General features: G+C 49.6%; 3 protein-coding genes across 12 annotated transcripts; all 3 read left to right on the top strand.

Moving 5' to 3' along the window:
- Nucleotides 1-14,052: 14,052 nt before the first annotated feature.
- FAM193B (family with sequence similarity 193 member B) lies at nucleotides 14,053-44,944 on the top strand. Of its 10 annotated transcripts, XM_055551424.1 has the most exons (11): nucleotides 14,951-15,541; nucleotides 20,367-20,427; nucleotides 28,332-28,574; nucleotides 29,362-29,593; nucleotides 30,688-31,075; nucleotides 33,459-33,660; nucleotides 34,575-34,814; nucleotides 40,690-41,713; nucleotides 41,864-41,939; nucleotides 42,666-42,763; nucleotides 44,558-44,944. In XM_055551424.1, exons 3-10 carry the CDS (start codon nucleotides 28,461-28,463, stop codon nucleotides 42,760-42,762), a joined length of 2,373 nt encoding a protein of 790 aa, XP_055407399.1. In that variant the 5' UTR covers nucleotides 14,951-15,541; nucleotides 20,367-20,427; nucleotides 28,332-28,460; the 3' UTR covers nucleotide 42,763; nucleotides 44,558-44,944. The 10 variants fall into 10 exon arrangements, with proteins under 10 accessions (XP_055407372.1, XP_055407362.1, XP_055407428.1 ...); XM_055551397.1 differs by lacking the exons at nucleotides 14,951-15,541; nucleotides 20,367-20,427 and adding an exon at nucleotides 14,053-14,447 and having other exon boundaries at nucleotides 33,462-33,660; XM_055551387.1 differs by lacking the exons at nucleotides 14,951-15,541; nucleotides 20,367-20,427 and adding an exon at nucleotides 14,053-14,447.
- A 3,211-nt stretch (nucleotides 44,945-48,155) lies between these two features.
- DDX41 (DEAD-box helicase 41) lies at nucleotides 48,156-53,794 on the top strand. The gene is made up of 17 exons (XM_055566697.1): nucleotides 48,156-48,288; nucleotides 48,371-48,481; nucleotides 48,756-48,915; nucleotides 48,996-49,070; nucleotides 49,199-49,259; nucleotides 49,383-49,519; nucleotides 50,253-50,325; nucleotides 50,428-50,581; nucleotides 50,664-50,800; nucleotides 51,617-51,779; nucleotides 51,923-52,054; nucleotides 52,307-52,378; nucleotides 52,485-52,581; nucleotides 52,720-52,869; nucleotides 52,954-53,025; nucleotides 53,132-53,242; nucleotides 53,418-53,794. Exons 1-17 carry the CDS (start codon nucleotides 48,247-48,249, stop codon nucleotides 53,552-53,554), a joined length of 1,884 nt encoding a protein of 627 aa, XP_055422672.1. The 5' UTR covers nucleotides 48,156-48,246; the 3' UTR covers nucleotides 53,555-53,794.
- Nucleotides 53,795-55,735: 1,941 nt separating this feature from the next.
- Nucleotides 55,736-60,944, top strand: DOK3 (docking protein 3). The gene is made up of 5 exons (XM_055566696.1): nucleotides 55,736-55,824; nucleotides 57,144-57,449; nucleotides 59,583-59,682; nucleotides 59,798-59,970; nucleotides 60,070-60,944. Exons 1-5 carry the CDS (start codon nucleotides 55,759-55,761, stop codon nucleotides 60,748-60,750), a joined length of 1,326 nt encoding a protein of 441 aa, XP_055422671.1. The 5' UTR covers nucleotides 55,736-55,758; the 3' UTR covers nucleotides 60,751-60,944.
- The last annotated feature ends 8,234 nt before the right edge of the window (nucleotides 60,945-69,178 follow it).

Here is a 69,178-nt window from a genome sequence, read left to right as displayed (position 1 = left end):
GTGAACTTCCCAGTTGGCAAGGCCCACCATGTTCTCAAAGTCCCCGGTTAGTCCCCATTCTTAATCATGAGCAGGGAGTCATAAATTGCTAGACATCTGAGAAAAATGTTGAACACACTTAAACAAGAGAAAAAAAGCAATCTGGAGGAAACACACTATACAGGGAGAATATTTTATTTATGTGTTAAAACTCTTCAGGGGACTTCCCTGGTGGTCCAGTGGTTAAGACTTTGCCTTCCAATGCAGGGGGTGCAGGTTCCATCCCCAGTCAGGGAGCTAAGATCTCACATGCCTCCCGGCCAAAACACCAAAACATAAAACAGAAGCAATATTGTAATAAATTCAATAAAGACTTAAAAAAAAAAAAAAAACCTTCAAATTACAACACCCCAAATAGTGAATACTACCGCATGTAAATTTTTAAATTAAGATTAAAAAAACTATCATTGAAATCTTTTTAAAAAATTAAATATCCTTAAAATGGTAACAATGCTATTTTTTAAAAAGAAGGATGCATCGAACCTGGACTGGCAACTCGTTTCACTTGGGGCTGGTGCACTGGGACGACCCAGAGGGATGGAATGGGGAGGGAGGAGGGAGGAGGGTTCAGGATGGGGAATACATGTATACCTGTGGCGGATTCATTTTGATATTTGGCAAAACTAATACAATTATGTAAAGTTTAAAAATAAAATAAAATTTAAAAAATAAAAAAAAAATAAAAATAAAAAGAAGGATGGAAGGAAAGGAGGGAGAGAGGGATGGAGGAAAAAAAGGAAGGAAGGAATGAAGATTCAGAAGAACACAAAAATAGGTCTTGGAAATTTAAAATCTGGCAGCATAAGTGGAAAATATGTAAAGTAAGAGTTGGAGGGTAATTTGAGAAACTCTCCCAACAAGGAGGGCAAAGAAAAGGGATGGAAAAGATGGGGAAAATAAGAGAAATTCTCCAGGAGTTCAATCATCTAAATGAGAAAATGGAAGGGGAGAAATAGTCAATGATGCCCGAAAATAATAATTTTAGAAATGTTGCCAGAACTGAAGACCTTGACTTTTAAATGTTGGAAGAACCCTTGAAAAAACCTATAGACCCACAACAAGGAAAGTTACTGTGAAATTCCAGAACATTGAGGACAAATAGAAGATTCCAAAGGCTAGAAAAGAGGAAAAAAACAAGACACACAGAAAGATCAAGAATTCCAATGGCTTTAGATTTATCAACAACCACTCTGGAGGCAAGTGGACAAGAGAGTAATCATTTCAAAATATTGAAAGAAAATTATTCACATCCTAGAATTTCATATTCAAGATAAACCAGTAACCAAGTAACTAGACTTCCCTGGTAGCTCAGATGGTAAAGAATCTGCCTGCAATGTAGGAGAACTGGGTCGAATTCTTGGATTAGGAAGATCCCCTGGAGAAGGAAATGGCAACCCACTCCAGTATTCTTGCCTGGAGAATTCCATGGACAGACCATGATGAGGTCGGAAAGAGTCAGACATGACTGAGCAACTAACATTTTCAACACTTCAGTAATCAAGTGGGAAGGTTGAACAGGAATATTTTCAGGCATGCAAATTGAAGTCTGAAAAATTGACTCCTCAGTACCTTTCCTTGAAAGGTTACCATGACATTCTCCACAAAAACAAAAGAGATAAACAAGAAAGGGGAAGAGATGGGTGAGAAGAACCAGAAGATCCAACAAGGAGAGAAGTGATGGAAATCCCCAATAGAACGTTGAAAGAGAATCCCTGGGTGCCCTCTCCCATTGCACCACCTTTATAACCGGAAGACATGCGGCCTGCTGAGCTGGTCATGAGTCTCAACTGTACTTGTTTACATAGGAAGCATTCCTGCTCTTTTCTATGCCGTGCTGCTTGCATCAGTGGAGGATGCTCAGCCCACCACATAGAAACAGTCCCTTCCTCCTATCTCACTGCTGCCAGATGTGCAGCTCCTGCAAACTCCAGAGACCTGTGGGATTTCCCAGCTGGGATTTCTCTCTCTGGGAAATTCCACCCATGATCTTGCCCACCAACTTCCCTGAGGAGGGGCCTCAGAGACTCTTAAGGAAACTGAAGCCAAGGGTATGCCTCAGAACCTCTGTTCAGTGTATCCTCTGGGGCTTCAACAAACAGTGGGTATACTGCCCTTTCCTTCCACAGATAGGTTTCAGTTCAGCTCAGTTCAGTTCAGTCGCTCAGTCGTGTCTGACTGTTTGCAATCCCATGGACTGCAGCACACCAGGCCTCCTTGTCCATCACCAACTCCCGGAGTTTACTCAAACTCATGTCCATCGAGTCGGTGATGCCATCCAATCATTTCATTATCTGTCATCCTCTTCTTCTCCCGCCTTCAATCTTTCCCAGCATCAGGGTATTTTCCAATGAGTCAGTTCTTCACATCAGGTGGTCCAAGTATTGGAGTTTCAGCTTCAGCATCAGTCCTTCCAATGAATATTCAGGATGATTTCCTTTAGGATGGACTGGTTGGATCCCCTTGCAGTCCAAGGGACTCTCAGGAGTCTTCTCCAACATCACAGTTCAAAAGCATCAATTCTTCAGCACTCAGCTTTCTTTACAGTCCAGCTCTCACATCCATTCATGACCACTGGAAAAACCATAGCCTTGACTAGACGGACCTTTGTTGGCAAAGTAATATCTCTGCTTTTTAATATTTCTATTAAAAAGCAGAGACCTAGATTGGTCATAACTTTTCTTCCAAGGAGCAAGCGTCTTTTAATTTCATGGCTGCAGTCACCATTGGCAGTGATTTTGGAGCCCCCCAAAATAAAGTCTGTCACCGTTTCCACTGTCTCCCCATCTATTTGCCATGAAGAGATGGGACCGGATGCCATGGTCTTACTTTTCTGACTGTTGAGCTTTAAGCTAACTTTTTCATTCTTCTCTTTCACTTTCAAGAGGCTCTTTAGTTCTTCTTTGCTTTCTGACATAAGGGTGGTGTTATCTGCATATCTGAGGTTATTGATATTTCTCCCAGAAATCTTGATTCCAGCTTGTGCCTCATCCAGTCCAGCATTTCTCATGCTGTACTCAGCATATAAGTTAAATAAGTAGGGTGACAATATACACCCTTGATGTACTCCTTTCCTGATTTGAAACCAGTCTGCTGTTCCATGTCCAGTCCTAACTGTTGCTTCTTGACCTGCATACAGCTTTCTCAGGAGGCAGGTCAGGTGGTCTGATAGTCCCATGTCTTTAAGAATTTTCCATAGTTTGTTGTGATCCACACAGTCAAAGCTTTGGCATAATCAATAAAGTAGTAGATGTTTTTCTGGAACTCTCTTGCTTTTTCGATGATCCAATGGATGTTGGCAGTTTGATCTCTGGTTCCTCTGGTTTTCAAGGCTGTATAATGCATTCTTTAGGAGTACATAAGTAAGGAGTTAAGCCACAAAGAAAAGCAAGGAGGACATACGTAAGTGAGGCTAGGAGGAGGTTAGGGACCTTGAGTGGTTTGTGGGGAAGGACACACGGAAAAGTAGTTATGGTTCTGGTAACAGTCTATTTCCCAACCTGAGAGTTGAGTATGTGGATATTCACTCTATTATTTCCTCTTTCAACTGAAAATATACCTTTTCTATATTCTTATCTATATATGTTGCATTTCACAATAAAGTGTTTTAATTTTTACATACATGTATACAGATATTCCTTGCATATTTTTTGCTCCAAAATTATAACTCCAAAAAAAAAAAAAAGGCACCTGGGAAAGGGTAGCTGTTTCCTTGTGAAAGTCTGCGCAAATAAGCAGAGACTGCTCTTAACTTTCAAATACAAGCGACCGTTGCAGCTCATGGGGAGTTTGGGGCTCAAAAAGAATTAGAGCCCAAGCCTCCAGATGTTGAGTTTGCACTCCCTGATGAAATGACAGCAACAAACTAGACAAGGATCAATTCCACCACAGTACCTCCCAATCCAGAGCCTCATTTCAAACCCTGTACTCTCATACTACCTGCCAGCTAGACTCACACCCTTCAGTCACTCACCATAAATAGTAGAAGAAAGCACACGCCTCTCCTGCAAGACCATTCTCATCTCCATGCTCGGACTTAATGGGGCTTCTCACTATATTATTCAAGAAACATCAAATACCCTTTCAAACTTTTTCAGTAGTAATTCCCTCTGACTGAAGAGTTATCCAGCCTCCACCCAATATGACAAAAATCCTACACACCCTTTCAAGGGTAGTGAAAGTGTTAGTTGCTCAGTCATGTCCAACTCTTTGCAACCCCATGGACTGTAGCCTGCCAAGTTCCTCTGCCCATGGAATTCTCCAGGCAAAAATACTGGAGTGGGTATCCATTTCCTTCTCCAGGGGATCTTCCCAACTCAGGGATCGAACCTGAGTCTGCTGCATGGCAGGCAGATTCTTTACCATCTGAGCCACTAAGGAAGCCCACACACCCTTGAAGGCTCACTTTGAAATTCTCTCCCTCATAAAATCTTCCCAGACCCTCTGGACTCCCACATCAACAAGTGTTCTGAATGTCAGCCCCTATCACACTGCACTCAATGGCCTTGTCTCTCTGTGCTCCCTTTTCTAAACCAAGAGCTCCTCAGCCAAGAACAGTATCTTTTTCTTCTAAATTTTCCCCCATCACCAAGTCAAGCTATGACATGGAGTGCTAACAAAGGCCTAATGAATAAACAAATTATTTTTCAATAGGACAAATTGGAAACACACAGATGCTCTCTCATCTGAGTGATCCTTTTAAATAAAAGAAAATCAAGTGGAAGTTGGAAGAATCCTCATGGGAGACCTAATATTCCCCAGTGAAGCCAGTTCTATAGATGAGCTCGGCCCAGGAAATGTCAAACACCCGTTATGTGATGGTCTAGGGCTATGGCTTCCAAAAGGGCAGTATTACATTTCCAGGAAGAATATTTTTTCCTTCAAGGAGACAGTTTTGTCATCTGCAAGAAAATTAATGCTTCCTTAGCAAGGTGAGCTTCCTTCTCAGGTAAATTACTAAGAAAGACTGTGATCCACACAGTCAAAGGCTTTGGCGTAGTCAATAAAGCAAAAGTAGATGTTTTTCTGGAACTGTCTTGCTTTTTCTATGATCCAGCAGATATTGGCAATTTGATCTCTGGTTCCTCTGCCTTTTGAGGAGATACAAAGAATGGGATCATGAAATCAGTTCCTGAAAATATCTAACTATCCAAAGACCTGTTCCACCAGTTTCCCTGGAGCACAGAGTGCCTCACTCTCCACCCTGAATTTCCTTAGGGGGTGCTGAAGGTCAACAGCTGCCGCAGCACAAGGTTCAATCTCTGCCTAGGCAGATGGCAAATGCCCTTGTTGTTCAGTCACTCAGTGTCCGACTCTTTGTGACCCAATGGACTGCAGCACACCAGGCTTCCCAGTCCTTCACCATCTCCCAGAGCTTGGTCAAACTCATGTCCATTGAGTCGGTGATGCCATCCAACCATCTCTGTCGTCCCCTTCTCTTCCTGTCTTCAATTTTCCCAGCATCAAGGTCTTTTCTAATGAGTCAGCTCTTTGCATTAGGTGGCCAAAGTATTGGAGCTTCAGCCTCAGCATCAGTCCTTCCAATGAATATTCAGGGTTGATTTCCTTTAGGATTGACTGGTTTAATCTCCTTGTAGTCCAAGGGATTCTCAAGAGTATTCTCCAATTCTACAGTTAAAAAGTATCAATTCTTCAACGTTTAGCTTTCTTTATGGTCCAACTCTCATGTCCATACATGACTACTGGAAAAACCATTGTTGCTTGTTGCTAAGTCACTTCAGTCGTGTCCAACTCTGTGCGACCCCATAGACGGCAGCCCACCAGGCTCCCCCATCCCTGGGATTCTCCAGGCAAGAACACTGGAGTGGGTTGCCATTTCCTTCTCCAATGCGTGAAAGTGAAGTCGCTCAGTCTTGTCCGACGCTTCGAGACCCCATGGACTGCAGCCCACCAGGCTCCTCCGTCCATGGGATTTTCCAGGCAAGAGTACTGGAGTGGGGTGCCATCGCCACTTTGACTATATGGACCTTTGTCAGCAAAGTGATGTGTCTGCTTTTTAATATGCTGTCTAGGTTTGTCATAGCTTTTCTTCCAAGGAGCAATTGTCTTTTAATTTCATGGCTGCAGTCATCATCTGCAGTGATTTTGGAAACCAAGAAAATAAAGCCCATCCCTGTTTCCACATTTATTTGCCATGAAGTGATGGGACCAGACACCATGATCTTAGTTTTTAGAATGTTGAGTTTTAAGCCAGCTTTTTCACTCTCCTCTTTCACTTTCATCAGGAGGCTCTTTTGTTCCTCTTCATTTTCTGCCATAAGAGTGGTATCATCTGCATATCCGAGGGTATTGATATTTCTCCCGGCAATCTTGATTGCAGTTTGTGCTTCATCCAGCCCAGCATTTCATATGATGGACTCTGCATATAAGTTAAATAAGCAGGATGACGATATGACAGCCTTGACGTACTCCTTTCCCAATTTTAAACTAGTCTGTTGTTCCATGTCCGGTTCTAACTGTTGCTTCTGGACCTGCATACAGGCTTCGCAGGAGGCAGGTAAGGTGGTCTGGTATTCCCATATCTTTAAGAATTTTCCACAGTTTGTTGGCAAGCCCCAGTTTGTAATTGGCAGGTCCTTAACAGACATGTGAGTGGGAACAAGCAGCCAATGGGGACCAATGACACCACCATGAGCACCTGTGTGAATAGATGCCCTGGAGAACTAGGTTCAACCTGCAACCATGCACGCACACACACTCTCTCTCTCACTCACAACTGAGTACTAGATAAGGCTCCAGGGCCTTAAACACAACCCCAGGGAAAGGGTAAAACCCTCAATTAGCCGAGCTTAGGTTTTGCCACTCCAGCAGAATGGGAGTTCAAAGCAGAAATTGAGTTATAGAAAACTTTAATTACATTTTTTGGGCTATGCTGGGTCTTTGTTGGCTGTGTACAGGCTTTCTCTAGTTATCACGAGTGGGGGCAACTCTCTTGTCGTGGCACGTGGGCTTCTCATTGCAGCCCACAATTCCTCTTGTTGCCCAGCACTGGCCCTAAGGCAGCACAGGCCCTTGGGTGGTGAAGGCTCAGTTGCCTCACGGCATGTTGGATCTTAGTTCCCAGACCAGGGATCAAACCCATATTCCCTGAATTGGCAGGTGGATTCTTAACCACTGGACTACCAGGGAAGTCCATAATTATATTTCTTGCACAGAAATATATGAATTTCTGCACAGAATATATGAATATATGCACAGAATTTATGAACAGAGTTTCCTCCTTGCTGCAGTAAATATTTTGGAGGCAGAATCAATAAGACTTGGAGGTCTGATGTATGATGCAGTGGTGGGGAAGAAGTCTCTGTCCCCTCTGAGATACCTGTCTCTCAAATGCCCCAGGCAAATTCAGGTCTTCAATTCTGTCTGCAGAATTCCTTCCTTTGATGTTCTTTTCTCACAGCCTGTAACATAGGTTCTACTTCTGTTGCCCAGTTATTTAATGATCAGGAGCCATTACTGGTTACTCTAATAAAGCAATGTATTTACTAGCAATTTACTATTTACTTCCTAGAAAAAGTATCTGAAAATTGCCCCATTCAGACTTCTGCACAATAGTCACTTAAGTTAGTCCATAGGGCCTGGAAGAGGTCAGGGCAAATTCTCAAATGCTCTGCCTCCATGAGGATCTCATCTGGAGCTTCCTGTTTTATTCTTTCCCTGTGCTTAAAGCTCCACTACCCTCAGAAGGTCCAGTCCTCACCCTGGTATTCGAGATTATTTCCCACTGGATCCCATCTCTCGTCCTCTCAGCCTTAAGTCCTTTTCTCTAAACCTCTCTTCCTCTCGGGCGGTGGGAAGGATTTGTCCCAGGCCTTCCTGCCCAAGAGTAAAAAGGCACTTCTCAAGTGTAGAGGGAGGAGGATTGAAGGAAAAGAAAGGAGAATTAGTTACCTCCCTCAAAAAGGGTTAATAAATTCCTTAGGTGGGCAAGGCCCAACTCCAGGACTCAAGGAGAGGAAGGCACCCTGATCTGACAAATTCCTCCCAGAATACAGCCCCAGGATGAGGTTGGCAAGCTGGATGGGGCTCAGGAACTGCACTGGGGCTGCCTGAAGCACACACCTGTGTGAGGCCCATGATGCCCAATCTCACCTGTGCAGACGGGACACTATGCTGAGATGATAATCTGGTTGGCATCACCCTTATCGTTTCCCCTTTCCTCCTCTCCACTCAAGCAGCTGGTTCTGTAACTGTTGCCTTGAAGTAGGAATAAAGTACTACTTTACTGGAAAGTGGAAAGTAGGAGAACATATAAACCATCCAGATTTTGTGTTTTGAAAGTCCAAGCTCTTACAGACTTGATGGTTGAGGTCAGTGGCCTGCAAACTTTCACTTCCCACTTGCTTCCCGCTCCCCAAAAACAGTTTTTAAAACTACACACCCTTTCACACAGGACTAGCTACATAAACTGGAGTACCTAGAACAAAATGAGAATGTGGGCCCCTTGCTCAAACGTTATTAGGAACTTCAAAGGACTTCCCTGGTGGTCTAGTGGTTACTTACAACTCTGTGCTTCCACTGCCAGAAGCCCAGGATCCACACCTGGTCAGAGAACTGAGATCCCACATGCTGTGCAATGTGGCTGGGGGTGGAAGGGGCGGGTAGGAAGCAATTCAAGAAGTGATGGCAGACTGTTAAGCCAAGCTCAGAGCCCTTCTGAATTAGAGGTCTTGAGTGACTGTGCAGGTTACACCTCTAAGAAGCTGGCTCTGCTCTCACACATTCTTAAGTTAACATGTAAATATATATATATAACTTTAAGCAGTTGCAAAAGATGTGATTTTAGTATCCTGAATACTTGCTTTAAAAATATTTTCTTCCTGGGATTTCCCTGGTGGTCCAGCGGTTAAGACTCTGTCTCTCCAATCCTGCCGACTATGCCAATTGTCTTGCTGTATCTCACTGTGTACACTGTTTGTTGAACCCATGGTAGGTAAAGCATGAGTGGGGAAGCTGGAAGAAAACTCAAGGAGACATAGGAACTGCAGACATGCTTACTCTCTCCAGATTGGCACAGCAGCCGTAGCAGCAGCAGACATGCTGTATTCTCCCTTCTCATGGTTGACCCAGTGGACACAGCCATAACACAGCCTTACCACCATAACACAGCCATAAGGTAGCTGCAAGGGCTTTTTCAGGTGGAATTTATGTATGCTTACAGAACAAAAGTATGTAGAAGGAATTTATGTATGCTTACAGAACAAAAGTACAGAGAAGGCAATGGCACCCCACTCCAGTATTCTTGCCTGGAAAATCCCATGGACGGAAGAGCCTGGTAAGCTGCAGTCCATGGGGTAGCGAAGAGTCGGAAACGACTGAGCGACTTTACTTTTACTTTTCACTTTCATGCATTGGAGAAGGAAATGGCAACCCACTCCAGTGTTCTTGCCTGGAGAATCCCAGGGACAGAGGAGCCTAGTGGGCTGCCGTCTATGGGGTTGCACAGAGTCGGATACAACTGAAGCGACTCAGCAGCAGCAGCAGCAGCACAGAACAAAAGTAGCTCGTGGCCAAGCAAGTGTGAGCCACATGCGCAGTGTTATAAGTGATCTCAGCTGTTGCATAATCATTATTTACAAAACACGGGGCAAGAGCGAGAGGGCGTGGGGTGAGAGAGCCTAACCACCAGCATCTTGGCTGATTTGCTGTTTCCCTTTAGACTCTGTGCTCCCAATGCAAAGGATGCAGGTTTGATCCCTGGCTGGGGAAGATTCCCATATGCCATATGGTGCAGTCAAAAAAAAAAAAGGAAGAAAAAATTTTTTCCTTCAGTTCTCAGAGCAGTATAATAAGTTAATTCAATGTATGAGAAAGATCTGTCATGACTATTCATCGATGTTGAATGAATAAACAAACTGCGGTACTTCCATACAATGGAATACTATTTAGTATTAAGAAGGAATGAGCTTCTTAAGTATTAAGAAGGAATGAGTATTAAGAAGGTTACATGCTACAACATGAATAATTTGCAAAATAATTATGCTGAGGGAAAGAGGTCAAACAAAACAAAGTGCATGCTATATGAAAATGCAAAACACTCAGAGAGACAGATCAGTGGTTGCCTGGAGAGAGGGAAGGAGTGGGAGGGAAAGATGACAGTTAGGTGGAACCATGTGGCTGAAATCTCCCCAACAGAATGAGTGAAAGTGATGTATAGTCATTAATGGGTATTGCTCATAAAAACAGCCCATGCAACCCTTGCTCTACCTTCTTTCCCATCCTCTCATTGAATGGAGAGACCAACAAGACAGAGAGAGTGGACCCCTGAACAACAGCCTGAAGCAAAGTCCCCTTCATCCAGCATTGGACTGTGACATCAACAAGAACTAAGCTATTACGGTACTAAACCCTTGACATGTTGGAGTCGGTTGTTACAGCAGTTAGCCAACACTGACTAATACAGAGTCTAATGTAAGCTCCCTGCCAGGAGATAGCAAGCTGGTTCCCTCAAAGTAAGGTTCTGCCTGGGGGCTCAGGCTGGTCCCCCAAGGGAGGGAGCATTTCATAATACTCTGCCAGTTTTCTCATAAACCCATCGAGCCAGTCCTGATATGGCTAGGGAAGGAGCCAAGCTGCCCACCAAGCTGCTAAGAAGTTCTTCTGTAATAAGACCCTTTGGTGACTATTCATCTGGAATACAAATAACCCTAGGCTCTGAAGCCATTCTGGGCAGTTTATCCACATTTATCTTCCTCAAAACTTCTCATCACTAAGCCTTTAGTCTGGTTCCTTTCAAGTCCCTGACCAACAGACCATACCATTAACTAATGGCCAGGAATCAGTGCATCTTCACTTTGGGGCCTCTGGGCACACTTCCCTTTTCTAGGTCCCTCAGGCCTTCTAGGAGGAAGACTAGAAGACCCTAGCAATCCACTTTCAGCAGGAGCCAACATAATGTGCAAAGCCATTTATAAACAAGGCTTTAGGTTCTTCTTCCTTAATCAACCCATCACAAACAACTCTCTTGGAGTAGAACATCAGTTGCAGAAGAGGAAACAACTTGCTCAGGCAACCTACTTGTGCCTTTAAGGCCTGTGGGATCCCAGCCATATATGTCACGTCCTCTTCATGAAGGAGTGAGGCCTGGTCATCCCTAGTTCTATATCTAGGTAGATCAGATACCACAGTAGCTCAGGTCATGGGATCACCTGCTGTGCCATGATCAGGCATCCAATTTCAGCAGACTCCTGGAGCAATGCAGATGTTTCTCAAAAGGAAAATAACTGTTGCAGGAGGTAATAACTTTGTCCCAAAATCCAATGCCCGAACATAAAAGGCCAAAGGCAGAACCATCTACCCTACAGCCTGATCCAGTAAGAAAACCATCTCTCCTTGTATGGTCCCCCTTAAAGTTGATAGTTTTCAAGTGATCCAGTAATAGGTAAAAATAATATACCTAAATTTGGTATATTTTATATTGAAGTCTTGGAGAAGGCAATGGCACCCACTCCAGTACTCTTGCCTGGAAAATCCCAGGGATGGGGGAGCCTGGTGGGCTGCCATCTTTGGGGTCACACAGAGTCGGACACGACTGAAGTGACTTAGCATATTGAAGTCTAAAGTCTAAAGAAGTCCACAAAGTAGTATACCTCTTTCTTAGTGGTCAGGAGTGTGGTGTTCAGCAACTTGTCCTTTATTTGGTGCAGAATATTACAATACACCCCAGAACCCTAGATAGTTCACTGAGTAGACAGACCCCTATGTATTTGTGGGATTTGTTATCTGCCCTCTGGCACACATTTGTGTGCTTACCAAATCATCTAGGGTATCCGCCACTTCCTGTTCTCAAGCTCCATCTGGATACTGTCATCAGTATCACAGTACATTAGCCTGATATCCCCTGGAATGGTGATCTGGTCAAAAATTCCTGTAAGCTGAGTGTATCCAGACAGTGACACACCCGTGAAGCGAGACAGTAAGGGTCTATTGCTGCTCCTGCTAGAGGAATACAAACTATTCCCGAGCTTTGGTAGAGAATAAAAAGCACTGACCTGACCTATCATTGTGGGCCAGCAACTGTGCTGGTCTGCTCCAAGAATGACCACTCTGAAAAAGTCCTTCAGTTGGGTTCCCTACCAGAATGAGTTTATCATAATGCTCGATCATTTTTTAAGACCATCTATCTTCTCTGCTGAAGTATGAATGGATAAAGAAAATGTGATATAGACAGATATCTGTATATATATAAAGGAATATATAAGTATATACTATATATGTATGAGTATATATATAAGGAATATACAAAAGTATATATACTAAATATAAAAGAATATTATTTGGCCTTAAAAAAAGAAGAGAATTCTGTCATTTGCACATGTATGAAATTTGAAAGGCATTTTAAATGAAACAAGCCAGTCACAAAAAGACAAACACTGCATGATCTCACTTACATGTGGAAAACTTTTTTTGAAAAAAAAACTAAATTCATAGGGCTTCCCTGGTGGCTCAGTGGTAAAGAATCTGCCTGCTAATGCAGGAGTCATGGGTTAAATCCCTGGTCTTCGAAGATCCCACATGCCTCAGAGCAACTAAGCCCGTGTGCCACCACGATTGAGCCTACTCTAGAGTCCAGGAGTTGCAACTACTGAAGTCTGTGTGCCGGAGAAGAGCGGTGCTCTGGAACAAGAGAAGCCACTGCAATGAGAAGCTTGCACAGCAGCAAAGACCCAGCACAGCCAAACAAATAAATAAATTTTTTTTTTAAAAAGCTAAACTCATTAAAAAGAGAGTAGAACAATGGTTACCAGAGGCTGCGGTGTAGGGAAAAGGGGAAGGTTTTTTGTGTTTTTTTTAAAGTAGAATGCTGGTTGCCAGGGGCTGTAAGGACAGGAGAATGGGACCTTATTTAATGATTTTCAGTTTAGCAAGAAAAGAGTTTTGGAGATGGATGGTGGTGATGGCTGCACAACAATTTGAGTGTATTTAATACAAATGAACTGTACACTTAGAAATGGTTAACAGGGTAAGTTTTATGTTGCACATATTTTACCACAACGAAAATAAATAAATGGGGGGAAAATGCCATCTATCTTCTGTTCTGGCCAAACTGAAGAGTTAATGTTGATATAGTGGGAATCACCCTGAATCTTTCAAATCTTTGACGGTGGTGCTAATCCCTATAACGAGATGAAGTATTATTTTTTCATTCAGTAGTTAGGGAGAGCTCCAGGGCCTTCCATTTAGCCCTTACTCCCTAAGTCGGGCCAATGTCAAAATTGTGCCCTTGATGGAGCAACAGCAACTCTACATATAACCAACCATAAGGTTTCAGGATACCACTGACCCTTGCATGAGGCAAGCTGCACTCAAAACTATTTTTTAAAAATTTGTTTTATGCGCATGTCACATATTCAAAAAAGAGTAAACATCCCATTTTAAACAATTAAATACATAATCATTACACTTTTTTAATGTTCCGTTGTGTATCACTCAGAACCCTCTCACACACACATATACTTTTTTGGAAACACTGACCTAGTATGTGCCCCAGTCATCTCATCTTTATCACACTTGTTGTAATTGTGTATTTCAGTGTCCACTCTTCCCACTAGACTGAGGAGCTGAGTCTCCCTGTCCTAAGCACCAAACGCTGGACTCCCCGTGGACCATACACTGAAAATAAGGATCTAAACAATCCCTTCGTCCCATTCAGCTCAGGCTGTCCACAAGCCCATGAGTTCTGGCTGGCTGATGCTGAGCAACCGTTTCACCTTTTGTAGCCCCCGCTTTCACCGCTGCAAAATAGGAGCTATCGCACCTGCCAGGTCGTGTAGGTACGAGAAGTCAAGTCACGGCTGTGAAAGTAGCGGAGCACTATAGAAATTACTAATATTACTAACATTCACTCATCCATTTAACAGCCAGTTTTGAAGCACCCAGGGCCGTGCAGCACGGTTACTACAGCGCACACCCGCTCCTGGCGCAGGTCTCATCCCCGGAATCCCGAAATGAGGAGGGCGTTTCCTCACCAGGTTTACTCTCCCGCAGAACTCCGGGTAGTGACCTTATGCAAAATGGCGCAGGCGGCCTCGGGGGCTAGTGCGGCGGCGCGGACTCCGCGTGCCCTCTGACCTGCTGGCAGCGGTGGAGGGGGAGCCGGGCGCCGCCATATTGGCTGTTGTCCTGTGTGGGGAGCGGCGGCGGCGGCGCGAGTGGAGCAAGGGAGCGGCGTGAGAAGCAGCATGACTCGGAGGCGGAGCAGGCCGAGCGGCGGCGCGGGCCGGCGCGAGCGGGCGCGGGCCACGGGGCCGCAGAAGCCCCAGGCGCCGGAGCCCCCACCGCCGCCGAGCCTGGAAGCGGGAGCGGGTGCAGGGCCCCCGGAGGCGCCGGCGGAGCCCTACCGCGACGACCCCAGGGAAGAGGACGAGCCCAAGCTGGCGCCCGGTCCCCAGGTAGGAGCGAGCGAGGCGAGTCTGGCTGCTCGGGTTCTTTCACCTCCCCGGAGTGGGGCTGGGACGGGCTTGGGGATGGACCATTCCCGGCTGGGACCAGAACCTTAACCCTGAGGGCCAGAGCTGAGGCTTTCTCCCCCAAGGCGGGAGTGAGCCTGGACCCTTTGGTCCAAAGCCGAGGCACGGCCCGTCCGGTTCTGAGTGAGACCAGCCTCTCTGCCCTCTCCCGCCGCCTCCGGGATACATTCTGGCCGCACACCCACTAGGACGGCTCTCTAGTTTTAAGGCCACAGCTTAGCTCTGTGCCCTTCACCTTCCCTGGGCCCACCTGCTCCCCACCCACCCACAAGCCACGTCGGGGCTCTGGGCCCTGGAAGGCTGCAGCCTGTTCCTCTCCACCCCCTCGGGAGCAGCTCCACCCCTTCCCCTCGCTGCTCCCTCAGCAGCTGTGCCCCCAGCATCTGTCTCCAGGGCGTCCCCCCCCCCCCCCACCCCGCCCCGCCTTGCCCAGCTGAGCAGTTGAAGCAGACAGCCAGGCTGCCTAGAAGACTTATTTGGTGGGGCTTCTGTGCTGAGTTGGAAACCCAGCAAAGCCTGCTCTTTCTCCCCACTATACCCCTGACCCACGAGGCAGCCCACCCAAACCCTCAGATCCCTGGGTTTGGCGAATCCTGCTGAAAGTGAGCAGTAGGAGGACTCTCCAAGGCTTCCAGCTTGCCACCTGGAAGAAGGTCACTTTCTTTTGAGCAAAGGAGATAATAGGAGGTACCCTGCCAGTGTTCACGGCGAAGCTGGGGTGGCATGAGCCACAGTTGCTCTGGGAGGGTTGTGGCACCTGGGGCTGGGTGGCTCGCCCTAAGCTTGCTCTGACAAAAGAGTTTTGAGTTGGTTTTTTGGATGAGTCTGCCGAGGAAGGCAGGCTCCTGCAGGAGTCTTGGAGGGTCGGATGCAGCGCCGGATGAGGATGAGGCGTGGCGGAAGATGCGTTTGGCTCTGCAGACACTGCATCGGGCAGCAGGGGACTCTGGGAGGCTGGTGCAGCCAGAAGGCATGGCTCTTGACAGCCTTCTAGTAGAATCTCTGGAATTGTGCATGTGAGTGGGGACGCTGTTTGGGGTACCATTCCCAGAAAGCCTTTCCTGACCTCCCCAGCTGTGTGAGGTGCCCGTCTGTCCCACAGCCCCCGTGCTCTCCTCTGGTAGTACTCCCCGTTCTACAATGACATAGTCTGTTGATGTGTCTGTTCCCCCCACTGAACTGTGAACTCCGCAGGGGCACAAATCATGCTGTCTGTCCCCAGCCCTCCACACGTAGCCCTGGGCCTTGCTGACACAGAGTAGGAATAATTAGGTGAATGACAGAGAATGAATCCGTTGAGAACCCGAAATTACTGTAACCCAGTTTTTATACTGTCTCCTTTGTGTCTCAGATCATAGTAAGATTTTTAATTAATGAAAATGTCACCACTTACTGAGTGTGAGAAGCCCCCCCTTCATCCCCATCCCCTACCCTGGGCTGAGACTGTTTCCAAAGGACTCCTCAAGTTGAGAACTCGAGTTGGACCCCACCCTTGCCTAGTTTAACTTCCCACCCTGAAGCTGTTTCCCCCTCTAGCCTTCTCTGGGCCCTTGGGAGTGCTGTTCTCCAGAAGAGGAAGGTGGGGGAAGGGAGGGTCAGGGAGCTGTTGTCTTCTCTTGTTTACCATTCAGGGTCCCCTGCCACTTAACCAGCCTGTAGTATTCATGGCCAGAAAATTTGGTTGATGGCATAACCATTTGGTTTTTATTTAGGTCGCAGTTTTAACATGATAGATTCCTACCTCCTCCACTGCTTGACCTTTCAGTTAATTCATTTATTCACACTAGGCATTTTAAATACCTTCTTGCCACCCCTGTGTTCTCCTCAGCATTTAGCGGGAATGTGATGAGTTAACCATTGATAAAATTATTAGTCTGCTTTTGCTTTGTAAACTTTTGAGAGTGTAGGAACCAAGTCAGTCACTATTGTACCACTAAGCCTGGTGATTGATAAATTCTAATGAAGATATAAATACTATTAATCCCATATTTCAGACAAAGAAACAGAGACTCAGAGAAACTAAACATTTACCCAAATAACTCCTACTATAGGTACACCTACCACCACCCCATAAAGTACCTTCTTATGTACTGTGGGGTATTTAGCAAGACTTTTTTTTTTAACTCTAGCTGAGATGGGTGAAACAAATGAACAAACTTCTGACTGAGCCCTGTTTTTGCTGGGGAAGGGGGTTCTGGGTGCCAGAAGCAGGCCTTTGTGCCTTGGTGAAAAGCTCCTGCTGAAAGAATTGGGGTCAGTGCTTGCTCTGCCCACAAGCGTACCTTTGGCGAGGACCTCTGGCTCCCACCACCACTTAGCCCCCTGTCTTAAGCACTTAGAGTGGGTGAGTAAGATGAAAGTCAGTGTCGAATGCCACACTGAAGCCAAAGCTGGAGAATGGGATCACTTTCAGTCTACACACAGGGTTTAATGCCCCAAGTCACATGTTTTGTTTCTTTTTTTGTTTTCATTTGAGCCAGTATTTTTAAAAATCAATTTCCCACAAAACTGGATTTATGCCATCTGCTGCTAAAAATCTGGTACTGCTAGGCCCACGTTTCCAGAAGTTAGTCATCTGCAGTCTCTGGGAAGTGTCTGCCCTCTTCATCATATGAAGGACACCTGATCTGTGCCAGGCCCTGGGCTAGCTGGTATACAGAAGTGAATCAACTGTGGACCCTCCTCACAAGGGGCTCATTTGGTCGAGAGAACATATATATAGTAGTCATGGTAAGGCTAGAAGAGCATTGCTTTCTCTGAGTTAAGGCTCATAGGCCTCTCTGGTTCCATCCAATCTCCTTTGCTTATTTTCGTAACTTGTATGCATTTAAATGCAAGACCTTGAACTTAATTGGAATCCCAAAAGCCCTTTCTTCTAATTGTTTAGGCCCCTAAACAACATTGATGCATTCACTAAAAACCCAAATCCTCATTTGTTTGTTTGTTTGTTTTCCCCACGAGAAGACTAAAACAGTTATAGCCTTCTTGGTGAAGGTGGGGGCGGTGGGGGACGAATTACAAAGCAGTTGAAGGAGGCAGAGAGACATAGTATTGAATCTTACAGACTTGGAGTGAGCTTCCTGCTCAGTCTCCTGGCTTTGTTACTCCAGGCATGTTTCTTCCCGTCTTTAAGGCTTACGCAGCTTCACAAGAGAATGTGGAGCAGCCCGCATAGCATCTAGTGCTCCTCATGCCAGAGCTAGAATTGGATGTGGCATGTGGCAGGAGCCATTTGGCCATCCAAAGACTGTGTGTTCTCACCTGCTGGCTCCGCTGGCTGTTAGTTCTCTTGGGCCACTCAGCTTGCAGTCCAGGTGCACACTCACTCAGTAAACCCCCAGGAGACTCGCTAGACTATAAACTGGCATTGGTGGGGGTTGAGCGCATCCTGTCCTTCCCGTCTCTCCTCTGCAGCTTCCCGTGGGACTTTGCCCAGCCTAGTTTAGAGGAACTCTAGAGACCTGGCTCCACCACTGCTCAGAGTTAAACCTACTCCCTCATGGGACAGGAGCAGATGACAGTCAGTATCTTTATTAAAATCATCTCATTATATTGAATCCACTCAGCAAGTATTAACAATCTCTGTGCCAAGGCCTTTATTCAGAGCACACAGATGAATGAGATAATCCCTGTACTGCCCACCTAGCCATTTTAAATGCAGGTAGGAGGAAATAATGCTGAGTAGAGATCCCTGTCACCTCTGGTCCTTTGTAAACCAATAGACCTTCACCATGTGGAAATGCCAAAAGACCTTTGAAGATTAAAACATACTTCCTAAAATTTTAAATTTCCTTAAAATTTCCCAGAACTATTAAGTTTAATATATGTTAGATGTACTATTAATATCCTAATACCTTCACTTACTAAGCCTAGAATTTTGTGAGCTTGGGCTATGTTTTTAATTCATTTCTGGAGCATTTATTGCACATGGTTCTTATGTGTTCAATGAGTGGCTGTTAAACTATAATAAAAAAAAGTTAGGTTTCTGGCACCTTATTCTTACTGCCTGCACTGCTAGGCCAGGCTGGCAGTCACTCATTCATTCAGGCCCATTACACACGCGCTATGCCCAGCCTTCCTCTCACCTAACCTGCTGTTCACTTATTCTACCAACACTAATAGACTCCTGGTCTGTGCTGGGTCCTGGGCTAGCTGGTAATATAGAAGTGAATCAGACATGGTCTCTCCCCACAGGGGCTCATGGTCTAAAGAACATATATGTAATAATTACAGTTAAGCTAGAGGAGCATCACTTCCTCTAAGTTGAGTCAAATTCTAGATCCTGGTACACACCTTTAGAAGTGTTTTAGCCTTTTGTTTGGTTTTCTGTGTATAAAATGACAGTGATACTGGACTCAAACTAGGGTTCAGCAGGCACTGCATGTCAAGCACTGAACACATGTAGTAGCTATGATTAGTATAGTGCTTTGTTTTGAGGATGCACAGATGTGATAGCCTAGAAAGGCTTCTTGGAGCTGAGGCTTCAAGGTCAAGTAGAAGGTCCTCCAGAGAAGGTGAGACAAAGCGTCTAGGCAAAGCAAGCAGCGTAGACAAAGACCCAGAGTCCAGAACTGCCCAACTCATGGAGAGTGGCGAGAAGTCTGACTGGAGAGTTAGTAGGTTTGGGCTTTAATCTATAGGCTATGAGGAGTCAACAAAAGATGTGGCAAAGTGAATGAGAGCGTGGGAGGAAGTAATTTTCAGTAGAAGAAGCAACTGTGATTGCTTGATTCTACCTCTCTCTCACCCCAACCTAACTAATGATCAGATCCCCTGTGCTTTGCTAGACCCTATCCCAGACCTAGAGTCTCTAGGTCTGGAGCCCAGGAACCTGTTCTTAAATTGCCTCAGATGATTTCTGATATGTGGCTGGGTCTGAGAACTGTTTAACTGAGCATGCCATGGGGATCTCTGTGGAGGCCTAGAGTATTCTTTAAAGAATGGAGCTTCCTGGAGAAAGAGAGAGCTTTTCCCTAAGCAGAAGAAAAAGCAGCCTTAGTTTTTAAAGAAAAAGCAAACTTTTTCCAGTTTGCCATTTGTCCATATTCTCCAACTGCTAATCTTTCTTTGTGTATCAAAACATGTGCTGCCATCTCTGCCTAACAATTGGGATGCAGTGACTCATGGGATACAGGCCCTGCCCTTGAAAAGCTCACAGTGCTATGGAGAAGACAGATTTTGACAGTCGAGGTACACGTGATAACCTCTGTTCAGGAGACGTAAAAAAAGTGTTAGGGCATCCCCTAACACAGAGCAAAGCACAGTTTATTTTGCCTGTAGACTTAAGGGAATGTAATACCCAAACTGAGCCTCAATAGGAAGAGGCAAAGAGGACAGTGTGAGTGAAGATACACTTGATGAATTGGGGAAAGGGAATGAATATTGTGGAAAGGAGTGGTTCTTGGTTCTTCGTGGTGGAATATGCAGAGCAGAAAAGAACTGAGGAGAAGAATGCTTGTGTCCTCGGAAGGACCCTGTGTTTGTACCTTTCAGTTCTGTGCCCATGTTCCCACCCTCATCCTTCCAAGTGCAAGATGGATGAACATGGTGCTGTCCTATAGGCCACCTCTCCTTTATTCCCTCCCCAAGACTCTTAGCTATCCAGCTCCCTTTGTGGTTTCCCCCGCCATTCTGAAGTGAATAGATATAGAGAAATTAAGGCAGAAAGAAGGGCCTAGAAATATTGAAGGTTCTTATTACAAAGTTGTAGCCAGAGAACATGGACTGGGGGGGTTAAAGAGACCTTGAAGGTCATCTGTCTAGTCTTCTGTCCTGTGCTTCAAGTAATAACTTTGGATTGGGCAAGTCTCACTTAGTAAGTTTCCCTGTCATTTCTTCCAGGACAGAAGAGGAAAGAAACTAACGGGTATTGAGCACCTACTGTGTGCCAGGCCCAGGCCAGGTACTTTACATAATTTATTTCCTTCTGTCCTCACGACTCTGTGAAGTATGGTTTTATTCTCATTTCATAAATGAGGAAATTGAGGCTCAAAGAAATTCAGTAATAATCCAAGATCATACTGAAAATGGCAAAACTTGGATTTGAACTCAACAGTCTGTCTTCAAAGGTCATTCTCTTCCATCCATGAGAACTCTGTTGCCATTACAGAGTAGTCGGTAATAAGGTTTGCCTGAGATTCCAGGTAAATAAGCAGGAGCTTAGGCCTTCCCATGACTGATTGCACCCAGGAAACAGGTTCAACAGGTGAACTAGCCTTCGCAGGTGGAGGGCCACTGGGGTCAGAGAGACTCACTGCTCTATCCTTGACTCAGCCTGTACAGCCAGAGAGAATTCTCCACAAACTGACTTTATGTTGTGAAACTACTGTCCTGTCTCCTGGAAGGACCCGAGCCAACAGCCTGAGTGGGAGTTTGGGTGAAAGCTCAGGGCATGGAGGTGTAGTTGTATTGGCTCCCTAAGAATTAACTATACCTCTGATGGCCAGCATTAGAATGGTCTGAGATTCTTAGCCCTGATGCCTTCCCATTAGTGACCTGGAGTGACGCAGCCATGCCTTTTCAGCATAGTATGTTGGGCTAGTTGGGCTGTGTTTTAGTTCCTGTCCTTTGTGTAGAGCAGCTGAGACATAAGCCAGATGGCTTAAACATCATTTATTTATTCAGTGAATGCCTGCTATGTGCCAGGTCCAAGCCAAGCCTAGTTCCTGGACTCATTTAAATGGCCAGGGTCCACTCCCTGCCCCCAAAGAGCTCCCATTCTACAGGGGTTTGGGAGTGGGCAGAGGATATGTGTCTATGGCACAATGCGATAGACGCTATACTAAAAGAATTCTACTTAGCCTGGTCCAGCAAAAGCTTCATCAACCTTTGACCAAGATCTTAGAGGAGGAGCAGGAATTTCCTGAGGAGCAAAGCTGAGGTTTGATAGGGCACGGTGTATCTGAGGAATAGTACAAATAGAACCTATGGCTCAGGGTGTTAAGCATGGAAATGGAATATGGAGAGATCAGCTGGGGCCACATTATGAATGCCATGGGCCAAAAAGTATCATAGTGAGAGTAGCAAGCTCCACCAAAAAGGAGCCTAGAGATGAAAAGAGACCAAGGTAGGAAAGAGGAGGTAAAGGAAAGAAATCTTCAATAGATAGAAGATTGAATATCCAATATCTTCAATGGATAGATATGTGAGAAGGCACAGTATAAGCTTAACCTTAAGGAGAGAATCCCAATGTCCTAATTGGTTGTTTTTAATTTATATTTATTATTTTGTTTACTGATTATAATTGTATATTATTTTAATATGTGTTCCTGCCTGATTATCCAAAATGAATATGAGGCATCCTGGGAGTTTGGGAGCATTGACAACCCTGTGCATGAACCTGCCGGTTTTACGCATGTGTTCTTAAGGCAGGAACTCTTGTTTCCTAGCACCTAGCACAATGGTTGGCACCAGGTAGAGGCTCTGAGAATGTTTGTTGAATGAGTGGATGAATGGAAGAGTGAGTGGTAATGACTGGGCTGACTAAGTTATTCTAGGCTGGGGAACTAATCACTTTCTCTGCTTTTGGAAGGGGATTTTAACTGTTGTTCTCTGCCTGCCTCGGTGGCAAGGAGGCTTTTGGAGTTGGGCCATTTCTGAATAGAATTTAGAAACTGTCACAGGGCTCCTGGGTAGATACAGCACTGTGTCTTGGGGGAATCCTCTATAAACATATACTAACTCTTGGGAATAAAAGGAACCCATGAAAGAAATGAGAGCAGGTTTGATTTTGGAAATTAGATCCAGCTTCAAGAGCAGTCCTTGATAGCCATCTGGCCTAGTGACATGTAATTCCCAAACTGTGGCCAGAAAGGCTGTGGTGCAAAATTTTCTCATGACCCCAGACAGCTCTTCAGATATACCATGAACTGCTATATGGTTGTTAATAGTCACTATTGCTTAAAGCACACCCACTGGCTGACAGGCACTGTTAGATACTTTACATCAGCTGTTCTCAAAGGGTTTGGTCTTGGGAACCTTCTATATTTCTAAAAATTTTTGAGGACACAGAAGAGCTTTTGTTGGTTAAACTATTGAAATTTACCAAATTAAGTATTAAAGTTGAGAAAGTTTAAAAATATTTGGTCACTCGTTTCAGAATAACAGTATTAGATCTATCATATTAATGTAAATAACAATTTTTAAATTAGAGATAACAATTTTCCCAAAAAGTGAGAAAAATGGTCTTGTTTTCACTTTTGCAAATTTATGTCTATCTTAATAGGAAAAGTTTAGATTCTCTTACATGCTTCTGGGGCTTCCCAGGTGGTGCCTGTGGTAAAGAATCCACTTGCTAATGCAGGAGACACAAGGGACGTGGGTTCAGTCCCTGATCAGGAAGATCCCCTGGAGAAGGAAACAGCAACCCACTCCAGTATTTCTTGCCTGGAAAATTCCATGGCTAGAAAAGCCTGGTGGGCTATAGTCCATGGGATCGCAAAGAGTCAGACATAGCTGAGTACGCGCACACACATGTGCTTCTGTATTCAGTCTGTTGGCAGTACATTATTTTGATGGAATTATGTTTTAAAAAAATTTAACTTCACACAGATACATAGTTGGAAAAGAGAAAGGTATTTTGATAGCCTTTTCAGATGATTGTTGATATTCTTCGCAATATGGAATCTGAGAACATATCAATAAAGTCTTTATACTCATTTACATTAAAATCTGTTGGTTCATCTAACACTTTGGGTGGACTTTATACCAGTGCATGACTCTGTGGTATCATGCTTTGATCGTTTGGAAAAATAGGTTCACTGAGTTATATAGATCTTGCAGATATTTTCCTGTTTCATTTTATAGTATCAAAAAATAACATTTGTTAATATCACCATCAATTTCATCATAAAGTCTTAAGTATTGGGAAGCTGTCAAGCTCATGGTTGTGGATGCAGCTTTTTCAAAATTCTAATTTTCACCTAAAACTTGAATTTTTATCATTGACCACAGAAACAGAATAGTTTTCCTTGGGGGTAATAGGCTTGTTTTGTTCATTTTCTGAGAAAATGTCTGCCAATACCCAAGTTTGAATAACCATAGTTTGTCAGTCATTCTTTGAAGTAAAAATGCTCCGTGAAAAATTGGCTTTCCCTTCCTTTGACTTTATCTCTTTTTTCCCCAGGAAAAACTAGAAAGTCCTAGCATAATGCTTCTCAGACAAAAACAGAAAAGTCTTGGGCCTGGTCAGATGAGAGCACAGGTACTAGTTTTACTGGGTGTGCATGCCAGCCCCCTGGGCTGGGAGTGGTCACAGTCTAGGGTCCTGGCTCCTTGAGAGCTCTGGGGATATGCCTATAGCACAGATACCTTGTGTGAGTAACTCCACACGTCCGGAGATTTGACATTTGCCCACAGAATGAAGCAGAATTATCTTGGAGCTTTTTTAGCAGATCCCAAATCTAGAGAACTTCTAGAACCTTTCCTTTCGCTCTTCCATCTTTTACCTAAGGCTAGACTGGAATCTGGAGAGGCTATGAATTTAACCTGAGATAAGAAGGAATAATTAGTTGTTGCCCAGGGTCTCTGGGTTGAAGAATCAGTTCCAACAGCCTTTCTGGTGAAGAAACATGGTTGGAATTTTCATTCATTCGATAAACATGTATTGATCATGTTCTTCATGTGAGATTACTGTAAAATTGTGCTAGCTGCTAAAAAGTACAGCTTGAGAGCAGCTAGTTGAAAGCCTGAATTGACTACAGGGCAATACAAGGTCACGATTTCCAAGAATTTGGAAAGTAGCAGGAGATTGCAGTCAAAGGAACTGTAAACCAAGAGTTTTTCTGCCAAAGCAAAAATTTGACAGTATTAACTGTATATAATATCTCCAGGGCTTGGGATTCTCAATACCCTCTGGCAATTAAAATAGAGATGAAAATATCAGAGAGAACAGTCCACAGGCTCCATTGGGAATTTTACCCAGAGGTAGGCACCAAGGCTTAGAGTTAAGACAACTTTGAGGGTGGCCCCCTAAAACTTCCTGGGCCTAGAAAGAAAGAATCTAATATACCAAACTCAGGACAGTAGATAAGCTAGTTTCCAGTGTAGACTTACTAAGAACAGACCAAAAAAAAAAAAAAGACCAGCCCAGGAGCCTAGATAGTAGATTGAGCATCTCCTGTATAGATCCTTTGAGCTAAGTGCTTTGCATCTCTAATGTCACTTAATCCTCTGGGCAACCTTATGCAACATAGATGGTATCATCCCTGCTTCAGTTTGTACTTAATTAGCTTCCCAGGCCTTGTGTTTCTTCCTTTAACTAGAAAGACAGCCTGCCCTGTAAATTGACTTCCTTTGATGGCTAATCTTATTTATCATGTGTACCATTTCAGCTCTAGGGAAAGACACATTATTTCCATGAATAAGCAGTCTTGTAATCCTTGAGGAATACAATCTTCCAACAATCTTCCAGTCTTCCATACTTGCGACTGGAACCATTTGGTTGGAAGTCCAGGGTGGGAAGACAGCCTTTTACTATGGGAAACAACAATTTCAAGCAGTGTCTCACCAAACTGCCTGCCAGCTGTATTGCCATGGGGGTACTTAACAAATCCGACTTAGCCACCATATGCCCAGCTGAGCCTATGCCCTGTGGTGTACCATGAGGGATCCAGACAAGAATCAGACCTGGTAGTTGCCCTCTAGGAGCACAACCTAGTAGAAGGGACAGAAGATACAGGTAAATAAGTTTAGTAGAAGGCACAAATCTTGTCACCAAGGCCCAATGTGCTGTGGGGGTATGGAAATGGGAAAGAGAGGTGAATTGTAAGAGGGAATCTCTAGGAAAGCTTGGGTGAGATTGGATCTAGGCTGGGCTTTATTTAAGCCCTGCTCATCTACCTATTGATAAATGTGGGGAGAAAGAGGGGTTTAGGCAGAGGATCCCCTTTAGCAAAGGTGTGACATAGGAGAGCACAAGGAGTATTTGGGGAACTTAAGGAATTACATAGTGGAGTGAGGACAGAGGTTAAGATGCCTGAATGTCACCTTCAGTTCATTACATATGAGAGACTCGTGCATTCTCATAAAATACAGTGACTGTACATTCTATGTTTTCAACCCTAGTCCTGATTTTAAATATTTTTTCCTATTGCTCCCATCATGTTCATAATGAGTGCCATATGTTGAGTAGCATATATGCCTGACAGTGGACTAGGTGCTTTATCACAGTGCTCACAGCCAACTCTACAAGTCAGAACTCAATCCCATTTTATAGATGGGGAGGCACAGAATAAGTAGAACTTGCCCAACATTATACAGTTGGTAAGTGGTGGAGGCCCAGGATTAATTCCAAAGCCAGTATTGTTTCTTCTACACTCCAGCACCTCCCACAAGTACTTTAGGATCAAGTACAGTCACACAGGTCACATATTTACCTTATAAGAATTGTTTCACTTTTAAAAGAAAACAGCAAATAACGCTACACATTGTCATTTACATTGTACATTTGCGTTCTTGGTTGTTCCTATAAAACCATATATACTGTACTTTACAGGCCACATTAAAAATTTCAAGAATTATTTTACTCACCCAAGATTTTCATCTTCTGTAATAACTCGAACCTAACACTTGAAAATGAAGCTCCATTGTAGTAAAATTGCACATCCTGGTGTTTGCCTAAAAAATACAGTCACTTTACTCACCTCCTCCTCCTGGAGTTATTAATACTATGGCATCTTGTAGCTATGGAAAGTTTCCTGGGTGCATGTCTCAGAAAGGCCTCCTTTACCTTAACTTCTCTATCAGCCTTCCACCCTTACCATGAGATACTCACCACAAATGGGTTCTAGAATGCAATTTTCTTTTGTAGCTGCCACTAAGCAGCTGACTTGCTCACTGGACTGTCCGCTTGGCACAGACTTTAGGCAGCATCTCACACGAGTTCCATATGTAAGATTTCTTTTTCTCTCTCCCTGATATTTGTTCCCAAGGTCCTTGTAATTCCCCACATGTTTCAGTGTGCTACTGGTGGCGCTAGTGGTAAAGAATCTCCTGCCAGTGCAGGAGATGCAGGAGACCCAAGAGACGTGGTTCAGTCCCTGGGTCAGGAAGATCTCCTAGAGGAGGAAATGGCAACCCACTCCAGTATTCTTGCCTGGAAAATTCCATGGACAGAGGAGCCTGGTGGGCCTCAGTCCACAGGGTCACAAAGAGTCGGACACGACTGAGCGACTGAGCACACACGCACAGGCTCAAACACACATGCTTCTGGTACTACTGTTTCCTTTCTTTTTCTAGAAACCAGGGACCCAGGTCAGTGTAACTGTAACATTACAAATTTAAGGATACCCTGATGCCAACTTATTGTGAGAAGGTGATTTTATTTGAAAAAGATGATGCCATTTATTTTATTGGTAGGATGAAAGTGATACTTGTATTATTCCTTTGCTTAGGCCTCTGCAAACATGTTTTGCCTAGTGGTGGGTAAGTTTGGAAGGTATATCAGTTAACTATTATGTGCAACAAACCACCCCAAAACTTAGTGGCTTAAGACAATACCATTTATTATTTGTCATGAGTCTCTCGGTTGACTGGGTGTTTCTGCTGATTGGGGCCTACTTGGCTGATCTCAGCTATACTCATGTATCTGATCTACCGGCCAGTCAGCTGGGAAGACTCAGTTTTCCCCACAGGTCTCTCACATTCCTCCAGCAGCTAGCCTGGTCATGCTTATGTGGCATGGCAGAGGTGCAGGAGCGAGCAAGTCCAGCCATGCAAGGGAGCAAGTAGAAATGCATACACACTTTTCAAGCTCATGCTGGCAGCATGTTTGCTGACATTCGTTGGCCAAAGAAAGTGACATGACTGTCAGAGTGAGAAGGGACTACAATGCAAAGTTGCAGGATATAGGAAAGCCATTAATGGGGTCATTAGACACAATCAGTCTCTCAAGCCACTATCCCTCAGTGTGACAGAAAACCTATAGACTTATATTTCTAGGTCAGCTTTGTCCTAGAAGGAAAGAGGAAAAATAATAATGATGATGACTGTATACTGGGACTGTACTATGGGCATGCACAGGGCTAGGCACTTTCCTTGTTTATGCACCCCCCTCATAACAGCTCTGCGCAGTAGGTAGGAAATCAGAAGTTAAATAACTTGCTCAAGGTCACCCAGCTCATTTGTGGTCAGGGAGGGATTAGAATTCATGTCAGTCTGACACCTAAAGCCCAGGGGCTTTTCACCACACCTCCCTGCTTCTCAGAAGCCCCTGGGTCTGCCTTACCCTCCAGCTCGGTTTTCAGCTGAGTTGATACTCTTTGGCTCCTCCAGAATGCTCCTGTGATCCTAATGGAATTGTGCAGCTCTTTGGGAATCCCACATGGTCTCCCAAACTGCGTTAACTGAAAGCATTTTTTTTCCTTTCAGGTGAGGATTGGTCTGTAGACTTCATAGACAGCCCAAGAATTGTGACCTCTCCCAGACATGCCACAGCAGGAAGGGCCGACTCATTAACCTTCAGGATCTGGAGACGTTGGGGCACTAGGGCATTTGAGCATGAGCTTTGGAGTCAGCCTCACTGGGGTTCAAATTCTATAGGGTTCAACCACTCACTCACTCTATAACCTTGGGCAACTTATTTGACTTCTTCTTGAAATGTTTCTTCTTTTCAAAAAAAAAAAAAAAAAAAAAAAGATGAGAATAATAACACAGTTTGCAGAGCTGTTTACCAGAACTAAAATTGGGTAAATAAAGTGCCTAACCCAGTGCCTGGCACATAATAAGTGATGTCATCAGTTTTGTTAATATTGTTTCTAAGCAGAGCCTTTCCCCTTCTGGGAAACCCTGTTTCTGTCTGTTGGACAGGTTCCCCCTACCACCAGCCAGTCTGTGCAGACTTGCTGCCTGCTGTGTCACCGGGAACGCAAAGGCTGGGAAGAAGGCCCTTCCCAGAACGGACTGGTGTTGCAGGGTGAGAAGCTGCCCCCTGACTTCATGCCAAAGCTCGTCAAGAATCTCCTAGGCGAGATGCCTCTGTGGGTCTGCCAGAGTTGCCGAAAGAGCATGGAGGAAGATGAAAGGCAGACAGGTCGAGAACATGCAGTGGCGGTAGGTAACCGCTGAGAAGGGGTCCCTGAATGCAGGAGTGCTGCCTGCCCAGAGAAGTTAGGCTGTTGAGCTGTGGCTGCCTTGTGCTCAGGTGGCTGTCCTCAGGCAGCACCTTCGCCCAGGTGCCAAAGAGGCTGCACCCATACAGCATTAGCAGCTTGTGGCCCACATTTGGGGGAAGAAAAGAGAGGTTTCAGGCAGCCCACCAGCCCCCAAGGACAGTGCACCGTGTGATGGCCGGCGTGGAGGCACTGGTAGATCGAGATCCTGACCCTCCCTGTGACTGTGCTGCCTTCAGCTCTGTGGCAGCTCAAAAACCAACCAGTAGGACATGGAAGGCAAAGGTCAGTTTGAGGGTCTGCCATGCCTCTGTTAGAAGGCTTCCAAGATACCCCATCTAACTGCCATCTCCTGAACCACAGAGGTCAGACTCCGCATTTTTCATTCCCCTCAGTCCCTCTCTCTAACCCAGAATCAGTTCAGCTTCAGGACTCCTGACTTAAAAACCTTTTTCCTCTCCTTGGCAGCTCTCAGGACTCCCCAAAGGCCACAGCTGACAGGCAGTCTCTGCCACCACCAGAATCTCTCATCACATCCACATACTTCACTTCACAGGGAGCACCGCAGCCCCTCCTGGCAAAGGCCTGGCCCATGTTTGCCCTTGCACCTGGAGTTGTGGGAACTGGGCCATTCCCACAGTTGGTGGGAGGTGCCCCTGGGGAAGCCAAGGCAGCAGAGGGCCAGCCCTGATGTTTACTGTTTTACCATGAGCCTTTTTCTTCCCCAGATCTCCTTGTCACACACATCCTGCAAATCACAGTCTTGTGGGGGTGATTCTCATTCCTCTTCGTCCTCCTCTTCATCGTCCTCTTCCTCGTCCTCCTCCTGCCATGGGAACTCAGGGGACTGGGATCCTAGTTCGTTCCTGTCAGCACATAAGCTCTCGGGCCTCTGGAACTCCCCGCACTCCAGTGGGGCCATGCCAGGTGGCTCACTCGGGAGCCCTCCTACAATCCCTGGTGAGTCTCCAAGCTCAGAAGAGAGCTCTCTCCATAAATGGAGAGAGTTGTGTTTTCCTAACCATTTTGTTCAAACAAATCAGATAGGTTATTAAAATAAATAAAAGTGGAGCTGTTCCGGTGGAAGCCAAGTAGGGAATCTAGCCCTTGACTATCTTGGTAGGAATCCTTTCCCCAAGATTCTGAACTTGAAAAATACGGCTGGCATTGGCTCTGATAACTGTTCCCATTGGATCCAAGAGGGGACCTGGTAAGCATTGGCTGAAGAGAAAGTGAAGTCGGCAAGGGCCTTGAAGGAATTAGAACTCAGGTCACCTGACTGCTGCAGCCGCACAGAGGGCCTGAGTGTCTCCTCTCCTCCATGCAGGGGATGGGTGCTTTTATAAAAGCACTGCACTTCCATCCACATGAGGTTGGCAGTGTGAGCTGCATTGATTATTAGCCAGTTATGCAGCTGTGTAAGCCTTTTTTAGACCCTGGGATAATGCTTAGCAACCCAAAGAAAAAATCTTGAGTTATTGCTGTACTTTCTAAATATGAATTACTGTCTACTTTTAAATGGAGGACTTGAGTTCTTCAAAGGGGTGCTACCCCCAGAATTGTGAGTGGAGCGATACATAATTCCAGTTATTTTGGTGCATGAGCCAGAGAGAGTCATCAAAGTGCTTTCCCACTTGTCCGCTGAAATTTGGGGCCACCCGAAAGTCTGGCATATCCTGGCTGCCTTGATGCACGTGGCCCAGAAGCAGAGCCTTGTCAGACAGGTCCTAGAGGAGCACTCAGAGATAGAACATACAACCCCTGTTTATGCCCAGCAAAGGTTTTATGACCTTGCATGGGACTGGCCTTCCTGGTGCCTTCTCCCTCAGGCCTGGCCATCTTCAGCCTGTCCATTTGCTGCCTGCAGAGAAATCTCTCCAACCTAAGGTACCGCTAGGCTTTTCCAAAAGCTCATGGGTCTGCCATGCTGAGAGACTGCCCAGGCATGTTGCCTCTGGTTACAGTAAGCAGGCTGCTGCAGCAGCGAGCCCTTGGGCCTCCTTCCCAGGATCTGGGCTCCCACTCTGACACCTCTCTCCCCCATCCGCCCACAGGTGAGGTTTTCCCCATCTCGGAGCACCACCGGCACTCAGACCTCACTGCTCCACCTAACAGCCCCACCGGCCACCACCCCCAGCCAGCGCCGCTGATCCCATCTCACCCCGGATCCTTTGGCTCACCACCCCACCCGCACCTGCTGCCCACCACCCCAGCAGTGCATTTCCCTGCCCAGGTTTCAGAATGCCCTGTTGCCGTGGCTGCTGCCCCCCACACCCCAGGGCCATGTCAGAGCCCCCACCTTCCCTCCACCAGCATGCCGCTCCTGAAGATGCCTCCTCCATTCTCGGGTTGCAGCCACCCCTGTAGTGGTCACTGCAGCGGGCACTGCAGCGGGCCCCTCCTCCCACCACCCAGCTCTCAGCAGCTCCCTAGCACTCACAGGTGAGTGGCACAAAGAGCAAACTCCCTGACGACTTGAACTTAAGAGTTTGGGGAAAACTTTGGGGTGGAAATTAAAGGGTATACTCTGTTTATGTTTTTTCTATAGTCTTTCCAGATATGAAAGAAATATGTTCATTTTTTTTTTTAACTTGGGAAAATTTGTAAATGTATGAAAATTTTAAATACATGAAAGAAGAAAAAAATTCCTGGCAACCTAAAGATAAACTTTAACGCCACAATATGTTTTCTTTTTTTGACGTTTCTATATATCCATAACAAAATGAGGTCCACATTCTGTATTATTTTTGTGTGGTTACTTTTTAACATTATACCATCATCATTTCCCTCGTTAAAATTCTTCAAAAACTTTTTCAGTGGGCACGTGTTTTATTGTACAGCTGTGGCATAATTTATTTTATCATTACCCTATTCCTGGATATTCAGGCATTTGTAGATTTTTTTGTAGACTGTAATAAGCATCCTTGCACCCAAATGTCAGGAGTTCTGTCCTTAAAGTAGATTCCTAGAATTAACTCTTAAGTACTGAGAAAGTTTGTTTTAATATATATTTGAAAGATACAATTCTTTGGAGAAGATCTGTCTTTTTATAAATCAGATGTGTGTTGATGATGTATTTCTATTTGCCCACTCTAAAATCCCACCACCCTGATACAGCACTCCTAGCAGTTTTCTCTTGAATAGCTTTCCTGTGTGGTAGTGGTGGTGTCTGTCTGGTTTTTCGTTGTCCAGTTTCACTTAGTGCTGTTAGGTTCCCACATGGCTTCTGAACCTCAGCTTTAAAGGCTGGGAAATTCTTTGCTGTTCTCCAGTTGCTGAACATTTAGGTCATCCCAGCATGGCACATAGCATTTTAACATAAATAACATAAATAACGTCTTTGCCTAAAGCTTTTCACTCTTTTGGATTTTTCTCCTTGGAATAGATCTCTCAGTGAAAAAAGTTCTCAGTTTAAAGGATATAAGGAATTTTTTGCTTTTATTTTATTGAGAAAGGCTCTTAATACATATTGAAAAATTGCTTTCCAAAGGGGTCTCCAAATTGATGTAACCATCAGTATTAAAGCACTAGGAATTTTTAACTGTGCTAATATAGTAGATGAATAATGGTCAGTTGGGGTTAAGCTTCTCTAAGCACCTTTTTATTTTGCACCACCCAATATGCAGGATCTTAGTTCCCAACCTGGGATTGAATCCATGCCCCCTGTAGTGGAAGTGGGAAGTCTTAACCACTGGGCCACCAGGAAAGTCCTCTAAGCACTGTGATAATGATTCCTGCCCCAGGGAACCTCCTTGGCTGCTCTTGTCCCACCCTTCCTCCTGGCACCCTTTGGCTTCAGCCCTGGAGCACTCCCACTGCTGATGGCCAACCCAGGACTCTGACTCTTCTAGCGCGAATTCTGGGACCTTTCAGACCTTTCCATACCCTGGGAAATTAGTCCATATTACAAGATGCTTCCTGAAATCCAGAGGCAGAGCAGAGCAGTGCAGTGGGAGGGTGAGTCCTAGCTGCTCCTTGGGCAAAACGGTGAAGCACCCTGAGCCTTGGTCTCTTCTTTTACAGCGTGGGGATGGCAAAACCTGTTTTGCAGGATTTGCAGATTGTTAGAAATGATTTGCTGTGTACAATACCTGGCACAAACAGTAGCTCAAAATATGGCCCACAAGGCACATTTGCTTTCCTAACCTCAAGACATGGCTAAGGCAGCTCTGTGCAGTGGTGCGATCTCAATCAGAAGGACCTTTGAGCACGGTCCACTGTCACTTCCACTGTCAGGGGCCCGGATTCAATCCCTGGTCAGGAAACTAACATCCCAGAAGCCACATGGTATGACCAAAAACAAAACCACAATGTCAGGGTGGGGGAACCGTAGAGAAGGAAAGGACGTTGGCTTCCTTTGGGTGTTCCAAGGAACCATCAGCCCACTAATCTGTTCAGACACCTACTTCCTGAGCACTTACTGTGGATAGGCTTGTGTACACACTGGGGCCCAAAAATAGAAGTGGCATAGTCCATATCTTCAGGGAATGCACACTCTGGTCTGGAAGACAGATGGGTAAACAGACCGTCACTATAGTGTGTGATAGAGGTATACTTGGCACCCTCAGAGTCCAGAAGGCTCATGTGGTAGACTCGGGGAGGGGAAGCACGGGGAACCTTTCCAGAACAGTGCCATTGAGGGGGGCCCTGAGGAACAGCGGGGGTGTTTGCCTTGTTCTTAAAAGGGGCTCATTCTGTTTGCCTGCCTTGGTCTTTGTGGGATGAGGCAGATGAAGGTGATGCTGGGGCTGCTCCCCAGGCTCCTCACAGCGTGCTCCTGCCCTGCCTTTCCTCACCTTTGGGCCTGTCTTTTCTCCCAATTCAGCAGGGACCCTGGGTGCAAGGGGCACAAGTTTACCCACAGTGGCCTGACGTGCCAGCTTCCCCAGCCGTGTGAGGCAGACGAGGGGCTGGGCGAGGAAGAGGACAGCAGCTCAGAGCGTAGCTCCTGCACCTCATCCTCCACCCACCAGCGAGATGGGAAGTTCTGTGACTGCTGCTACTGTGAGTTCTTCGGGCACAATGCGGTGAGTGAGCCTTCCCAGGCCAGAGCAGGCTGGGGGCCAGCCGAGGGGAGCCAGGGGAGTCCCTTGCTCTTCCCAGGGCCCCACTTGCTCTTGGAGCTAATAATTGTGCTTGGACCCTGTGAGTCCTCACCAGCGCCTGCTTGCTAGATCCTCATGGCATATGGATGAGGTAGAGATTTTTCAAGTTTGCTACCTTTGCTCTTCTCATGGTTTCTCTTAAGATTGACATTTTTTCCTTAGGCAAAAAGAAAGGAAGTGGCAGAGGAAAGCTATGATTCTGATGAGTATGTATACATAATGTGCGTAATCACAGAGAAGTGAAGGCTTGTGCGTGATGAAGGCAGAGTGGAAGCCAAGGCTCTCAGTCCCCAGTGTGGGAGCCAGCCAGGGGACAGGCCGTGAGCACAGATGGCGCCAGGAAGGAGGCTCATAGCAGAGTACAGGCTTTCTCTGGACAGGGGGAGAAAGCAGTTCAGAAGTCTCATAAGGTGAAGAGGAAAGGGCTTCTGGCTAGGGAAGAGCAGTTGAGGACAGAAGAAATTCAAGCAGTTATGTTGCTGGTCACTTTTGAGCTAGAAGTTGTTATCCTCATTTTAGAGATGACAAAATTGAGGCTCACAAAGACTCAGTGAACCTGCCCAAGGTCATACAGCTTCCGAGTGACGAAGCCTGGGCTCAAACCTGCTTTCCTGGCTCCCAAGTCAGTGTGCTCGCAACACTGCTGCATACCTCCCACTCCTCCGCCCACCGCTGCCTTGGCTCCGAGCCTGGCTCAGGGCGAAGCCATTTGGCCTCTGTGGCTGTGGTAGAAAGAACAGTTGTCTTACTTCTCACCACATGCTTGGTGCCCGCGGGTGGGAGTGCTCCGGGCTTCCCAGGCCCAGGGTGTAACGTCAGCACCTCCCCTCCCCCAGCCACCCGCTGCCCCGACGAGTCGGAATTATACCGAGATCCGAGAGAAGCTTCGCTCAAGGCTGACCAGGCGCAAAGAGGAGCTGCCCATGAAGGGGGGCGCACTGGGCGGGATCCCTGGGGAGCCCGCCGTGGATCATCGAGATGTGGATGAGCTGCTGGAATTCATCAACAGCACGGAGCCCAAAGTCCCCAACAGCGCCAGGGCTGCCAAGCGGGCCCGGCACAAGCTGAAAAAGAAGGTGGGTGTGGGGGGAGCCCAGCTCTACCACCTCTTTTCCCCCGAGGACTCCCTCGCCCCCAACCCCCAGGACTTCTCGGGCATGAATAGTGCTGGCTGCCAAAGGCCTTGGCAGGGCTTTTTTCTCTGAGAAGGTCTGAATGAGTTTGGGAGGCATCGGGGTAAGGGAGCCAGGGGTCCAGTGATTGGAGGAAAAACAAATCCTGGCGTCAGAAGCCGCTTGCTGGCTTCCTCAAAGCTTAGGACTTGCTTCAGTCAGTCAGTCATATGTTCATTCAGCAAACACTTCTGCAAATGCTTGGAGCCAAATACGATGCAGTTAGCTTCTTACCCTGGAAAAGCTCAGTCCAGTGGAGAAACAACACTGGACAAGCATATTACTGTGCAACAAGTGCTGGGATGAGGGAAGCCCCCATCCTGCCTGAGGCACTGGAAATGGCTGGACCACCAGGCTGCCTGGGGAGCTGAGTTGTAGAGAGTGAGTACAGATTAATCAGGAGGACCCTCCTGGCAGCGGGCATAGCACATCCACAGCAGTTTTTAAAGCCAGAGCTCACACCCAGGAGAAGGCAGGCAGATAGCAGAAGTGAGGAATGGTATTGCTCAAGAGCTCTGACTTGATCCTACAGCTGAGGGGGGTTCACCCAAGGGCTTTAATCACACAATGCACTCACCAGATGGGCTTCCCAAGGTGACCATGTAGCAATATGGAAGGCAGCCTGAAGGAGTGATCCTCCAGGCCAGAGAACCAAGAGCCAGGGGAGAGGTGATCAATAGTGGGCCTAGAGCAGGAGAGCTGGAGTTTTCAGAGGAGGCAGGCAATCTCTTGATTTCAGGTCAAGGAGATGATAGAGTCAGGGTGTCTCCTAGGTGTTTGCCAGGGTGGCTGGCAGGATGGCATGCTTTACTGAGCACAGGTGGAATTGGCAGAAGACGGAATTCAGTTGGGGCACAGTGACTCAGAGATTCTCAGAGGTCCGAGTGGAGATGGCGATGTGGGGCTGGGAGTTGCTGGCATGGAGATGTAATTGAAGCCATGGGAATGACCCGTCCTAAGGACTGAGTGAACTCCTCCCAGAAGGCCGAGGACAGGGGAGCTGTTCCTGGGCAGCCCTGCCGCCAGGCGAGCAGCAGAGCTTGATGACTCGTCCCCTGCCACCTCATTACCTCTTAGCCTGCCTGCCCCCGGCTGTGTCTGCACAGTACCACACTCAGGAGCTCAGCAGCTGAAGAGAATGGGTTTGACAGCCAGCTAGCTCCAGGTCCTGGGTGGTCAAACAGCCCTGGTGCTCTGGAAAACAGCAGTGCTTCTCCATCTTTTTCCAGCCCAAAGGACAAAGCAGGATCCCTTCCCTGCACCTTGAAGTAGTAAACCAAAGGGTCATTCCACTGCCTTCAGAAAGGGGTCGGCATTTGCTGTCTCCTTGCCAGCACTGCCTGGCCAGAAGTGTGCGGTTGGCAGAAGTGGTCTCTCTGGCCTTTCCTGGCCTCCCAAGGCTGTGGGTTCCCGGTTAGGTCCCAGGGAACACACTTCACAGTTCCCAGGCCTGGTATGTTTTTCATAAATTTCTGCCTGGATATCCTTTCTCCTTCACCTCTGCCCCCTCCTTTCCCCTCTAAAAACCTCCTCCCAAGCCCAGTTCAGATGTTTCCTCCTTCGCAGTCTTCCTCAGGTAACATCCACTATGCTGTGGCTGCATCTCGCACATCTCTCTAGTCTGCCATTTATCATTCTCTATTCACAGTTCAGAAACTGCCTGCACAGCTCCCATCTGCCCCACCCAGTCTAGAGTCCAGGATACAACACAGAGTAGGCAGTTCTGATGTCCTGTAACTAGTGATCATGGTCATTATCTGTTTATACATCAGCCTCCTCCACAGTACCCCTCCGTCACCTCCCAGACTTAGCTACAATCCACCAAAAACACAGCTTCCACTATGAAAGGCATCCACCCACTACCCACCTGGGGAGACAGACGAAGCTGGGTATTTTTCTGTTCCCTCGTACCATTTCCAGCCATGACTCTTCAGTATCCTAATCCTTGCTCCTTTGAAACCGACCCTGGGTCTGTCATCTGTAACCTCTCACCACTACTCCTCTTCATCCACTGAAGACTGTCACCTGGCTTCCTTTCTCAGGCCAGTTCAGATCCCTTGAGTATCATTCATTCACTCTCCTACCAGTCCTCTCAGCTCCTCATTGTCCTTCCATTGTGCCCACTTAGAAAAACCACAGTCCTGGGTTCAGCCCCAGCCTGCCTCTCTCCTACACCTTGAGGTGCTAGATTGAATCTGTCTTTGGCACCCTGGCCAAGTAGTCTCCCACCTGCCTGAGCCCCCACTTTGCTGTTCTCTAGTCTTCTGAATCATCACTTCCACTCACCCCAGCCTCTCTGTTAGACCTCCATTCTGCTCCAGCTGCCAGCCTCTCCCCACCCCTACCTTACTTTTTGGCAGATAACTCACTTCCTGTTTCAACAAGGATTCAAAGCCAGTGGAGAGGCACTGTCCTGCAGAGTTCTTCCTGCATGAAGGAAGAGTTAGCCCTTTTCCTACGTAAAGCCTGTGCTGTCCTTCTTGCCTCCTCAGCCTAATACCACTTCCTGCTGTGTGGCTTCAGCCTCTCACTGTGCCCAGTACTCTGTTTTTTGAAAGCAAACTGTCCTTTGAGCGTACAGCCTCTCTTAACCACCCCGGTCTCTTTCCTCATCACACAAAAACGTCATCTGCATTTACTCCTGTCAGCTCACTGCAAATTGTCTTCTACCTCCACTCCTCCATAGAGCCACTAGTGACTTCTTTGTTGCCAAATCATTTTCTCCTGTTCCATCTTCTTTTCCTCTAGGCAGATCTCACCTTTATTCTCTTTTTCAAACTCTGTTTTCTTTGGCCCCTCCAACCTCATTCAAGTGGGGGCAGGGAAAGGGAAAGGGGAGGCCACGTTTTCTACATCTCACTTCCTCTCTGCCCTCTGTCCTGTGTCCTTTGTGAGCACGTCTTCCTCTGCCTGGCCCTCCTCCTTAAAGACAGCTCCCTGGGAGAGAGCCGTCTGGATAGTGTTTCCTCCCAGGTCATTATGTCTCCGTGTTTCCCCCTGCACTTCACAGTAGCATACCCTACCCTGGTGGGTACCTCCTCACGGACATTCTACAGGTACCCAAACTCAGCGCATCCCAAACTGAGCTTGTCACCTTTCTCCAAAAGAGCCCACTTTGCCTTCTCCGTTGTCTGTCTAGTTAATAGCACCACCATCCACCTAGTTGCCTCAACCAGAACCCCAGATGCCATCTGGGGAGGACCACATCATGGTGATGGAGAGCAGCAGGCCTTGCAATTGGACCAGTTTGAAACCCGGCTCTGCCGTACTTGCTGTATGACCTTGGGCAAATCATTTAACCTCTAAGCCTCAGTTTCTTCCTCCATAAAATGAGAATAATGGTAGTACCTAAAATTCAAGGCTTTTGTGAGAATGAAATGGAGTGATGCACAGAAAGGTTGGGCAGAGGGAACAGAGTAGTTGCTGCAGAAACAGTAGTGATGGTTGATGATGTTTTCATGACTCAGCTCGTTCTCTCCCCGACCCGTCACCGAACAGTCCTGGCCATGTGACCCCCTCCAGTAGCTCACACCATCCACTTCTTTCTACCCTACTGGCACTGTTTAAAAAGCCTTCAGTGACTGAACGTTGCCCATAGGCTCAAATCTAGGATCAAATATGGCCTGCGGGGCTCTTGAGGATCTAGCCCCTGCTTAGCTTGCCAGCTTCATCTCTCAGTCTGCCCCTGTGGCCTTCCAGCCCACTCTACTCCACCCAAAAGAAATCTGTGCTCCAGCTGCCTTCTAGTATTTGCATTCCCTAAATATTCTGTGTGTTCCCATTTCCCAGCCTTTCTTCTACTTTTTATCTAGAATATGTTTGTCTCACACGTCCCAGGATAATCCCACTTACCCTTCAGTGCTCAGTGAGATATTGCCTCCTCTGGGAAGCACCTCCTGATGGCCCAGTCTGGGTCCCAAGAGCACCCTGTGCTTTTTCCCCCTGTTACTTTTCACACTGTCTCTCAGAATTAAACAGTCTGTTCGCACGTCCATCTCCCCCAGCAGACTCAAGTCAGTGAACAGAGAGTGCCCAGAGTCCAGCCCAGTGCCTCATATAAGGTCACAGGTCAAGAAATGATTGTCAAATGATACTGAAAAACGTGAGAACTTCTGAAGATCACCCCTGGGTATGCTTTCCTGACTCACCACTTAACTAGCATGTAATCTTGGATCAGTTCCTTAACTCTTTCCAAAGTCGAGTTTCCTCATCTATAAACTGAGGATAATGACACAGCAAGGGCAGTTGTGGGGATTAAATGAGGCAACATGGGAAGGTACCAGGCTTTTGGTGCATAGCAAAAATGTGTGGTTCCATGCTTTTTCCTTCTCTCATTACAAAATTATACATGATTCCACATCATTCCCTCTACACTAGTCGTTTCACACTTGTATAGCAGCAAAAGTCCTTTCTGCAGTTGAAATTGTCCTCAGGCCCTCAATTCCTAACAAATGAAAGCAGAGCTGTTCTGGCACAGAAGAAGAGCAAAGTGAAGGGCCTTCCAGTTCTTTGTCCATCGCCATGACCTCAGAGCTCTGCCTGTAGCCTTGAACTCCACGGCTTACAGCCTGATTATTGCCCAGAGAAGGGGACACACCCTCACTGAGGTGTCCTGATGGTGACCCTGTGACATAAATAGGTTGGTGGTGGTTCTCCCAAATTTATAAATGGAGATCGTAAGGTTCAGGGAGAATAAGTGATTTGTCCAACGTTCCACAGTTGTGGTCCTAGTCAGCTATAGAACCAGCCTGTTAAAAAGATGAGAGGATAAATGTATGCCCCCTGGGGCAGAGGGTCACCCTCCTTAAGTTGACATGTGGTGGCAAGCCCTCTTCTCACACAACTTATCCTGTTCCTCCCCCTCCATTCCCAAATGAAGTCATCTGGCCCCTAGCACATCACTACCACCTCATTCCCGTTGGCTTTTGAAAACTGTCTCCTGTCTCCCTCTAAAGGCCCCCTCAGCCTGCTGGTGCCTTGAGGTTGGGCAGAGCTGGTGCCAGAGGTTAGGGGTGGGGTGACTCAGAGCCCACAGACTTGCTTTCACTCTCCGATCTGACTGTCTATGCTGAGTGGCAGAGTCCAGCCTCCCTCAGCCTCCTGGTCCTCACCTGGGCAAAGGGGCTGCTTTTACCTCTTGCTGTGGGGCCCCTTGTCTGCCACTGGGCATGCTTTAGGTGTGCCCTTGATTCCTTGAGGCCAACTAAGCAGTGAGTAGCCTTCCTATGGGAATTTGGCCCTCTCCAGTAGTACCCATAGGCAGCCTCAGGGGGGCACACACATTTCCCAGCCACCCAGAACAGTGTGATCTACCATGGTATCTCACAGCCCCACATCTATCTTCTTGAAAGACCTACATGTTGTCATGGCTTTTTTTCTCCTGCCACTTGCAGAATTGGAGAGAATGCCTCCATAGTAGCAATCTTCCTTACACGTATCCCCACTTTGGACTTCACTCCAGAATTACCGTCCCCATTTTGCAGATGAGTCCACTGAGACTCAGCAAGTGAGTGAATTCTCAGCAAGGACTGATTCTAGGGCCCTGGATGAACAAGCTGTAAAAACCCTACCCTCTGTTGGTGTAATTGCCTCCATCCCCACGACATGCACCTGTCAGATTGCATTTCATCCTTGTTACTGTAGGGTGAGCAGGCCAGGATTGCCAGGCCCTGCTTCTAGCCAGTTAGTGGGAAAGCTGGGCTGAAGGCAGACGTGTCAGGTGTCACACTGTGCCTGGCAGCTGCCAAGCCTCTGCTGAAACTGCCTCTTGTCTTGGCAGGAAAAAGAGAAGGCCCAGTTGGCAGCAGAAGCTCTGAAGCAAGCAAATCGTAGTGTTTCTGGAAGCCGGGAGCTGAGGCCTGCCAGGGAGAGTCTTTTGGGGTGGCCCGATCGGGAGCTGGATCGGGTCAACAGCTTTCTGAACAGCCGTCTACAGGAGATCAAGAACACTGTCAAGGACTCCATCTGTGCCAGCTTCAGTATGTGTGAGCTCAGCGTGGACAGCAATGGCTTCTCTAAGGAAGGGGCCACTGAGCCAAAACCTCAGAGTCTAGCCCCCTCAAACCCCAGTGGCTCCTCAGAGCAAAGGCCTGACATTAACCTTGACCTGTCCCCTTTGACTTTGGGCTCCTCTCAGAACCATATGTTGCAAGCTCCAGGAGAGCCAGCCCCACCATGGGCAGAAATGAGAAGTCCCCACCCACCATGGACAGAGGTGAAGGGCCCCCCTCCTGGTATCATCCCTGAGAATGGGCTAGTGAGGAGACTCAACACCGTGCCCAACCTTTCCCGGATGATCTGGGTCAAGACACCCAAGCCAGGTAACCCTAGCTCTGAGGAGCCAAGCATAAAGGGGGCCCCTGGTTGCAAGCAGGAGCTGCCTGAGCCTGTGGCCTCAGGTGGGAAGCCACGGAAGGGCAAGAGACAGGGTAATCAGGCCAAGAAGAGTGAGGTGAGCCCAGCTTCCCAGTCCCCAGCCTGCCTTGAGACTCCCAGTGCCAAGGGCCAGACCCCTAGCCCCAAGCAGCCAAGCAAGGCCCCAGAGCCTCCCAGAGTGGACAGCTGTGCTGAAGCTGGAGAAGGGAGCCAGGGGACCCGACCAGGACCAGGCTGGGCTGACAGCCCCAAAGCTGACAAGGAGAAGGGCAACTCCTGGCGAAACTGGCCAGGTGAAGCCAAGGCACGGCCTCTGGAGCAGGAGTCTGTACAGCCCCCAGGCCCAGCAAGGCCGCAGAGCTTGCAACAGGGCAAGGGCCGCAGCCGCCGGAGCCGCAACAAGCAGGAGAAGTCAGCCTCCTCCTTGGGTGAGTGCACCAGGAACTGACTGACTGATCGACCCCCACCCAGCCAGGCCATGGGGTGGAGGGCAGTCCTTACATGTGAGCAGCATTGCCCCAGGAGCATGACCCAGAGGCTGCTGTGAGCACTGAGCCCTCCTGGCTATGTCTTCCTAGACGATGTGTTCCTGCCCAAGGACATGGATGAGGTGGAGATGGATGAGACTGACCGGGAGGTGGAGTACTTCAAGAGGTAGGTGTGAGGCTGCCTGCTCTCCCACTCATGGTGGACTCCTGCCCCAGGTAGGGACACAGGTAGCCAGGATGGATCATCTGAGAAGGTGCAAGGGACTGGGAGCAGGAGGGATGTCAGTTCCCAAGAACGAGGGCTTTCTCCAGTTTTATTCACGTGCATTTCTCTGTTCTTGCCTGGATTGAGTTTTGGGGTCAGAGTCTTCTCTAGGTTGGGGGAGAGAGCCATATACATACAATCCAGTGATAAGAGTTATTAGAGGAGTTAAAGGCATGGGGCTAGGGCCTAGGAGTGGCCAAGCTGAAGGATGGGGTGGCCAGGGCAGCCCTCCCCAAAGAGGCGGTAACCAGACTGAAACCTGAGGAATAGGAATGAGTGGACCAGATAAAATGAAAAGGGTTTGAGGGCAGGAGAAATACATCATCCTGGGAGGAACAGAAGGCATCCCAGTTTAGCTAGAGTAAAATCCAGGGTGAGGAGGCCGGCTGTATGCTAAGGCAGGTCACTCTTCACACACTGCCCCTTAGGCATGTGGGCACCTCATCGGGCAGCCCCATACTGTTAGACCCAGACACCTGGGAGTCCGAGGGGTTGTACAGAGCTGACCTGGTTTCCTTAGTGGCCAGGGCTCGCAGGTCTGGAAGCAGGTCCAGTGGGGAGAAGAGAGAACCTCTTGATTGTGCCCCCCACCCCACCCCCTGCCTGGGCATCTCCCAAACCCAACAGGTTCTGTCTGGATTCTGCAAAGCAGACGCGTCAGAAAGTTGCTGTGAATTGGACCAACTTCAGCCTCAAGAAAACCACTCCCAGCACAGCTCAGTGAGGTATCAAGACCCCTCGAGTGTTTTCGTGCACCCCTTCTTCCCATGCTCTGCCACGTTTTGTGCCACTGTCAGGCCATTTCACACCCTGGGGCACAGGGAGTTGGACTAGGTGCTTTGCCAGCCGCATCTCCTTTCCTGAGAGCCCTCCTGTCCCTGTTCCTGAAGGGCCTTTCCAGCACTGCCATCCCCTGGGGTGTCCCTGCCAGGCCTCTAAACTTCCCTCACTAGCCACCTCCCAAAGTGCCCAGGGGGCCATGGGCCTTAGAGGGTTGCCCCCACCCTTGACATTATCGGCCTCAGGATTGAATCTCATTGGCCTGGTCTGGCTCCTCTATGCAGGCTACCATGGTGCTTCCCAGCTGAAGCCATGCAAAACGGACCCAGCCCCAAGAGAATAGTGAGAGGGCAGTCCCGCTAGACCAAGGCCTTGGAGGTCATTTAGGCGTAGAGGCTAGGTGGGCCCTCTTCCTCAAACAGGATGGGTTCCATGAGGAAACTGGTACTGAAGCTCCCTCCTGGAAGAAGAGCCTGGCCCCCAGCTGGGCTCTGGCCTCCCCTCCCAGCCACCTGCACAGGTCTTTTTATCTGAAATATTGACATATCAGATGTTGTTCTAGGCTAAAAACAGAAAACTGAGAAGGCAGTGGGGCTGGGAACCCCCAGGGCAGAAGAGAAGACTGGCTGGCTGGCAGGCCTTGGGACTTAATGGCTGTACGGAGCCATAGTTCACCCTAAGATGCGTGCCCAGCGCTGGGCCTCTCAGGCTGGCGAGCATACAGCTGCCTTTGAGGCAGTAGGGAGCTGGGGCAGGTGGGCTGAGCTCACCCCTCAGGAGGACGTCCTCTCTTGTCCCTTTCCCCTTTCCCCAGTGCCAGGGCAGCAGACTTCTTGGACCCTTGACTGAGTCCCTGAGTCCCCTTTTGAGTCAGGATCCCCCCCACCCTTGACACTAGCCTCTGCTTCCCAGGCAGCCCAGGGCTGGGCTCCCTGTAGGCTGGTCACGTTTGTACTAACCCAGAGTCAGGATAGTCCTCAGACTCACCTCAGCTCCTCTGCTCTGTGGGCCTGGGCTCCCTGATCCTTTGTCATAGTATGTCCACGCCCCCCAGGAGCTTCTGCCAGGGTCAGGGTGCCATCCTGCCTTTCTTCACCACCTCCACAGGAGCCAGGAGCTACCAGAACCCCAGGCACCTTCATCTGTTGCCCCTTTTGAGAGAAAACAAGTCACACTGCTTTTCCCAGCCCAGTGCCCCTGTCATGTAGGAAGCCTCATCCAGCCATCTTCTCTCACTCCCTCCTGACTGATCTCTTTCTCAAGACGGGGGTGCTCCCCAATAAATGCCCTCCTTTGACCTTCTCCACCCTTCTCATAGCCTTGACTGTGAGCCCTGAGTGTGTGAGAGCACTGCCAGTGCAGGCTGGAGACCCAGCCTGGGCCAGGCACCTGGAGCCGGAGGTGGGAGTCTGAGAGCATAGGTGACCTCTCCACGGTCAATGGGAGAGGCTGGGCTCTTCCTCCACCCTGGCCTACAGCTGGGGGTCTGGGTTCCTCAAGTGTTGTCCTCATTCCTTGAGATTCAGGATGATGTTCAGTGGGGCAGGGGTTCTGTCTTAACCTTCGTCCTCTGCTGGAGGTGATGGGGAAAGTCTGTTCAGTGTTTTCAGCCCAGTGGACAGAAATAGCAGGCAACTGTTCCTGCCTCCATGGGGACCTGTGGAGACTTCGGAACCAGCACAGGGAGGCTGCTTTGAGGCCGTTTCTCACCATGTGGCCATACTCTTCTGTTTTTTCAGCCCCTGCCAGAACCAGCTTAAGGGTGTCCTGAGATCCCAACTGCCAGCCGAAGGTCTACAGTTTTCTCCGTCACATCCCCACCTACCTGCCCAAGACCCCACTCCCCGCTCCACCATCCTGGACCAACCAAAAGCTGAATAGATGCTGTTCATGCTGGGGCCCCTCAGGACCTCCGCAGAGCCGCTTCCTGGTGCTACGCAGCCTCCACACTCAGAGCCCGGAGGCTGGGCTGGCCTGTGGGCTTGGGGGCTGATGGTACTGCTGGCCCAACACTGCTCTTTTTGTGTTTGGTTTTTTGTTTTTGTTTTACTTGTTTTTCAATTCTTTACTTTTGATACTGTGAAAAATCTTTCCTGCCGAAAGATAAAGCAACATTTGGACACAGAGTCAGTGTGTTGATTGAAGGTTTACTCATCCGGGTGGGGCGTGAGGGTGAAGGATGTACTCAGAGACATTGTAGTCTGCCTTAGTCATTAACTTTCCTGAGCGCGTGCTACAAGAGGTTGGCATCAATTCCACTTAATTCTGTCAGCAGTGCTAAGTAGAACTATTAGCCCATTTTACGGATGAGGAATTAAAGCCAAGACAGCAAAGAGACTACTGAGCTCAGTTTGGCCAACTAGGATCCCAGGTGGTGCAGTGGTAAAGACTCGGCCTGCTGATGCAGGAGATGCAAGAGACTCAGGTTCGATCGCTTGGTCGAAGGAAAATTGCTTTACAGACTTTTGTTGTTTTCTGTCAAACATCAACATGATCCAGTATTCTAAAACTGGAAAATTCCATGGATAGAGGAGCCTGGTGGGCTATAGTTCATTGGGTCTCAAAGAATCAGACATGACAGCGTGCGCGCGTGTGCACACACACACACGATTAAAGCATAGGTCTGTATGACGGTAGCATCTGTGCCCCTTCCTCCTGTTAATAAGTATGGAAACCCTTAGCAACCCCTTCCCCACACTATGGCTCAGTTTCCTTCCCTCCAAGATGGGCAAGTTGGAGGGGTGGGACTTGGTCTCTGCGCAGCTAATGTGAGAAACCATCAGGAAGTCTTGAGGCCTTGTGGATTGTGTGTATACCTATAGCCTGGATGATTGAAGCTGTCAGGGAAAGGTGGGGTAAAAGTAAAGGTGGAGTTTTATAAGTTAGATCTGAGTTTACAATGGGCATGGATGTGTAGCCAAAGTGCTTGGGTGTTAAGAATGAACTCTTGTGTAAAGCAAACTACCTCATCCCCTGCTCCCCACCATGGGTCTTATCTTGTTTGTGAATTCAGATTTTAATATAATAGTTTTGCCAGAAATGCCTCACACACACTTTTGTCCCAAATCCTCACCTCCAATGTCATTTTCTCTACTAGAACAGCTCTTAGCTTGTGCTCATGTGGGGAGTGACAATGGCAGCAGCTACACCTTCACCAACAGGTCTTCGTGGAGTGTTGGGACCAGGATCCAAAGCCACTCCCTCCTTCCCCACCAGGTTGAACCCTTCCCTACCCTGCAACACACACACACACTGAGCTAGCAGTGCCACTTCTTCCAAAGAGGGGAAACAGCACTGACCGCAGGCCCACAGTTCTTGGTCCCTTGGCCAGTCCTCAAGGAAGTGCGGCCACTTTTCTGTGAAGCCTTTCTTTGTATATTTATTACCTGTGCTTCTCGCCTTCAACTTTTACACTGGGATCCTGCTCTGCAACTGAATTGTCACAACTATGAAAAATTCTGCTTCATCTGCAGAGTTGCAGATCTGATCAAGCAGCCACTTTACCCACAGAAAGTGAAAGTCACTCAGCCATGTCTGACTCTGCAACCCCATGGACTGTACACCAGAGTGGGTTGCCATGCCCTCCTCCAGGGGATTGAACCCACCCAGGGATTGAACCCAGGTCTCCCACATTGCAGGCAGATTCTTTACCAGCTAAGCCACAAGGAAACCCAAGGATACTGGAGTGGGTAGCCTAGCCTCCAGCAGATCTTCCCAACTCAGGAATTGAACCGGGGTCTCCTGCATTGCAGGTAGATTCTTTACCAACGGAGCTATCAGAGAAGCCCTTTCTCACAGAAAAAGAGCTCTATGAATGGTGTTCAGGGTTGTTCAAGTCTGGCTCCTGCCTCTGGCACACTCCAGCCACACCTGATGACCTCAGTCTCCGAACAGAACAATGCTCTCCGAACAGAACACAGACCAGCTAGGTCTGGCACCCTCGGGGCTCCTGACTTTTACTCACTTGTTTCCCTCTTCAAAATAACACTTTCTTACGAATACCACCTAATCCTTCACATTCCAGCTGAGAAGCCCCTTTTTTACAGTTTGCCCTGTGTGTGTGTAAGTTGCTCAGTGGTGTCCAACTCTGCGACTCCATAGACAGGTTCCTCTGTCCATGAAATTCTCCAGGCAAGAATACTGGAGTGTGTTGCCATTTCCCTGCCTTTATGCTACTTCCAAAAGTGGTACTTTGTGTGTCTTAGGAGAGTTCTTAAACTCAAGACCAGTTGTCTATCTCCACCTAATCTCTTTGGGCTTCCCTGGTGGCTTATATGGTAAAGAATCTGCCTGTAATACAGGAGACCTGGGTTCAATCCCTAGGTCGGGAAGTTCCCCAGAGAAAATGGCAACCCACTCCAGTATTCACACCTGGAGAATTACACGGACAGCGAAGCGTGGAGGGCTACAGCCAGCAATACTGCAAATGAGGTGGATATGACTGAACGGCTAACACTTTCACACTGCACAATGTCCAGTCCACACTCTTAACATACAAAGAAAGAAAAGAACAGCACTAACCTATCCTCTGTAAAAGTTGAAATTATCCTGACAGTCAGCCCTGCACACTCTGGGTCTGCCTTAACTCTTGACTACCCTACCCTACACAGGCCACATCTCTGTTCACTGAGAAACTTAGGCATGGCCAGAACTTGACTCCTGCTAGACCCTCTGTCAGGAAGCCTCTCCCTCTCCTGCCCTCCCAGCAGCTCTGAGATTCCTCACTTCCCTATAACTTCAGATCCAGGTCTCCTCGAAGTCTTCTTTGGTTCCCCAGTTCCTCTCTCAGCTCTATTATGGCATTTACAATAATAATCATTTGCGTACATATTACAGGCCCTCTGTTTAAAACCACAGTCATCATTTTGTTTATCTCGCCACTCTGAACATAGGTGTTTCACACAGATAACACCAGCAGTATTCTCACCAGTCAGCTTACTCTTGCAAGCCCCATCCTGCCCTGCCTGCCTTGGCCGGTGCGGGTTAATAGGGGCTGGATAGAGTCCGGGCCGGGATCCCAGCTAGCCTGGTCTCTGAGCTCCCCGGCCACGAGAGGGCGCAGTGTCCACTAGCGGGGGCGTGCCGAGTGACGTCACTCCTTGGGCGAGGCTGGGCAGCCGGCAGCCCGCCCTCTTCTGGAACGGCGGTTTCCACGCTTCTACCCGGCTCGGTTTGAGCTTTTAGCGCGTGCTCGAAATCCTGCAGAGTCACACAATGCTTTGCCTGACGCTTTCGCCCTCAGCCCCGGCAACAGTTGCGTAGCCACCTACAGTGGGCGGAGACACCGTACCGCAAGACAGACGCTCAGGAGAAAATTTGTCCTTCTGCGCGATCCGGCCCTCAGAGGTCGTTGCTAGGTGCCGACGTCCGCTTCCTTACATCTGATTGGGTCTCATCATAGGTGGGGCGGGGTTTTACTGTGGTGCGCATGCGTGCAGCAAGGATGGCGGAATCGGAACCTGAGCGGAAGGTGGGAGAGAGGTTGGGGTCCGCGCGGGTGGAGAGCGAAGGTAAAGGCCGGGGGTCCGGGTCTGACTCGTGTGTGTCTGCAGCGGGCTCGCACCGACGAGGCGACTGCCACAGGAAGCCGCTCTGAGGCAGAGGATGAGGACGACGAGGACTACGTGCCTTACGTGCCGTTGCGACAGCGCCGGCAACTGCTGGTGAGGGCCGTGGGTCGCGAGAAGAATGAGGGCAGGAGATGGGGGTTTAGCGATGCGATGGGGGTGGCCCCGGGTCCGCGGAGTGAGGTGTCAGTACGCGGGAGCGTGGTCCCCAGGCAGACGAGGAACTGGCAATCTCATCTGAGGAGGGGGGCAGCTCTGCGCCTCCGAGCACAGGACCCTCTCCCAAAAGCCAGGATCCTGACGCAGGCCTCCGGGCCCGATGCCCCACTTGCGTTGGGCTTGGCTCTGAGGGGCACTGGTGGAACCTCAGCTCCAGAAGCTGCTGCAGCGAAGACGCAAGGGAGCTGCGGAAGAGGAGCAGCAGGACAGCGGCAGCGAGCCCCGAGGAGATGAGGACGACATCCCATTGGGTCCTCAGTCCAACGTCAGCCTCTTGGATCAGCACCAGCATCTCAAAGAGAAGGCTGAAGGTGGGCTGGGCAGCAGGCCGGAGGCTCAGTGTGGCGCACTGCTTTGGTGTCTCTCTGACACCTTCTGCTTCTTTTGTCAGCCCGCAAGGAGTCTGCCAAAGAGAAGCAGCTGAAGGAAGAGGAGAAGATCCTGGAGAGTGTGGCCGAAGGTCGAGGTATGGCTGTAGCCAGGGCAGAGAAGAGGTGAACTGAGCCTCCTCCCTCAACCCTAGGCATGTTCCATTTCAAGGGACCTGGCCTCCGGGAAGCAGGAGCCAGCCTTGAGCCGTATCTGTTTTCTCAGCTTTGATGTCAGTGAAGGAGATGGCTAAGGGAATCACATACGATGATCCAATCAAAACCAGGTACGTCTTTCCTGTCTGCAGTTGGTTCCTCTTACTTGGGATGGTAGGTGGCTGAGACTGGAAGGGACACCCCAAAGCCAGGTGTGCCCAGGTGCTGTCTTGACCCTTGTCACCCACCCACAGTTGGACACCACCCCGTTACGTCCTGAGTATGTCTGAAGAGCGGCATGAACGTGTCCGGAAGAAGTACCACATCTTGGTGGAAGGCGATGGCATCCCACCACCCATTAAGAGCTTCAAAGAAATGAAATTTCCTGCAGGTACCTGGGAGCTGGAAGCACCAGCACATTATATGCGTACAGGCTGTGCTGGGTCTTTTGTTCCTGCACACGGGCTTTCTCTAGTTGGAGCTAGCAGGGGCTACGTTTTGTTGCGGTGCACAGGCTTCTGTTGTGGAGCATAGGCTCTAGGCACTCAGGCTTCAGTAGTTGCAGCACACAGGCTCAGAAGTTGCAGCGTGCGGGCTTCATTGGTTGTGGCACACAGGTTTAGTTGTTCCACAGCATGTGGAATCTTCCCACACCAGGGGTTGAACCCGCGTCCGCTGCATCGGCAGGCAGGTTTTTATCCACTGTGCCCCCAGGGAAGTCTGCAGTACCACACTGTGATCATGAAACATTTTATAGTGAAACGTTTGTGAGGTTGCATCCTAGGCCCCCACCGAAATCCAGAAGCTTCTGCATCAGGTCTAGTCAGTGGAGAAGGAGGAATTCGTCTTTATGCTTCTTTTTCAGTCCCTGAGCTGTTCATATTTTGTAACCTCTGCCATTAGCGAGCTTTGGAGGGCAAGTGATGATGGCTTTAAACAGAACTGGGTGTGAATCCTGCCTCCACTTAGCCTAGAAGCCTTGGACAAGTTTGTGTGTCTGTCTTTTTGTCTGTCTGAGTTTGTCGTTTGTAACGTGAGGGGCATAGTGCCAGTTTTACAGGCGTTAGGGGCCTGTGTCTCGTATCCTGTGAAACACAAAAATGAAGCCAGGCTGTTTTCTGTAGCCATCCTGAGAGGCCTGAAGAAGAAGGGCATCCACCACCCAACACCCATTCAGATCCAGGGAATCCCCACCATGTGAGTGTGAAGCTGACAGTCCTGGGGAGGAGCAGCCACTGGATGAGAAGCAGTCTTTGTTTTTCACCGAGCCTGACCCTCCAGCCTCTCTTCTCTCACCAGTCTCTCTGGCCGCGACATGATAGGCATAGCCTTTACCGGCTCAGGCAAGACACTGGTGTTCACTTTGCCCGTCATCATGTTCTGCCTCGAACAAGAGAAAAGGTTACCTTTCTCTAAGCGTGAAGGGCCCTATGGACTCATTATCTGCCCTTCGGTAAGAGAGGCTGGCCTGAAGGGCAGGGTACGCGAGGGAGGGAGCCACTTTCTGGTGCCAGCCACTGCCCCTGTACCTGCAGCGGGAGCTGGCCCGACAGACCCATGGCATCCTGGAGTACTACTGCCGCCTGCTGCAGGAAGACAGCTCACCACTCCTGCGCTGCGCCCTCTGCATTGGGGGCATGTCTGTCAAAGAGCAGATGGAGACCATCCGACAGTGAGTCCAAGTGACCCTGCCCCACGGGCTTCCTCAGAACCCCTTGACAAGCCAAGAGACCCTTTGCTTTAGCTACTCAGCAGAGCCTTGCAGAGGCCGCTCATGGGCTCAGCCCTCAAGGAGCCCCCAGTCTAATGGGGAGGTGGGTTGGGACAGAGGAAGGTGCTAAAGTACTCTGGGACCACAGCAGATGGAACAAGGGCATCTGGGAGGTCACAGAGTCAGGGCATTCCAGGCAGAAGGCAGAGAGGTGGAGGGCCTGGGGTGTCCGGGACAATCAGGGTTGTCCAGTGTGATCTATCAAGGAGGCTGAGGTGTGGCTGGGCCTGTGCCCTTTCCACACAGTGCAGTTCCTGACAGACATCACATCACTACATGTCCAGGGTTACAGACAGGCCAAACCCAGTTCCTGTTTCATAGGCATTGCTAGTTAGGGAAGATGCAAACATGGAAAAGATGGGTTCAGTGTACCAGGAAGCTGATCCCATTGAGGCCCACAAAGGGACCTGTGGACGCACAAGCTGAAACTATCTGAAGATTCAGGTCAGCCCTCCTAGGGGCAGAGGAGCGATCAGGGGGACAGGTGTGTGAGGCAGAGGTGACCACATGGTTGGGGTCTAGCAAAGAAGGCTGTAGTGCTCTCCAGGAAAGCATTGTTCTGTTCGGACAGAACAGAAGCAAGGTGGTGGCAGTGACAAGGAGGGACAGGCGAGGAGAAACAGGAAGGAGACTGAAAGGCAGAACAGGGCGGGCTGCCGGCCCCTGGGTAAGGTCGAGCAGGTGGCTCAGCCCTCAGTGTCTGCCCTTGGTCCCCAGTGGCGTGCATATGATGGTGGCCACCCCTGGGCGCCTCATGGATCTGCTGCAGAAGAAGATGGTCAGCCTGGACATCTGTCGTTACCTGGCCCTGGACGAGGCTGACCGCATGATTGACATGGGCTTCGAGGGCGACATCCGCACCATCTTCTCCTACTTCAAGGTGCCCTTCCCCACCTGGCCGGGACGTTCCTGCCTCATCCCCCCCTCCACACACACCACATTCAGTTCCGAAGGGCCCTGAGGCCCACCCACTGTCCCAGCCACTCAGCCTCCCCAGCCCCCACATGTCCGCTTCTTCCTCAGGGCCAGCGACAGACCCTCCTCTTCAGTGCCACCATGCCTAAGAAGATTCAGAACTTTGCCAAGAGCGCCCTGGTAAAGCCTGTCACGATCAATGTGGGGCGTGCCGGGGCCGCCAGCCTGGATGTCATCCAGGTACCTGTTAGGCAGTCTCACCTGGGAGGCTGGGGTCTTCCAAGGCTCCCGGGAACTGATCAGAGCAGGGTGGGCAGCGGGGGTTTCATTCACAGCCTCGGCCCTTAGCAGGATGCCTTCTTATAGTGCCCCGCCCTTGGCAAGAGGCTTCTGGTCACCTCCCAGCCAGGACTGGGGACCCATTCTCTGTGGCAGGGCCAGGGCTGGTGAGCCTGTTCTCAGGACCACCTGACCTGATCCCGGTGGTGGCAGGAAGTGGAATACGTGAAGGAGGAAGCTAAGATGGTATACCTGCTTGAGTGCCTGCAGAAGACACCACCGCCCGTGAGTGCTGCCAGCCAGGCTGGTCGGGGGGCAGCATGCAGGGGGAGTGTCACAGAGGGCACGCAGGAGTCAGCCCCTGTGACTAGAGTTGGCTTTTTCTGGACAGGTGCTCATCTTTGCAGAGAAGAAAGCAGATGTGGACGCCATCCATGAGTACTTGCTGCTCAAGGGAGTGGAGGCTGTTGCCATCCATGGGGGCAAAGGTCAGGGTGGCATGTCCTAGGCATGGACCCCATCCCCGTAGCAGCCCCTCATCTTATCCCTTTCCCTACCTGGACAGCCTGCCACTCCTCCCCAAACCATTGCTGTCGCTCTAACAGTTCCTGCCTGACCCTTTCCAGACCAGGAGGAACGGACCAAGGCTATCGAGGCATTCCGGGAGGGCAAGAAGGATGTCCTTGTGGCCACAGATGTAGCCTCCAAGGGCTTGGACTTCCCTGCCATCCAGCACGTCATCAATTATGACATGCCTGAGGAGATCGAGAACTACGGTGGGGTATTTGGGAGGCTGGGGTTGAGGGCTCAGCCCCAGGCCCTGGAGAGGGGGCCACATGCTCTATTCCCTGTCTCTGCAGTGCACCGTATTGGCCGAACTGGGCGCTCAGGAAACACAGGCATCGCCACTACCTTCATCAACAAGGCCTGTGGTGAGTCTGCCACCAAGGCCATCTCCTGAGCCCTCCACCTGTGACCACTCAGGTTCTGGCTGCAGGGCCCAGGGTTGGACCTGAAGACTCCCCACTATCCCCACAGATGAGTCAGTGCTGATGGATCTCAAAGCCCTGCTGCTGGAGGCCAAGCAGAAGGTTCCACCCGTCCTGCAAGTCCTGCACTGTGGGGACGAGTCCATGCTGGAGATCGGAGGTGATGTGGGGTGGAAGGACCCTAGTCTGGTGGGGGCAGTCGAGCACACCACAGAACAAGTGCATGCTGCCCCTTGGTGGACTGGGGGTCTGATGGGGGTGCCCAAGGTCTGGGGTATGGAGGCTGGCCCCGTAATCGTGCTGACCCTCCCTCCCCCGGTACCCCATTCCCACAGGAGAGCGTGGCTGTGCCTTCTGTGGGGGCTTGGGCCATCGGATCACCGACTGCCCCAAGCTTGAAGCCATGCAGACGAAGCAGGTTAGCAACATCGGCCGCAAGGACTACCTGGCCCACAGCTCCATGGACTTCTGAGGTGGCTGCCACCCCTCCTTCTCCACAAGGGGCCTCTGTCCCTGGAGCTCCGGCCGCCACCACCGCCCCCCAACCACACACACACCCCCGCCCCGTGGACAAGAAGACAGCAACCTCAGCTCAGCTGGCCTGGGTTGGGCCAGGCTGGACCTGGCTGCCTGCTCCCCATGCCCCCCAGAATTACTATTTTTGCTCTCCTTTACCCTAGCTGCCATTAAAGCACAAGCCTTTCTGGTCTCAGCCTCTGTGTTTCACCTTGTCTGCCCCGTGCTCCCTGGGCAGGCCTCACGCTCTGACCGCCAGCGCCCCTCTGAGGTGGGACCTTGGTATCTCCCACAACCACTGCCAAAACCTGCTGGTACTGAGCTGTGGAAGGAGCTGATTGCCTGGGGCCTCCTGTGGAGGCTTAGGGTAAATTTCCTCTATTGTGACTCAGAGAAGGACCACCCTGATAGACCAAAGGGAAATGGTTGATTGGGGTTTCTGGTCTTTCTGGTTGGCTGTTACAACCTCCAGCCCTGCCCCAGCCTCCCTCTTCCTGTCAGTGTGTAAAGTTCCCCGGGCCTTCTAAGGCCCTTTGGAGACGTCCCGTCTCAGGCCCCCTGCCCACGCAGGCTCCCAGTAGGGAGGCCTCTGCTGTTTGCCAAGTGGGCAGCAAATGCCGTAGGACTGCCACCTAGGCCACATGCACCCACTGACCCAGCTATGTGCTGGGCTCAGGACCCAGGTGAGCCAGACATGCCCTCTGGGAAGTTCACAAGTGAGTGGGACAGACAGATCAGCCATGAATAAATGCAGGCTGCGGTCACGGGACTGCTAGCAAAGGGGCCAGGATTTCAGCAACTTGCTAGGGGTAGATAGAAAAAGAGCCCTGGTGGCAGGCAGCTCCTCTGCGCCAGGCACTCCATGCGCAGACCACGCGCTTATCCCAGGGGGACAGCGGTTGCTCGAGCTCTGTTTGCCACTTGGTGTGTGGCCTTGGGCAAGTTACTTAATGTTTCTGAGTCTTGATTTCCTCATCGGTGAAATGGCAATGAGAATGCAAAGGACATGGTGTCTGGGGCTGCTTGGGCCATAATGGGCACAAAGCCAGGTGAATGAGGCCCTAGATTTCCTGCCTGAGAAGCTACACAACCCACATGTGACCCCCAAACAGTATTTGGCCTATTCCTTCATAGAAGTGGCACGGGATAAATGACACAAGGCTGTCTCCAGAATTCAGATTCATATGCAGAGCTCAGATACCTGGCCTCCAGCAAGGCAAGGCTTAGCAAGTGCCCCAGCAAGAAGCAAAGCTTAAAAAAAAAAAAAGCATGTGAGATCTCCAGGGAACTCGGCAGGGGCGTGCCACCCTCACTCACGTGGCTGGGGCCGTGCCATGAGGGCAGGGGCCTTTGTGCTCTCAAGATAGCGTGGGGTGGTCAAGGGAGGCCTCCTGGAGGAAGAAGGCCAGAGGGAGAAGGCCCAGTGCCCTGAGGAGCACGGTGAGAGGCACCCTGAAGGGACCAGGCGTGGGGAGGTGGAGGAGAGAATACTCCTCGAGTGCTGGGCCCAGGAGTCCAAGCTAGACCTGAGGGCACTGGGAGCCAGGCAGCGTTTAGGAAGGGGAGGGATGGGTTGTTTGGGGATGGCAGAAAGGGCTGAATGGGCCCAGGTGGGGCCATGGTTCAGTGGGAAGATGCCAAGGCTGGCAATAGACAGAAGCTGTGAAATGGAAAGGACCAAGTGACTGTTAGAACTGTTTTCCAGCATAAAGACAGGCCGACCAACTAGGACTCCTGAATGGGAAAGCAAGGAGTTTGCCCATCTGGCTAGAGTAAGGTCCTGAGGTGGGGACCAGGCTGTGGGCATGCCAGGCCCCAGGGTACACAACTACCCCAGGATGGGGGAGGGGTCGGAGCGCATGACTCAGGAGCCAGTCTGCGGTCAAAGGCTCACACCCAGCTGACTGGGACAGGCAGAGATCATCTGCCCTCAGGTAGTCTGAGACCCCTGCCTGGCCCTAGTGGGGTACCTGGAACCCTCCCCACCCCATTCTAGCTCCTTTACGGTAGGCAGGGCTCCCCTCCCCCAGGCCTGCAGCTGCCTCTCTGGACAGAGGGAGGGGGAAGTGGCCAGAAGGGGAAGTGTGAGGAGTTCCCCTCCTGCCCGTCATCAGTCTCCGCAGGTCCTCGGAGTGTCGGCCCTGGAGCCCGGCCGCGGCCATGGAGCCTCTGGAGACCCCCGTCAAGGACGGCATCCTCTACCAGCAGCACGTCAAGTTCGGCAAGGTGGGGACCCTGGCTGCCCGGCGGCCGCCTAGGACAGGTGGTGGGCCTCTGCCCCTGACTCGGACAGGCTGCTAGGATTGGGAGAAAGGGGGTAGGCGTCAGGGTGGGGAATCCAACCTGGGTGTGGAGAAGTTCAGCCTCAGCGAGACTTGCCTCATTTACAGGTGGGAAGCCAAGAGCGGGGAGCCGGTAATGCCACCCTTGAGGCAGAGCAGAGGTGAGGGGCTGGCTAATCCAACAGCCTTCCATCCCACCTACTAGTGGCACTGTGGCCCCTGAGAGGGCTGGAGGCTGAGCTGGAGGAGCCCCTAAAAGTGGAGCTCCATCCTGCCGAAGAGGGCTCGGCTCTTCCCAGCCTTGTCCTGAGGTTGCAGGGCCTGCACACCCATAGCTCAGCCGCAGCTGCTGCCCAGGCAGATAAACCGTCTGTTTCCTTTGCTCGGAATTATTTGCATGTTTCCTTCCTTGCCATCATGAGACCGAGGCCTCCCTCCCACCCCACCCCTTGCCCCATGGCCTAATTGACCTTTTCTTGACAGGTGGTGGGGGCACCGACAAAGCAGGGCTAGCAGGTGATCTGCTCTAGCCACTAGATATTACCCAGTAGAAGCCCCAGCCTCGTGCGTTCTCACAACCTTTTGTTTTTTAAGTATTTTTTTTTATTATTTACTTGGCCGTGCTGGGTCTCAGTGGCGGCGTGCAGGATGTTTTACTTGCCGCATGTGGGATCCAGTTCCCAGACCAGGGATCAAACCCAGGCCCCTGCATTGGGATCATGGAGTCCTAGCCACTGGACCACCAGGGAAGTCCCCCCTCATGACCTTTGAGAGATGAAGATACTAGTGCTTATGGGGATCACAGTTGGAAAAGCGTGGGGGTGGATGTGAACCCAGGGCTGACTGACTCCAAGTACAGACTGTCCCCCTTGCCAGGCCAGCTCTGGCAAGGCATCCTGGGCTTCCCTGGTAGCTCAGATGGTAAAAAAGCTGCTCAGACAGTAAGGAATCTGCCTGCAGTGCAGGAGACCTGGGTTCAACCCCTAGGCCAGGAAGATCCCCTGGAGAAGGAAATGGCAACCCACTCCAGTATTCTTGCCTGGAAAATCCCATGGCCAGAGGAGCCTGTCGGGCTACAGTCCATGGGGTCACAAAGAGTCAGACACGACTGGACAACACTTCACTTTCACATGGCCTGAAGAGCAGGGAGGCAGAGGCCACCCTGGGTGGCCAGGAGCACTGGCTGAATGGCTTGTGTGGGGTTGAGATGCAGCTTGGGAACTGCCATTTGAGGGTCAGCTCCCCCATTTTTATCTCCTGCAGAAATGCTGGCGGAAGGTATGGGGTCTACTCTATGCAGGAGGCCCCTCGGGCGTGGCCCGGCTAGAGAGCTGGGAGGTCCGGGATGGCGGCCTGGGGCCAGCAGGTGACAGGTCTGCGGGGCCTGGCCGGCGAGGAGAACGGCGGATCATTCGCCTGGCTGACTGCGTGTCTGTGCTACCGGCTGATGGTGAGAGCTGCCCCCGAGACACTGGTGCCTTCCTGCTCACCACCACGGAGCGAAGCCACCTGCTGGCCGCAGAGCACCGCCAGGCATGGATGGGCCCCATCTGTCAGCTGGCCTTCCCAGTGAGCACAGGGCAGGTGGGTAAGGCATCCAGGGGCGGGCTGGGGAGTCCATTTCACCCGCACCTTGTTCATCTCCATGCTCATTCACATCCCATCACTCAGCAAGCACCTAGAAGCCTGGGATACAGGCCAGAAGCCCACAGAGCAAATCTCAGATAGCCATGCATGCTATGGAGAATATGAGAGGCTGAGTGGGACCATGAGTGAGTGGGGGGATGTTAGACAGGATGGTCCAGGAAGGCTTCTCAGAAGAGGACAAATAACCCACCAGGCAAAGATCTGAGGAAAGAGTGTCCTCAATACCAGTCTGAGAAGGCTCCTGAAAAGAAGGAGCAGCACGGGCAAGGGCCCTGAGGCAGGGAAAAGCTTGATGTTCAAGGAGCAGAAAGGCCATTGTGGCCACAGGGTAAGGAGGGAGAGGGGACCCAGGAGGAGGCAACGGTGGAGAACTTGGTGGGAGCCACCTGAACCTGCCTTGGGCCACTGTGGAGTCTGGGCTTTTATTCTGCTCAAGAGGAGAAGCCTCTGGGGAGTTGGACCCAGAAACTGAGTGTTTTAAAGCTTTGCAGGGTCTCTGATGGGCCAAAAGGAAATGAGTGGCAGTTCCTCAAAAATTAAACAAAGTTAACATATGACCTAGCAATTCTCCTCCTAGGCGTAGACCCAAGAGAACTGAAACAGGTGTTCAAACAAAACTTGCATGAGAATCTTTAGTGCAGCGTTGCTCACAGTAGCCCAAAGATGCAAACTACCCACGTGTCCATCAACAGATGAATGGATAAACTGAATGTAGTCTATCCATACAACAGAACACTACTTAAAAAAGAATGAAGCACTGATACATGATACAACATGGGTGGACATTGGAAACATGCTAAGTCAGAACAACTAGACACTAAAGGCCACACAATGCGTGATTCCATTTACATGAAATACCCAGAATAGACAAATCCATAGTTACAGAAGGCAGCTTACTGGTTGCCAGGGCTGAGGAGAGGAGGGAATAGAAAGTAAAGACTTAATGGGTACAGGATTTCCATTCGGAGTGATGAAAAAGTTCTGAATTACATCTCCATCCACTTTAAAATGGTTAAAATGGTCAGTTTTATGTTGTGTATTTTACAATTCTTTTGATTAAAAAAAAAAAAAATAAACAGGAGCAAAGAGACCAGTGGGAAGCCATTGCATTTGACCCTGGCTATGGAGAAGGCAATGGCAACCCACTCCAGTACTCTTGCCTGGAAAATCCCACGGGCAGAGGAGCCTAGTGGGCTGCAGTCCATGGGGTCGTGAAGAGTTGGACACGACTGAGCGATTTCACTTTCACTTTTCACTTTCCTGCATTGGAGAAGGAAATGGCAACCCACTCCAGTGTTCTTGCCTGGAGAATCCCAGGGACAGGGGAGCCTGGTGGGCTGCCGTCTATGGGGTTGCACAGAGTCGGACACGACTGAGGTGACTTAGCAGCATGGTATCTTGGGGCTTCCCTGGTGGCTCCGATGGTGGAGAATCCACCTGCAATGCAGAAGACCTGGGTTCAATCCCTGGGTTGGGAATATCCCCAAAGGAGGGCACGGCAACCCTGCTCTAGTATTCTTGCCTGGAGAATCCCACGAACAGAGGAGCCTGGCGGGCTATGGTCCATAGAGTCACAAAGAGCCAGACATTGAAGTGACTTAGCATGGCATGGCACGTGGTATCATGGGCCAAGGTGGTCATGATGGAGATGCTCAGGGTCAGAGCCTGAAGAATGTCGGGGAAGATGGGGAAAGAGGTCAAAGATGGGAGGAACAGTGGCCATTCACTTGTGGATCTCACCCTTGAAGCTCCCACCCCTTTACTGCTCCAAGGTATCACAGGGACACAGACAGACTGGCCCAGTCCCTGGCCAACCTCAGGGGCAATGGAGGACATCTTCATGTGTGCCCTTGATTTACAGCTCTCAGCACCCTAAAAGGGGCAGCCAGTGGGGAAATAGGCTCAGAGAGGTGCCCAGGGCCTTGCACTGTGTCACGGGCGGAACTGGGACTGGCATTCAGGTCGCTGGGTGCCCTTGCTTGTCACAGACCCCAGGGAAAGGATATGGGAATGGGGAGGAGAGACACTAACCTCTGACCTTGTCCCATTCCCTAGGGCACAGGGGAGAGTTCCTCAGGATCTGGGGAGGCAGAGGCTCCGCAGAGGAGCCTGGTCCCCATGGAGGAGAACTCCATCTACTCTTCCTGGCAGGAAGGTAAGTTGCAGAGATTACAGAGGCAGCCTTAGCCCCAGCACACCCGGGGCGGGAAGCTTTCTGGGACCCCACCCAGGGAGTCTGTGCTTGTGGCCCTCACGGCCGGTGCTTGCAGTGGGCGAGTTCCCGGTGGTGGTGCAGAGGACGGAGGCAGCCACCCGCTGCCAGCTGAAGGGGCCCTACCTCCTGCGGCTGGGCCAGGACGCTATCCAGCTGAGCGAACCGGCCAACCCGCAGGCGCTCTACACCTGGCCCTACTGCTTCCTGCGAAAGTTCGGCTCCGACAAGGTGAGGTGCTGGGTCGCCGCCCCGCTGGTCCCGCAGGGAAGGGTGGCGGGTGGCGCGCGGTTCCTGAAACCGCTGACTCCTCGTACCGCCCCTGCCCAGGGCGTGTTCTCCTTTGAAGCCGGCCGCCGCTGCGACTCGGGCGAGGGCCTCTTCGCCTTCAGCAGCGCCCGCGCCCGCGACCTGTGCGGGGCCTTGGCCGCCGCCATTGCCCGCCAGCGGGAGCGGCTCCCGGGGCCCCGGCCCTGCCCTCTGCCGCGGGCCACCTCGCTGCCCTCGCTGGAGCCTCCAGGCGAGCTGCGGGAGGGGCCCCCGCGGCCCGAGGCGCCCGGCTCGCGGAAGATGCGCGCGGCCGAGCCCGGGCCACAGAGTCTGCCGCCGCTGCTGGGCCCCGCGGTCTCCGAGGAGCCGCCAGCAGTGCTCTACGCGTCCGTGTGCAAGCGGGCCAGCGTGCCCCCGAGCGCCGCTGCCGAACACCTGTACGAGAACTTGTGTGCGCCCGACGCCGGCTGCCGGAAGCTGGTGGAAGAGGGCCCGGGCGGCGGCAACCCCCCGGACAGCCCCATCTACCACAACAGCCAGGACCTGGGCTGGCCCGGCGCGGCCCACGACAGCAGCCTGGAGGCCCAGTACCGGCGGTTGCTGGAGCTGGAGCTGACGGATAACGGCGACGAGGCCTCGGGATCTGGCCGCCCGGGTGCGCACTCAGGCTTCAAGGCCAAGCTGGTGACGTTTCTGAGTAGAGAGCGGAAGAAGGGCCCGGCCCCTTGCGACCGGCCCTGAACCACTTGGCGTGGCCGACCGAGGAGAGGAGGGCACTCTCCCTGGGGCAAGAGGGCAGGGGGGACAACCGACATCTGGGGACGCAATCCTCACACTCACTCTAGCCTGGAGTGACAAGGTAGGAGGCCTGGGGAGGCCCCCCACCCGACCCCCGTGTATAGTGTACAGATTTGCTGGTAATAAAGCCTTTTTAGTTCTCTCTGTCCAGCCTCCTGGCCCACAGTGCTATCTCCTCCCTAAGGGCTTCCCTGGTGGCTCAGATGGTAAAGAATCCACCTGCAATGCCGGATTCCTGGGTTCGATCCCTGGGTTAGGAAGATCCCCTGGAGGAGGGCATGGCTACCCACTCCAGTATCCTTACGTGGAGAATCCCATGGACAGAGGAGCCTGGCGGGCTACAGTCCATGGGGTCAAAAAGAGTCATACATGACTGAGCGACTAAGGACAGCAAGGGTCCCGGCAGTGGTATGCCCAGGTCCACACCGATCCTCAAACATGGGTTGCAGCAAACACCAGTGCCCTGTGCTGGGTTCCAGGGACATATGTGACCCAGCACCAACCTCTGCCACCCTTAGGTTCAAGTCCACTGGAGCAGGCAAGTGGAATGCAGATAATTATGGCTCCATGTGGTCCTGTGCGGTGGAAGTGACTCAGACAGTAGTAGGGCAGAGGAAGAAATAAGGCTTGCTGATGGGCGATGTACCCTCTGAATTGAGCGTAAAGGGGAGGCAGGGCTTCACCAGGCTGGCAGTGAGCCCTGGAGCTTTCCAGGCTGAAGGCATGGTGGTTGCAGAGAGCAAGGGAAGAGCATGAACCAGAGGGTTCCTAGGGGTTTGAGGTTGAGTTGGCCACGCATGAGAGATCTGATCATCCTGCAAGGAGCTGGGTCTCATCCTCAGTGGAGGGACACAGTCAGACCAGGGAAAGCTGTGTGGAGTCTGATTTTGAGGGACCGGAAAGCCTGAGCTGGGGAGGAGTGGGAGTGGGGAAGGGGCAGGGGGCAGGGACTTCAAAGATGTGCACACCCAAAACAGTCTCCGCTGAAACTCAAAAATGCACAGACACTCCTGGGGAGTCCCTGGCCTCAGTCTCTTCCTTAGCCGTGAAGCATAAAGATCAAATTATACACCAGACATGCATTCATTCAAGTCTTACCAATGCCTACTTTGTGCCAGACTCTGAGGACCCATGGCTGTGTTCATGACAGCCACAGTCCTGTTTTCAAGGAGTCCACATTCCAGAAGGAGATAAGGAGTCTCTCGAAGACTTCATTGGCTGCCTTACTGTCCTCCCCTTACTGCTGCTCCTGTCACCATCCCTGGGTCTCCATGCATACAAGCATCAATGCCCCCAAAGATCCAGCCTCCTGGCCCCTTGACCTCAGCACCACCTCAGCTGCTCACACCTTTGACACATCCCAAACTTCATCTTTATGATGGTGACACTCCATTGTCACTTCACAGTGACACTGTCTTATTTCAAGTGTCTGCCACTGGCTACCTCCTCTCCTTCCAGCCCACTTCCTCTAGTGTTGCCTATGTGGCTGCTCTCCATTCTCACTGACCTGCACTGACCCTTTTCTCATTATCTGCACTGCTGCTGCTACTGCTAAGTCGCTTCAGTCGTGTCCGACTCCGCGTGACCCCATAGACGGCAGCCCACCAGGCTACCCCGTCCCTGGGACTCTCCAGGCAAGAACACTGGAGTGGGTTGCCATTTCCTTCTCCAATGCATGAAAGTGAAAAGTGAAAGGGAAGTTGTTCAGTCGTGTCCGGCTCTTAGCGACCCCATGGACTGCAGCCTACCAGGCTCCTCCATCCATGGAATTTTCCAGGCAAGAGTACTGGAGTGGGGTGCCATTGCCTTCTCCCATTCTCTGCACTACTCCAGTCCATAATCCCATCCTTGCCCTACTTGGATTCTGCCTTCTGCTCCCCTCTCCTTCCATCCTATTTTTGGGGCAAAGTCCCCAGCCTCAGGTGAACCCAATTCTCTGTGCCACCATATGAGAAATTCCCATAACCAGGCTGACTGCATTCTCTTTAACGATGTGATCTCAAACCTCAAATAGATAGGCTCTCCATGCTGCCCAGAGATCCTGCACCCCACAGTGGCTGCCTTTCTCCTCCCCAAGGCTCTCATAGCTTGTGCTCTCCATCCCTGACCATTCTCACATTTCTACTTGGGAAATGGTAGCCAACAAAAGTGAGCATCCTTGACCTCCCACTGCTTCATCTACAAGAGCAGCTGTATCTGTACCAGTCTCCCTCCTGCCCTACAACAGAAGAGTGTGTGCTCCCGTCTCCTCACTTCCCCATGGCTTGGCAAACAGAGCTCTACCCTCTCTCCTTGACCTGTTAATTCCATCATCATCATCATCATCATTTCCAGCCACACACAAATATGCTCTATAGTTTCTTTAAAACAAACCTCCCCTCGACCTCTCATTCTCCTTCAGCCACCCCCCCATTTCTCTCTTCCTCTTCACAGAGAAATTCCTCAAAAGAGTTGTTAATTACTCTCATTTCCACTTTCTCACCTCCCATTCTCCCTTCAACCAAATCCAATCTCCTGGTGGTCTCCACAACTCCATTCCATCACTCTTATTAGGGTCACCAACCTCCTTTTTCCCCCAAACAAAAGCAACCTGGACTCTCTTTGTGATCTAGACTCTCCTTACTTCTCAGCAGCATTCCACACCCCTTCTTGGAATGTGGTCTTCACTTGGTTTTCCTCCTCCTCACAAGTCTCTCCTTCCCAGACTCTTCTGTCACCTTCCCTGCCTGAGTTCTGTGCGGGACTTTGGCATCAGACACAGTGTATTCAACCCTAGCTGCATACGTAATCACCTGTTGTTGTTCAGTTGCTCAGTCATGTCTGATTTTTTGCGACCCCATGGACTGCAGCACACCAGGTTTCCCTGTCTTTCACCACCTCCCAAAGTTTGCTCAAACTCATGTCCATTGAGTCGGTGATGCCCATCAGCCATCTCATCCTCTATCGACCCCTTCTCCTCCTGCCCTCAATCTTTCCCAGCATCAGGGTCTCCTGCAGTCAATTTGGCTCTTCGCATCAGGTGGCCAAAGGATTGGAACTTCAGCATCAGCATCAGCCCTTTCAGTGCAGATTCAGGATTGATTTCTTTTAGGATTGACTGGTTTGATCTCCTTGCTGTCCAAAGGACTCTCAAGAGTCTCCTACAACACCATGGTTTAAAGGCATCAATTCTTTGGCGCTCAGCCTTCTGTATGGTCCAGCTTCCACACCTGAACATAACTTCTGGGAAAACCATAGCTTTGACTATACAGATCTCTGTTGGCAAAGTAATGTCTCTGCTTTTAATTATGCTGTTTAGGTTGGTCATAGCTTTTCTTCCAAGGAACAAGCGTCTTTTAATTTCATGACTGCAGTCACCATCTGCAGTGATTTTGGAGCCCAAGAAAATAAACTCTATCACTGTTTCCATTGTTTCCCCATCTATTTGCCATGAAGTGATGGGACCGGATGCTATGATCTTCACTTTTTGAATGTTGAGTTTTAAGCCAACTTTTTGACTCTCTTTCACTTTCATCAAGAGGCTCTTTAGTTCCTCTCTGCTTTCTGCCATAGGGGTGATGTCATCTTCACATCTGAGGTTATTTCTCAGTTTTCTCCCGGCAATCTTGATTCCAGCTTGTGTTTCATCCAGCCCGGCATTTTGCATGATGTACTCTGCATATAAGTTAAATAAGCAGGGTGACAATATACAGCATTGACGTACTCCTTTCCTAATTTGGAACCAGTCCATTGTTCCATGTCTGGTTCTACTGTTGCTTCTTGACCTGCATACAGGTTTCTCAGGAGGCAGGTAAGGTGGTCTGGTATTCCCATCTCTTTAGGAATTTTCCACAGTTTGTTGTGATCTACACAGTCAAAGGGTTTAGCATAGTCAATGAAACAGAAGTAGATCTTTTTCTGGAATTCTCTAGCTTTTTCTATGATCCAACAGATGTTGGCAATTTGATCTCTGACCCCTCTGCCTTTTCTAAATCCAGCTTGTACATCTGGAAGTTCTCGGTTCAACTACTGGTGAAGCTTGGAGTAGAGCCTTTTTAAAATGCCGATGCCTCGGCCCACACCCATGGTCTCAAATTTCATCTGTCAAGGCAGGCCTTGGGCACCACTTTCTCAGCTCCCCAGATAATTGTAGCATGCACCCAAGGCTGAGAACCACAGTCCTAAGTGAGTCAAGGTGGTCTCCAGATCTCACAGGCCATCTAAATATTGATGACCTGTCAATCTTGCCCCTGAGATCCAGATTTAAGATTCCAACTGCACACGAGAGTTCTAGGTGTCTAAAGGCATCTCCAAATGTAGTGTGTGAAGGGAGGCTGTGGGGAGGTGCGTTCTGTGCTATCCCATGGTGTTTGTGGCCACACAGGACAAAACTCAGAAAAATGTTGGAAACACCGAGAGGCACATTTCAGCCCTACTTACAAACGGTCCTCCTGACAGGCAAAAGCTTCCCATGATTGATCAGGCTGCTTGCAACAGAGCAAGCTGAGGCTAGAAGGAGTCAGGGTACCTTCAGCAATGACCTCTTGACCCCACAGTGGCAGGTCAGCTCCTGCCACCTCACAGAATGCCAGGACACACTTGAGGTTACCTAGAGAGTCGAGATCTTGGTCAGAACTGGGATCCAGGACACTGGGTCCTTGGTCTGGCATGCTTCTTTTTAAAACTGTCTTCTAATACTTTTATAATTTTACTTGTAAAAGTAGATTTTACTTTATTTTTCCAAATATTTATTTTTACTTCTCTGTTTGATGGCACTGGTTTTTAGTTGTAGCATGTGGGATCTAGTTCCCTGACCAGGGATCAAACCCAGGCCCCCTGCATTGGGAGCGAGGAGTTTTAGCTACTGGACCACTAGTGAAGTCCCGTAAAAGTAGATTTTAATCTATATGTGATATATTTTTATATATGGCATGAGGTGGACCCTTTTTTTTTAGACAATAACCAATTGTTCCAACACAATTTATAGAATGGTTTTTCTATTTAAAGCAATTGAATGTTCTTTTTAAATTTATTTTAAGTGTATATTCATTTTTAAATTGAAGAGTAGTTTATTTGATTTATAATGTTTCAATATACAGCAAAGTGATTCAGTTATATATATATAGGCTAAGTCGCTTCAGTCGTGTCCGACTCTGTGCAAACCCATAGACGGCAGCCCATTAGGCTCCTCTGTCCCTGGGACTCTCTGGGCAAGAATACTGGAGTAGGTTGCCATTTCCTTCTCCAATGCATGAAAGTAAAAAGTGAAAGTGAAGTCTCTCGGTTGTGCCCGACTCTTAGCAACCCCATGGACCGCAGCCCACCAGGCTTCTCTGTCCATGGGATTTTCCAGGCAAGAGTACTGGAGTGGGGTGCCATTGCCTTCTCCGATATATATATACATGTATGTATATATATGTATGCATACATATATATGTTCTTTTTCAAATTCTTTTCCATTATGGGTTATTACAAGATATTGAATATAAATTTCTGTGTTATACAGTAGGTTCTTGTTGTTTTGGCATGCTTTTTTTTTTATTACAAATCTAAACCTTTTTGTTTCATGGCAATTTTTATGAGGTTCCAATCAGACAGTAGAAGAGAAAGTCTTTGGAAACACCTAGGGACCTGGCCCTGGAGCTACAGGTATCCTGACCACGAGGGGGCACTGTGGCCTAGCCCACGGCCTGTTCCCCCATACCCAGCAGCTGCCTGTGCAGGGAGCCTTAGTGGCTCTATCTAGGTCTGAGTTCTGCAGGAGCCCAGGGAATGGGATCCCTGGCTCTCCCTGTTGGAGGGCTGCTTGGAGCCCAGGCTGCCACTTCTTCCTTTCCTCATTTACTGTTTCACTTTCTCAATCCTTCCTTCATCTGTTTATTCATATCCACTGTGTGCAGTCACTGGGGAGACGGTGAACAAGACAGACAAGCCCCTGTTCTCAGAGGACTGACTTTCTAATGCAGACAAAGGGCAATGAAGAAACAAACACTTAATATAATGTCAAATGGTGGTAAGTGCTATAGGGAAAAAACAAGGCAGGATAAGGAACTAGTGCATTATGCAGGTGAGGTGTCAGGGGCTGCTGTTTTAGATAGGATGATCAAGAAAGGAGGCAACATCTGAGCAGAGACCTGAACACAGTGAGAGAGCCTGTTGTTTTAATATCTGGGAGAAAGTGCTTCAGCAGAAGGAGTCACAAACACAAAGGCTCTGAGGCAGGAATACCTTTGCTGTGTTGGAGGAACACTGAGGAGGCCAAGTGACTGGAGTGGATGGAGTGAATGAGGAGGTGAGTGACCCAGTTTATTGTGTCTTGGTGGATGCAGTTTATTAGCGTCATGTACATCTGAAACACTTTACTTTCCAGTGTGATACCAGCCCACTGGAATGCTAAAAGTCGAGGGTGATCTGATGTGATCTCTGCTTTAGGGAATGGCAACCCACTCCAGTACTCTTGCCTGGAAAATCCCATGGGAGGAGCTTGGTAGGCTGCAGTCCATGGGGTTGCTAAGAGTCGGACGACTGAGCGGCTTCACTTTCACTTTTCACTTTCATGCATTGGAGAAGAAAATGGCAACCCACTCCAGTGTTCTTACCTGGAGAATCCCAGAGATGGGGGAGCCTGGTGGGCTGCCGTCTATGGGGTCGCACAGCGTCAGACACAACTGAAGCGACTTAGCAACAGCAGCAGCAGCAGCTGCTTTAGAGGGACTTTGGCTGCTGCAGTGAAAGAACTCTGGACTGGGTAAGAGTAGGAGCAGAGAGCTCTATTAGGAGACTGTTAAAATGTCCAGACATGAGAGAAGTGGCAGGGACATACATGGAAGCCAAATGTGGAAGAAATTCTGAAGGTGGAATTTGCAGAATCTGAAGTATGAGACAGAAAATAAAGGAAGGAAAACTTCATAATTTTTACTGGACCAGGCAGATGAATAATGCTGCTCTTTAAAAAAAAAAATTTTTTTTTTTTTTTTTACTTTACCAAAGTGAGGAAGGAGTTAGGGAGGTGGAGAAATTGCAAGTTTAAATTGACTGATGCTGAAGCTCCAATACTTTGTCCACCTCATGCAAAGAGCTGACTCATTGCAAAAAACCCTGATACTGGGAAAGACTGAAGGCAGGAGAAGGGGATGACAGAGGATGAGATGGCTGGATGGCATCACCGACTCAATGGACATGAGTTTGAGCAAACTTTGGGAGGTGGTGAAGGACAGGGAAGCCTGGTGTGCTGTAGTCCATAGGGTCACAAAGAGTTGGACACGATTGAGTGACTGAATAACGACAATGATGGTTTGAGATAGACATCCTAGGTTTGACAGACTGTTGGATACTGGAGTCTGGATTTGTTGGGGAAGGCCAGATCCGGACATATAAGTTGGGAGTCCTTGGCATATAGGTGTTATTGATAGTCACAGAACAGAATGGGGTCCCAGAGAGTGAATGTAGAGAGGAAAGAGCTGATGACCATGTTGGAAAGCAAATGAGGAGCTGCAAAAGGAGGTGGAGAAGAAGAATTCAGTAGGGCAGGAGGAAGGATGGTGGAGAAGAAGCAGTCAGTGGGACAGGATGAAGCCACGGGGAAGAGGGAGTGTACCCTGACCAGAGCTGTTCCTAGGTAGGGAAAGAGGAAAGCTGAGAAATCACCACTGATCGAACAACCTGGAAATCATTAGAGACCTTTTGAAGAGGGAATTAATTCAGAGGACTGGTGGGGACAAGAGCTTGACTGAATGGGTTCAGGAGAGAATGGGAGGAAAAACGGGGAGGAAGGGTGATAGACAACTCCAAGGAATTTTACCCTCAAGGAAAGTAGAATAAAAGAATAAAAGAGAGATTGCTGAAAAGTGATATGAGATCAAGAGAAAATTTCTTTAAAGATGAGAACTCTTACATCAGTTTATGTAGTGAAGGAAATGATGCAGAAGAGGATGAAATATGATAATAGTGGAGAGGGGAGAATAGCATTGGCCATGCCCTGAGGCGTGGACATCTGTTCACTCACTCGCAAACCTGGGTCCCTGCTCAATTTCCCCCGCTGCCTTAGCTAGCCGCCTGGGCTGAGCACTGGGTCAAAGTGGGGACTCTGACACCCTTATTGGAGGCGCTGCCGATTCTGGAGCGGGTAGCAGGACATAGCCCATCAGGATAGTCGGCACTTAGGTGGGAACGCTGGGCTGCTGGCCGCTGACTGCGAGGGGTTGGCTAGGAATAGGTCAGGATTGAGTAACGATTGGGGCCAGAGCCAAGGGTCCCTACACCTGTGTCGGCTGTCATTTTCTGCCTTCGGTGGAATGTTCTGCAAACTTAACTTCATGCTCCCCCGTGTCCTCCTCAACTAAGCCCACCTCGAGGTTCCCCACCCTCCGCTACCAACTCTCCACCAAATCCG

This window comes from Bubalus kerabau, chromosome 1, assembly GCF_029407905.1.
Source record: "Bubalus kerabau isolate K-KA32 ecotype Philippines breed swamp buffalo chromosome 1, PCC_UOA_SB_1v2, whole genome shotgun sequence".
Lineage (NCBI taxonomy): Eukaryota > Metazoa > Chordata > Mammalia > Artiodactyla > Bovidae > Bubalus > Bubalus kerabau.
Note: the sequence above shows the minus strand (reverse complement) of the source record. Positions and strands in the feature narration are given on the sequence as shown.

What these genes read in the sequence shown, in the direction of transcription:
- FAM193B (XM_055551387.1), top strand. Translation starts at nt 14,238, where the DNA reads ATGACTCGGAGGCGGAGCAGGCCGAGCGGCGGCGCGGGCCGGCGCGAG. An exon ending in AGTTCTTCGGGCACAATGCG is followed by an intron (nt 33,661 to 34,574) that starts GTGAGTGAGCCT and finishes CCCCTCCCCCAG; the next exon opens with CCACCCGCTGCCCCGACGAG. An exon ending in GGCACAAGCTGAAAAAGAAG is followed by an intron (nt 34,815 to 40,689) that starts GTGGGTGTGGGG and finishes TTGTCTTGGCAG; the next exon opens with GAAAAAGAGAAGGCCCAGTT.
- DDX41 (XM_055566697.1), top strand. Translation starts at nt 48,247, where the DNA reads ATGCGTGCAGCAAGGATGGCGGAATCGGAACCTGAGCGGAAG. An exon ending in AATCGGAACCTGAGCGGAAG is followed by an intron (nt 48,289 to 48,370) that starts GTGGGAGAGAGG and finishes GTGTGTCTGCAG; the next exon opens with CGGGCTCGCACCGACGAGGC. An exon ending in CTTCATCAACAAGGCCTGTG is followed by an intron (nt 53,026 to 53,131) that starts GTGAGTCTGCCA and finishes CTATCCCCACAG; the next exon opens with ATGAGTCAGTGCTGATGGAT.
- DOK3 (XM_055566696.1), top strand. Translation starts at nt 55,759, where the DNA reads ATGGAGCCTCTGGAGACCCCCGTCAAGGACGGCATCCTCTACCAGCAG. An exon ending in AGCACGTCAAGTTCGGCAAG is followed by an intron (nt 55,825 to 57,143) that starts GTGGGGACCCTG and finishes TATCTCCTGCAG; the next exon opens with AAATGCTGGCGGAAGGTATG. An exon ending in GAAAGTTCGGCTCCGACAAG is followed by an intron (nt 59,971 to 60,069) that starts GTGAGGTGCTGG and finishes GCCCCTGCCCAG; the next exon opens with GGCGTGTTCTCCTTTGAAGC.